The sequence below is a fragment of the Adiantum capillus-veneris genome, chromosome 30, assembly GCF_014529385.1.
Source record: "Adiantum capillus-veneris isolate H3 chromosome 30, ASM1452938v2, whole genome shotgun sequence".
NCBI lineage: Eukaryota > Viridiplantae > Streptophyta > Polypodiopsida > Polypodiales > Pteridaceae > Adiantum > Adiantum capillus-veneris.
Window position 1 is genome coordinate 19247245 of NC_140960.1, and position 72089 is coordinate 19319333.

The 72089-nt window shown below is 39.1% G+C and overlaps 1 long non-coding RNA gene across 9 annotated transcripts; it reads right to left on the reverse strand.

The window, feature by feature from the left end:
• Positions 1–16907: 16907 nt before the first annotated feature.
• On the reverse strand, positions 16908–31533 carry LOC147417629 (uncharacterized). 9 transcript variants are annotated; one of them, XR_015187227.1, is made up of 6 exons: positions 30584–31532; positions 30236–30356; positions 28680–28824; positions 28488–28589; positions 26740–26848; positions 21917–22321 (listed from the first exon to the last, which is right to left on the reverse strand). It is a non-coding gene; the product is annotated as an uncharacterized LOC147417629 (long non-coding RNA). The 9 variants fall into 9 exon arrangements; XR_015187234.1 differs by lacking the exons at positions 21917–22321; positions 30236–30356; positions 30584–31532 and adding an exon at positions 16908–17269; XR_015187233.1 differs by lacking the exons at positions 28488–28589; positions 28680–28824 and having other exon boundaries at positions 26740–26827; positions 30584–31533.
• Positions 31534–72089: the final 40556 nt, after the last annotated feature.

Consider the following 72089-nt stretch of genomic DNA (forward strand, 5'->3'; position numbering starts at 1 on the left):
ATCAACATCCTTGTTGACAAGAATGTTCACCAAGTGAGACTGACTCATGTGGTCTACTCTAAACTCAGACTCGAACTCTTGCAGCTCCAACACCCACTTCATAATCATCCTTCCTGGCTTCAAATGCATCACTACCTCTGGCAACAAATTTTTAGCTGTCAACAAAAAAAAATTGTGCACAATTAAATGCACTTTAAACTTCTGGAAAGCAAAGACCAAATCCATCACCCATTGCTCTGCTTCGGTGTAGGTAATATCTCCTGGGCTAATCACCCTGCTCTCAAAGTATATAGGTTTGTAGCTTCTCCCTTCCTTCTGTAGTAAAACCGCTCCAACAGCAACTGTGCCCACTGTCATAGACACATAGAAGTCATCCTCTTGGTTGGGAGGACACACCGCTCACAACTGATACAAAATTTCCTTGACCCTTTCAAACGATTCTTGAGCTTCTTTGGCCCACTCATAACAGTGCACCTACTGAGCCCTTAGCTTGAACAAACAAAGTCAAACCTTGAGCATCTGATGGCGGTTCCATGAACACCAACGCCTTCACCTTCTCGGGATCAGCCTCTATACCATTGTGCGACACCACATGACCCAACCGCTGCGCTCAAGGTTGTGCTATCTTGCACTTCTTAAGTTCCAACTGACCTCCTTCTTCATCAAGCCTTTGAAAGCACAATTGCAGCTTTGATATGTGCTCCACTTTTGAACTGTAACAGCCTATATCATCCATGAAAACTCTGATAAAATGGCCCAAGTAGGACCCTGCTCATCCAATCTTGGAAAGTAGCATGCACATTCACCAACCCAAACAACATTCTGCGACAAGCAAAACAACCCCATGGAGATATGAACATGATCTTCAGCTAGTCCTGAAGTGCAATCCTATCTAAAATACCCCAAAAAAACATCCATAATTGAGTATCTTTCGTGCACAGCCACTTGGTTTAGGATCTCGTCTTGAAATGACAATAGATAGTGATTTCTCTAGGTCTTTTCATTTAGTGGCTTGTAGTCAACACATACCCTCCATTTTCCATTCTTCTTAGGGGTTATAACCACTGGTGAAACCCACTTTGACTCCTTCACAGGGTATATGATGCATGCGTCCGGTAACTTATTGATATCCTACCAAAGGGCCTCCTTTTGGATCTCCCCTATGTTGGGTGCAGTGGCTAAGGAGGCAACAAGAAGCCACGGCGAGAGAGAGAGAGAGAGAGAGAGAGAGAGAGAGAGAGAGAGAGAGAGAGAGAGAGAGAGAGCAAAAAAGAAGAATGAGAGAGAATATAGAGGAACTCGACACACAAAAAACGATACGCTATTTTTATTTCTTGTATTGACTCAAAATCCTTTTACATACATATAGATGAAACTTGCCATGAAAACTAAGTGTGTTAAGTGCATGATTTGGAGATGTTCCCACGGGCTGACATCAAAGTAAATGAGGGCTTGAAAACCCAACGACCCCCCCCCCCCCTGCCCGAACTACATTCTCATGATATCTCGAGTTTTTGGTGTACTTTGAAACGGTGAGTTTTAGGTTCTCTCACAACCAAGGATTTTGGTGTATCCATAACCTGGTGCTATGATAGTGAACCCCCCCTTGAACAGATAGGGTGTAGGTCAGAAAATTAGCTATCAACAAATGGAGTTTTTGGTTCACATCCAGACCTTGGGTTTAAGGTGTATCCAATAACCTCATGAGAAGTGCAACAAAAATAGGACTTGAACAAAAACTAATAGTTTTGGGAGGTCTTACCACTCATGTGTGGCAGTGTCTATAACCCGTACAATTTATTTTGACTAGGAAAAACATAAAAAGATTTGATCTAAAAAACATCACTGTCAACAGAAAATATTTAAGATTTGGTGTCTCCATCAATCACATGAAGTTGATTTTTACCCTTTTGAAAGCATCTATTTGAAGGATGATTTGTCTTACCACAGTGAACACAAGGATTCTTCTTGAAATAGACCTTTGTCTGGTGGTTTTTTCACCCACAAATGTCACAAGATCCAGTACCAGTGGATGGTTGAGTTGAAGCTAATGCTTGCTCGTCCTTGCATTGTTGCTCGGTAGAGAGTGCTCTCGTAACTACAGTGGATGTGCCGGCTTCATCGATTGAGAAGGGTTTCACGACACTCCACAGGTTCTTTCGCTTCATATAGCCCTTCACTTTGATTTTCCAAGTGTTAAATCCGATCCGTTTAAATTATCCACCTTTGATGCCATACTCATTATGCTTTTGCATATTAAAGAGGGGTGATTTGATTGTTGCTGACAAAAGCTTCTAATAGCTTCCTCTTGATATGCTAGCAAAATTTACCTAATAATAGAGTGTCATAAAGCTTCACCCACTATAACAATTGCTATCTTTGCTTCAATCACATAGGGAAAGAGGCAATCAATGTTTGATGTACGTTGCCAAAATGTGTGCTTCTTGAATAGCTTTGCAGACTCCTTAGGGTAGTTTTGTGCCGTGTTGAGAAGCCCTTGATTACTTTTTTACGCACCTTAGATGGAGATTTCCACTATCGACAAGTCCACCACTTTGGCCAAGTTGCATCGCCAACTGCCTTGCAGTGCAAAAATATCCAAGTTGCACTATGGATGGTGTTTTGAGATGTTGCAAAAAATACTAGTTGATTGGCGTATGAGAGACCAAGAAAATAGCATTTCAAAATGCTATGACTGCATCACCTTCAACCTTTGTTCATAGCACCAAGAAGCACTTAAAAATGCTAGTGCAGGGAAGGAAGCTTGGGAATTGTTAGGTAGCATCTTGAGATGCACAAAGCCCTGTCAATTTGTCACATCGTCTCTATATGCCGGCCTTGCAAAGCTTTAGGGCTCTGATAGCAGTGTTGAGTGCAGCGGCTAAGGAGGGTGTAGGCGACAAGAAGCCATGGAGAGAGAGAGAGAGAGAGAAATCAAAACGAGAGAGAATAGCAAGGAACTCGACACACAAAAAAGGATATGCTATTTTTATTTCTTGTATTAACTCAAAATCCTTTTACATACATATAGATGAAACTTGCCATGCAAAATAAGTGTGTTAACTGCATGCTTTGGGAGATGTTCCCACGGGCTAACATCAAAGTAAATGAGGTCTTGTAAACCCAACACCCTAGTCTTCTCAGCTTCTTTTCTTTAGGTCTATGTCCCTCCTTGAGAACAATCTTGTGCTCTACCCCTTTTGCACCTCGCAAATCTTTGTATTTTGCTGCAAACAGGTTAGGATAGGACTTACACACTTGGACACAATTCTCCTTCTCACCCTTGGTCAAATCCTCACTTAACATGCTTGAAACCTCGTCTATGCTTAAACCATGAGCTTGAGGCTGCATACCTTTTCCCTCAGGAGGGGAGTCGTCTATGGTGACTCTAAACAAATTTGCATCTATCTTTAGCATGTCGTCCTCCCTCTCCTTTTCCTCTGTGCTAGTAGTATAGCCTTCATCATGGCTGTCTCCGTCTTGTACTCGTAGTTTGTCATGTCGTCTTCATCGTTAGCTGCCATAGGATGAGAACTGCTCTCCTTGGTCTTCAAATCTAGCACATTTTGCCTCTCTTTCTCTTTATCAGGCAAAGTAAACACTTTGCTCTCCCAATCCCGCTTAGCACCTATTGCCAAAAGCCACAGCCTACCCAAAATGATTGGATAAGCATTATTACCTGCCTTCATCACAAAAAAGTCTATCAGGCACTCTATGCCTGTCACCTTGACCTTCAAATCCTTATCCACCCACAGGCACCTAGCTTTGGTATGGTTGGCCTTCCTCATGCGCACATTTCGACTTGGCTATTGCCTTGAATCCCGTCTCCTTCATTGTTGCTTCCGTCATGACACACACCTGTGCTCCACCATTGATATAGGCATGTATCTGCATCCTTTTCTCAATAATAGCATCCACCAGTGAAAGAACATCAGTAGGGCTACCTACCCTAAAGGCCATGTTTTGCAATGTGTGCACATTCTCTTTAGCTCTCGACAGCATTGTGCTAGCAGTCGTAGACCACTGCCTCCTCAATTTGGGATTTAAAGCCAACAAATGACCAAAAGTAATGTTTGCTTTTTTATTTTGAACATCACTTACTAGGTTGTATTTGGGATAGCCATGTCCTAATTGGAAATCCGCTTGCTTAATCTTGCAATGTTTCCTTCTTTTGCTAGTCTCAAGATGCTCTCTAGCTTCATACACCTTCTCTTTGCCCTTGCAAGCTCTAGTTTCATGCTCCATCTCTATTTTTCTCTCTATTCTTGCCCTCTTGGTGGCCAAAACTTTGACATCCTGCTTATCCACCCCTATAATATTCACCCTTGGGACTTCACCTCCATTTGGCAAAGCTGGCTGTACAGGATTTTCCACTGCTTGCTCCCTTGGACCATTGAACTGCCCTTGACCTTGACCTCTACAAAACAATGGGTAAATGACTCCTCTCTCTCTTAGCGGTTGAGGACAATCAAGCGCATAATGCCCCTCTTCTCCACCATTGTAGCATCTACCTGGCAGTGGCCTTGTCCTACCCCTTGCTCCTCTTGGTTGTCCTCTATCCATCATGATTAGCTGCAACTCTTGTATTTGCTCAGACAAATCCTGCACCGTGTGTATCCAATTCTGCGGCACAATGGCTACCCCTTGATTTCTGCGATTTTCCTCATGCATAGCCTCTCTTGGACTCTGTGGTTGAAAGGGGTCCATCATCTCATAACCCAACACGTCTTGCTCTATCTTCTTCTTTATCTTTTTGCTCTTTGACCGTGCAATTGCTACAACACCATTGTAATTTTCTAAGCTTTCAAAATCAACCTTCTCTCTCATTTTAGGGTGCAGACACGCCATGGATTTATCCATTTTAAAGTAATCCCTGTTAGCCAATTGCATGGCTGCCGCTAATTCTTCCCAACACTCTTCAAAATGACCCAAAAAAAAATTGAACTCTTCACTTACACCTTGCTTAAGCGCCTTCAATTTCGCATCCATCTCGACTGGGGAAACCTCCTTGCAAAAATCATGAAGAAACATCACTCATAGAGTTGGCCAAGCTTGACTCGGCTCGCCTTCTAGAGCCTCATACCAAACTTTAGCTTTTCCATGCATCACCAAAGGAAATGTTTGAATTTTGATATCCTTGTTTGGCATACGTAGTGATAGCATATACAACTCAAAATCCGACATCCACTCGTCGGGCCCCTCCTCGCCTGTGAAAATCGGCCCATAGCTTCTAGCCGCCATGACTTCCAACATGAAAAGTTTCTTCTTTAATATCAACTAGGAGCAATCAGCGTGCTACTCAGTGGGGGCACCAAAAGATGGAGAGGGTGAATGGAGAACACACCTGTCACACAAAAAAAGGCCTCTCTATAGCTCAGGATATCCACAGCCCCCCTATCCTCTCAAAAAACACCTTCAAAAACACACTTTACACTACTAGATCACCGCCAGGTCATTTCCCAATGCTCATACACTCCACAAGACCACCACACAACACACACCTACTGCCACGGTTTGTCTTCTCCCTTGTACACACACACACATAGCTGCTCAATCTCACTCTCTCACACAAAGCACCACTGATCCAGGGGGGGAGGCACACACATCCACACTACTGTCAGCACTGCGGGGGAACACAAGAGTAGGAGAAAGAGAAGGGGGGAAGGGGAAATGATAGCAAAACATGGCAATAGTGGCTTGATTATACTTCAAAAGGCACATGCAAAGCTTGCACTGCCATCAAAATGGCCATTTTCAAGAAAATTACAAAGGGGGTTGACAAGCACACTCCTCTGTCAGAAAATGTCCACTCTATAGGCTTCAAATGGCACCCAAAAGCCCCTCATTTCATTAAAAAAAGACATTTATAGTGGGGTTTCTTCACCTTTGGAAACTTTTCTCTAATTGGTCCACCTGTACTCTCAATTTGGCATTTTTAGGAAGGGGGGAGCTGCCTCTTTTTCATTTGCTCTCTTGCTTGCTCTCTTGACGGTGGGTGCACTAGCAACATCGCTAGTGCCCCTAGGCTTTTTTTTTTCTTTTTTCTTTTTTTTTCCTTCATTTCCCCCTTTGGCAAGCTTAGCTTTGCACTGCTCCTTTGATCAGTTTGCCCGACCTTCAAATGCTCTCTTGGCCACCATTTGGGCTTTCTCCCTCTCTCCACTTTCATATGATATCTCCCCTTGAGCCCACTTTGTCCGGCTTTCTTTGGAGCCCCTTTGACCATCCTTCTGCTCACATTCCTCCTCTCTCTCTCTCTCTCTCTCTCTCTCTCTCTCTCTCTCTCTCTCTCTCTCTCTCTCTCTCTCTCTCTCTCTCTCTCTCTCTCTCTCTCTCTCTCTCTCTCTCTCTCTCTCTCCATGTGAATCATCCCCTACCGCTAGACCCTATGCACTAGCGACCTCATTAGTGGGGCTCGGGGTTTGCCTTCAAAAAATTTGGCAAGGCTCACCCGTGTGAACCCGAGACCCGATCCCTAGCGGGTGCCATGCCACATCAGCAATCGCCACGCTCAGAGCCACCAGTCGTCGGCCACTTTCTTGTGTTGTTGATCTCGTCCAAAACAACCCACAGCACCGTCGATTGGGCTTGTGCAACACCCATGGTACGAGCACCATAGCCATGCAAGGAGAGGCTCTCCCTCTCTCTCTTTGATACCCTCTAATGGCCAATGCCTTAGGCTTTATAGTCTTAGGCTTGTGCAACACCCACAGCACCGTTGATTGGGCTTGTGCAACACCCACGGTACGAGCACCATAGCCATGCAAGGAGAGGCTCTCCCTCTCTCTCTTTGATACCCTCTAATGGCCAATGCCTTAGGCTTTATAGTCTTGAACTCCCTTTCAATCTTGTGCATATTCAACTCTTTTATGCCACTTTGTCCCCTAGCCATTTCCTACCTGAAGCTCCAATTGCAAGGATGTAAAGACCGGCCAAAAATGCACCCCATTGACTTTGAGCCATGCATATCCTCTTGTCTTTGGACTTTTCTGTGGCCTCAAACCAAGAGCCCAAAAATTGGGAAAAAATAGATGCATTCACATGCTCGGTGTTAGCCCTCAAATTTGACCCATCGTGGCCTGCTAACCGGGAATCCAATTGACATGCAGTTAATTCCTATCTACTCCGCATGAAGTGTATCACCTTCTAATACTCTGTTGAGGCCCAAAAAATTCCAGACGGCACGACCCCCAACTCGGCCCATAACTGACCCTCGAAAAATCTTCTGATGGCCATAGCTTGCAATCAGAAGCTTTGATTGGTGATCCAAAAATACGTGCATGCTCCATAATTTGAGCACTACAACTCTATTAGCTGACACCAGCTCTAGCCATCTATCCCCAGATGTCCTATTCGTCTTAGATCTACTAGACTTCTAACTTCAAACTGCACTATCTTTCACATCAGGGCTCCATTTGACGAGTCATCTGGACTAGCTTCTAGAGCACCTTCTTGAACCCCACATTCTAGAGCACTGATAGAGAACTTTACACATTTTGACATGCCATCCCAATTGGCCCATTTTGGGGTCTCCTTGGCCTAAAAATCCGCATTAAGCATACACCTCCACTACCCTTTGACTGCCCAGGACCTTGATACCTGCTTAAACAATTTTCCATGCACTTGTGCACACCTATGGCACTGCTTAGTACTACTTCTGACCTCAACCAACTTTGTCTGTACCAACGTGAATTTTCACATTAGTGGCTGCACTTAATCTATTTCATGTTGTACTTCCCTAGTTGTTTAGTAGACCCTCCTTATCATTTTGAGTGTTATAAAGAGCAATTAGATTCCAGCCTCTCCATCTTACTATGTGCTTCTTGTTGTGAATATGGGCATGTTTGAATGTGTATTTTTATTTTGGTAACCTCTTTGTATAAGATACCTATACAAGACAAATTATTCTTAGATGATAATAAATAGCTTGAGCTATTTAATTAAAAATAATAATTTTCTTCAAACAATGTCAATATATGATGAAAAGGTATACAACATTTCACCGTAGTAAATCCATATCATGTTGTTTTTTGTGACAGTTTTTTATAGTCATAGTTGGGCGAGAGAGTTCAATTGTTACTTGCCACCACCATCAAATACTAACATAAAGTTAGTACCTTGGATACCTTTACTGGGAAGATAGTTGTCAATACTAGACCTTGATTGTTATCCCTTTCAAACACCTATGAAAAACTAATAAAAATAATAACCTAACAACATAATGGAGAAAGTCCAAGTTGAATTGAATTGGGGCATCTCTTGAGGAATTGTTCTACATTGATCTTTGATACCATTGAACTCATTCCTTCACACTCAAGAAGTTCTAAAATTATTTTGAGAGACCAATGTTTGGGGATAATATCAAGCAAGTCTCTCCCCTCCCACGCAGCATGTAAAGATGAGGGTGTTTCTTGAGAAATTGTCCTACGTGGACTTCAGTTTGTCATTCCCAGATGATCTGCCATGATTTTGAGAGACTAAATTATGGGAATAATATCAACTGACTCTCCTCCCCTTATGCAACATGTAGATCTAACGCCTCCATTGATCATGATATAAAAGGTCAGGGAATTCCTCAAGTAATTGGCCTATATTGACCTTTGCTAATGTTGACCTCATTCATGTTAGGAAATATGACGTAGCTAAGTAGATAATTGAGTAGATTACTTAATGGAGAGAGATAATTTTGACACACAAGAGATTATAGAGTAGAGAGAGAGAGAGAGTACACACGAGATATGTGGTTCAATCAATGTGGGCTACATCCACGGGAAAATAGCCACTTAATGGCTTTAGTACTTCAAACAAGAAGTAAGTTACAAAGGGATCATACCCTTAATAGAGCTCCCACCTTGCTTCACTCTCACCACATCACACCCACCTTGTTGCATCAACTTCACACTATAAAATGTGTGTAGAAATGGCCTCCTTTAATAGGCCAAAAGGGTTGTCCTCTCTCATGAGAGGCAGCCATGTGGGGCCTCCCTTATGTAGATAAAACCAAATCAAACCCTCCAATCCACCCATGTTGGCCACCCTTGAGAAGACAAATCTGCTTTTGAATTCGGCCATCGGCCATTGACTTTTGACCACCGGCCATTGACTACCGGCTACCGGGGTCGGTTGGCCAACCGGCCAACCGACCGGTCATTTTCCTACCACTTTTCGACCGCCGTCCGGCTATAATATTCCGATCGAAAAGGAATATTTTGAAAATTTTGATTTTCGGCGAGTGATTTTTATTTCTGGGGAGTGATTTTTCTTCATGCACGATGGCTTCTCTTCATAACGGGGGCCTTACAAATGTGCATTTTTAATACAAAAAATTACAAGGGGTAAATCAAAATCCATACTTAACAATCTCTCACTTGGAGACAGATCTCCAAACCAAACCTGTGACTGCTTTCCATCCTAGCTTCTTATCTTTGAATGCCAATTGAGATGAGCAAAAGCTCAACTTCTCCTTATTGACCACCTTTGTAAACATGTCTGCATGATTTTCACTTGTATACACCTTTCCTAGCTTTGGTTGTCCCTCTTCCAAAAGAGTGCCTATGAAGTGATATCTCACCTCAATATGCTTTGTCCTTGAATAAAAAGCTGAGTTCTTTGCAAGATGGATAGCGCTTTGGCTATCACTGTACAAGACACAATTGTCTTGTTTGAATCCAAGCTCTTCTAAGAATTTGTGAAGCCACATAATTTCTTTGCTTGCCTCCGTCATTGCTACATACTCTGCTTCCGTGGTAGAAAGTGAGACAACTTTCTGCAGCTTTAAAGCGCAGCTTACTACTGTGCCTCCAACCATGAAGACATAGCCAGTAGCGCTCCTTTGAGTATCTTTATCACCTGCCATATCTGCATCAGCATACCCTTCTAGAAAAATATCAGTTCCTCCAAAATACAAAGCATTTGTTGTTGTTCGTTTTAGATACCTAAGTATCCACTTCATAGCTTGCCAGTGCTCTTTACCTGCATTGTCCATGAACCTACTGACAACTCCCATTGCATGTGCAATGTCTAGCCTTGTCCAGACCATAGCATACATAAGAGAACCTACCGTTGTAGCATATGGAACTTTAGACATTCAGGCTATCTCCTCTTGTGTCTTTGGACACATATCCTTGGTTAGTTTAAAGTGACCATCCAAAGGTGTAGAAACTATTTTTGCATTTTTCATTGCAAACCTTTCTAGTACCTTCTTGATGTAATCCTCTTGAGATAGCTTTATTGTCTTCTTCGTCCTTTCCCTTGATATCTTCATACCAAGTATCCTCTTTGCAGCACCTAAATCTTTCATTGAAAAATATTTACAAAGCTCCTCTTTTAGGTCTTTGATGTCCTGCATGTTAGCACTTGCAATCAACATGTTATCAACATACAACATTAGGATGATGAACTTCCCATCTCCCAAATTCTTCATGTAGATGCAATGGTCTGAGTTGCATCTTGTGAATCCATGATCCAACATCCACCGATCAAACTTCAAGTACCATTGTCTTTATGCTTGCTTTAAACCATATAAGATCTTGTTTAATCTGCAAACCATTTTCTCCTTACCTTTTACTTCATACCCCTTTGGTTGAAGCATGTAAATTTCCTCCTCTAAGTCACCGTGAGGGAATGCCGTATTTACATCCATTTGCTCAAGATTTAGATCATGGGCAACCACAAGGCTTAAGACAAGTCTAATTGAGTTCATTTTTACAACATAAGAAAATATTTCATTGAAGTCAATACCTGTCTTTTGAGAAAAGCCTTTTACAACAATCCTAGACTTGTACCTTTTCTTCCCACCTTCTTCTTCCTTTGGCTTATACACCCATTTGTTTTGAAGTGCCCGCTTACCTTTAGGCAATTCAACCAACTACCATGTTTGGTTGTGATGTAATGAGTACATCTCCACTTGCATGCTCTTCATCCATTCTTCTTTGGATTCATGTGGCATAGCTTCTTCGTATGATTCCGGCTCTCCAGAATCTAAGATCAAGATGGTTGAAGGAAGGAGCGAACCTTTCTAGAGGTCCAATTGCTCTTGTGATCTTCGGGGAATAGGTTGAGGCTCCTCATTTGGTTGACGTTGTTGCACATTGTCACTGTTTGCAGTCTATGAGTCTTCACCGTCCTCAAGCTACATGTACTTATCACCTGTTTTCTTTGTTTGTTTTCTTTCCAAGTAATCTTTGTACATATTTTTTTCGTTAAAAATTATATCCCTACTCCTAAAAATTTTACCATCTTCAAGATTTCATGGCGATACCCAAAGTCACCTTCTCCATAGCCAATGAAGAAACACTTTTTAGAATTTGCATCGAGCTTTGACTCTTAGGCTTCTATCTATGTGCATAAAATCCTCACACCCAAACACTTTGAGAAATGCATAATTTACCGGTTTACTTGTCCATGCCTCTTCTAGAACTCCCATATCCAATGCCGTTGAGGGTGACCGGTTGATTAAGTACACAGACATACTTATAGCTTCTGCCCAAAGCTCAAGCGGTAGGCTTGCATGTAGACGCATGCTTCATGCTCGCTCCATGATTGTCCTATTCATCCTTTTTGAAATCCCATTTTGTTGAGGTGTCCCTGGGTTGTCTTTTGCCTCCGAATGCCATTACTAGCACAAAATCTTTCAAAAGCTTGGCTACAATATTCACCTTCATTGTTGGATCTGATGCATTTAACCTTGGTACCTACTTCATTCTCCACAAAGGCTTTCCACCTTTGAAATATAGAAAACACATCGGATTTATTATTTATGACATAAACCCATGTTTTTCTAGTCACATCGTCTATGAATGTTACATAATACAATGAGTCACCAAGTGATGGTGTACTTGCAAGACCCCAGACATTAGAATGAACCAGCTCAAGTTTTTTATTTTTCTTTCATTTCTTGATTTTTGAAATTTTACCCTCTTTTGTTTACCATAAACACAACCTTCAGAGAACTCTAAGTCCACTTCTTTCAAACCTGGTAGAAGATTCTTTGTTTGAAGGATTTGCATTCCTTTAGCACTCATATGCCCAAGCCAGTAGTGCCACACTGCACTGTCCACTTTTGTAGTTGCTGCACAAGCTGAAGGTTGTGTGCTAATAGTACACAAGTAAAGTGTACCAACCTTTTCTCCTTTGGCAACCACCAAAGATCCCTTTGAGATTTTACACCATTTGTTTCCAAATGCAACGTTGTGACGTTCATCGTCCAATTTTCCTGTAGAGATTAAGATTTTGCGAAGAGAAGGAACATGCCTAACATATTTAAGCTTCCATTCATTTACATTAGCAGTTTTGACACAAACTATACCTTTGCCAATAATTTCATAAGCTTCCTCCTAAGTATACATACCCAAAATTACTTGGTGTAATCTTGGAAATGTTGCTTGTGTGGTGTTGCATGGAATGAAGCCCCGAATCTACTATCCAAGAATTAGAGCATCTTGTTCTACTTTACCTGCCACATTGGCCTCTGATGTTGGCTTGTTGTCTTGAGACTCCGACTCCTTGTTCTTCTTTGACCAACAATCCTTCTTGGCGTGGCCCTTCTTGCCGCAGTTCCAACATTCAAGAACTAACTTTGTGTGTGACTTGCTCCGCCTTGAGCGATCATGACCCTTTTGGTTTTTGAACCTCTCCTTCCTTCCTCTTGTTTCCACTGATAGTGCAACACTTGATGATTCTCATGTACTTCTCCTTTGCATTTTCTCAGTTAGGAGAACACGCACAACATCGTCAAACTTAAGAGTATTTGTGCCATAAATAGAATTACTTACAGCCATCACAAAGATGTCCCAACTATCCAGTAGAGACGATAGTATAAGGAGAGTTCGCACTTCGTCATTGAAGTTTATTTTCGCCGATCATCGAAGCTGACTTATGTTTGTATTAAAGTCATTTAGGTGTTCGGCAACTGAACCATTGTCTGTCATCTTTTGATTGAACAAGCGCTTCATGAGAAATACCTTATTGGATGCCGATGGTTTCTCGTAGAAGTCGTCAAGGGACTTCATTAAGTCCTCCGTGGTCTTCATCTCCAAAACATTGAAGGCCACCATTGACGCCAAGCTTAACCAAATTGTTCCCAGTGACTTTCACACAAGGACAATCCATGTTTCATCTGCCATCGTTGCGGCCTTCTTTGCAAGACCGCCTAGTGGCAAATAGAGGTCCTTCTGGTAGAGATAGTCTTCAATCTACATCTTCCAATGTTGGTAGTTTTTGCCGTTGAACTTCTTGATCTTGAGCTTCCCTTCCTCCATCATTACTCCCACTCAATTTCAAGGAATTATTTCCTTGAGATAATTTAGCTACAATCAAACCTTGCTCTAATACCAGTTGTTAGGAAATATGGCATAGCTAAGTAGATAATTGAGTAGATTATTTAATGGAGAGAGATAATTTTCACACACAAGAGATTATAGAGTAGAGAGAGAGAGAGAGAGAGAGTAACAATATACGTGGTCACCCAATGGATTTAGTACTTCAAACAAGAAGTAGGTTACAAAGGGATCATACCCTTAATACAACTCACACCTTGCTTCACTCTCACCACCTCACACCCACCTTGTTGCATCAACTTCACACTATAAAATATGTGTAAAAATGGCCTCCTTTTATAGGCCAAAAGGGTTTCCCTCCCTCATGAGAGGCAGCCATGTGTAGCCGCCCTTGTGTAGATAAGTCCAAATCGGACCCTCCAATATGCCCATGTGTGGCCGCCATTGAGAAAACAAGTCCGCCTTTGAATTCGGCCACCGGCCACTGAACAACCTGCAGCCAACCAATTGGTCATTTTTTGACCACTTTCCAGCTGCCGGCCGGCCATAATATTCTAGCAAAAAGGAATATTCCGGCAATGGGCATGAAACTTTTGGTTTTGGGCAAGTTATTTTTCTTCACGCACGATGGCTTCTCCTTATAGAAGGGGCCTTATAAATGTGCGAATTTAATAGAAAAAATTACAAGGGGTAAATTAGGCTCCATACTTAACAATTCATTCATATCCAAGAAGTGGTACCATGCTTCTGAGAGACAAATTTTTGGGAATAATATCAAAAAAGTCTATGCCCCTGTGCAGTATATATCCAAATGATCATGATAGGAAAGATGAAGGTGAAACCCAAATCGCTCGATGAGGGGTGCCATACTAAATGCTAAAGGTCTTAATTTCTCTAATAGGTTATTAATCTATAATAGATGAGTAGTTGGATTATTTTTCATTTAAGAACTTAAAAAAATTAAAGGTATTGTCATGTATTGCACTTTAAAAGGTATAATTGCTATATTGGGGCATCATGAATACTCAGGTGTTTTAACATTGAATAAAAAATCCATGGATCCTCAAGGGCTCCTAAATTACAAGGATGGTGTATGCTAAGTTGCATTGTATGTTATACCTATAATACTCTTTGATAGGGCCCATTATAAGACACTCCATATTAATCAAGCATATTATACAATGCCACATCAACAAAATCCTCGTATCATAGAATTTCAATCGAATTGCATTTTGAAAAAATGGTGTTTTCTACATAATAGCCACCCGTAGGCTCTCACCATATTTTATGGGAATCTTCTTAGAAGCTTTGCCTTCAGCTCACCACAAAGGTGATCTTTAAAGTCCAAAAAAAAAGATATATATTACTAATGATAATTATTTAAACATAAAATTTATAATATTTTGACGTAGAAATAAGATGAGAAATTAATATTGGTATCTTTTTTTCATATATAGCTTAAGATAAAGTGTAGCAAATAGAAATCAGGGTTAAAAACTCAATGTTTACTTGCCTTGTGTAGAGCCTTCAACTCAGGTTTGGAACTAAGCTAGGTGGAGTAAAGTTAGTGATTTCTTACCATCTGTACAAAAAGCTCACACTTGGAAGTGATTTAGGCTAGCTTAAAGTAGTAATTACTTGCCTTTTGTACAGCCATGCTCATAGCTAGAAGTAACTTAAGTAGATATATCTAGTGGTTGTGTGTAGAGAAATGCTCACACTAGAGGTGATCTAGGTAGGTAGACAAGTAATCTCTCTTGTGTGCAGGAAACCTTGCACTTCAAAGTGATATAAGTAGTCATGTGTAGAGTTTGACTCACACTTAGAATTCATTTAGGTAGTTTATGTGATTCAAGATTGCTTGCCATGTGTAGAGTTTGAATCACACTTGGAAGTGATTTAAGTAGTCATGTGTAGAGTTTCATTCACACTTGGAAATCATATAGGTAGTATATATGACTAAAGATTGCTTGCCATGTGTAGAGTTTACTCACAAATGGAGGTTATCTAGATAGATTAGGTGATGGCTCACCATGTGTAGAGTGAAAGCTCACATTTGGGAGGAATTTTTAGAATCTAGTAAACAATATGCTATGAAACAAAGCTCGAGAACCAAGATTAAAAATTTAAAAAATGTAATAATTGTTAATCCTTATGCTTGTAGACAACTTTAAGTGGTTGTTTATTTTTAAATAGGATAGTAATTATTTGATTTTTAAATAGGCTAGCAATGATTGGTATAGATTGAGACTAAATTTTCCTATAAAGTTGATACATAGTCTTGCTTATACTTACAGATCCGTTTACAATATGGTGAAAGTATATGAGTGGACCTGTGTAGATGAATTGGTGGTAAATTTGGCTATAAAGCTGATAGATAGTCTTGTGGATACTCACATATGTGTTTATAATATGGTGAAAGGATATGAGTGGACGTATGTAGATGAACTAGTGGTAAGAAAGACCTCATCAAAGTTGAGGTGAAAATCTTGAGGTCATAACTTTAGTTCAATGCACACAAGGTAAAAGAACATGTGTTAAAAATTCCTAGAAGTGTGCTAGCTTGCAAAAACCCTCCTAGAAATGTTCAAGAAAAAATTCCCAAATGGGTGATTATATCAAGGAGAATACTTATTAAGGGAAAACAAAAACCTATTCCCAAAGTGACAAATTCATAATCATGAGGGATGTAAGGATGGCTCTTGAGGATGAGAAAAGACAACGTGCGTGTGCACAAGGGGGTGAGAAAAGTTGAGATGCTAAGCTCAACATATACGACCAAAAATCATCATCATTGGCACGCCTTGGTGGATACACATATGTTGGGAGTTAAACCAGACAAGATTCCTCATAGTCGACCCTCAACACTGAAGGGCACGGGCAATTTAATAAAGCCCAAGCGGTGGGATCTACAGCAATGAAACTAGGACACAGAGATCGGCACGTGTGCAGCTATAAGATGGCCAGAGTAAACTTGGACAAGCAGGGAGCCTGTCCAAGTTTTTTTATCATTTTATTGTTTGCCCACATGTCAACGAAAGCGTCGCGGGTGTAGTGGTTAGTGCATTGGACTCTCACGGCAGTGGCGAGGTGATGGGTGCTTATTTTTTTCCACCTTCCATTCGCCTTGAGATTCCCACTTTCGACTGCCACCACGGATCCCATCTCTCCCCATCATCCGCTCCCTTTAGTGTTATGGATAGTCGACCCCCTCATCGTGAGCCCTAAAATTTTGATGTCCCATCATTAATTTTTTAGAAGCTTTGTGATTCTATGAGAGTCTTTGAAGTTTTTGAGATGATTGTGCGCGTCTGTCGCACATGTCAATGCAAGGGACTTGCCGATACACTGTGTGTGAGCCACAAATAGCTCCAAGCACACAAATAGACTAATCTAGCAAGCTCAAGAGAGCAAGGGTTTGTCACTCACCGCCCTACGCTCGCCTTTGTGGAGGATTCCTCGTCGCAAAGAAGAAGGAGCTACCGTCGTGCCGCGCTGAACCTCCTCGCCACCGCCGTGCCGTTGTCGCAAGGCTTGATTGCAATCTCTCTCTCTCTCTCTCTCTCTCTCTCTCTCTCATGCGTACACACACACAAGGAGATGAAGAAGAAGAAGATGGAGATGGAGCAAGAGCACTCTTCAATTGCACAAATGAAAGAATGAGTGATTTTTAGGTTTAGGTGACTTTTATATGAGCTCACCCCATTCACAGTTGGGCACCCATACTTAGCCAACTAACCCTTGAATGTTCCTGTTAGAGTGCACCTCTCATAGGCGATCACTCTTACCCTTTTCCTATTGGACCAACAAGCCCGATACCTGACTCTACCAAATAAATAATATGGAGTCTATCATAGGTGATAGGAATGTGCGTGAGGGTTAACATGTCCCCCTTCCTGATGTAGATTCCGTCCTTGGAAGCTATTGATTTGAAGCTCGTTTGTCGAGGTGGAAGAGCCTTTAAGATGAGTGTCCTTAACCTTCTTCGGTCACTGCAAAATCAAAAAACATTGGCACAGTAATTGCATTCTCATATACAATTAAAAAGCATATGCAGTTGTAGACAGACAATTTGATTGATAACAGAATTTTAAACCATTTGTCAGCAATAAACATTAAATTGCAATATTATCAAACGCATAACAATTGTAAAGATAAAAAATATAAAAAAGTTTGGGGTCGCTAATTTAACGATTGAAAGGCACTAAAGATCGACTATTAATACCATGGGCAAGCTTCTCAATTTTCTCTGGTCAATTAATTTGTTTAATCGCAAGAGCCAAGTATTTCATGTCCAAGGGCTGACTAGAAGCTATACCTAGAAGACATTGTAGTTAAGCTACAATGAAAAGAATTGCTCATACAATCATCACCTGACTTATTTCCTTTTCTTTGACCCCCCAAAGTCTTTTCACAGTGATTCCATTTTCATGTGTGTGCTTATTTTGTATGCCTTGGGTTTTTTGCTTTTCAAGGAAAAGCACCCACACTGGGAACCTCTAGGGCTCTAGTACCATAGGTGATACATGTGAGTGAATTACCAAATCAAGCTGAGATTTCTCTTTCTACTTTAGATTTTACATTGTGGCACTTTGATTTTTTATTGTTTGCTCGTTTTCAACATTTTAATTTTGTAACTTTGGAGGGTCATATAACATTGTTACCCTCCCCAGGCTCATCACACTAGTAAACTCCTTTTATAATACTTAAGCTAAAGGTCAATAGGCACTAAGCCCACTAGAAAGCCCTAGCACATTGCACACAATGCTGCCTAAATCTGATTAGGAACCTAAGTAACCGTTGATTATTAAGAAGGCATTCCCTATGGTATTAAGAGAAGATCTCGAATGCCTAGCTTGGTCAAACTAGCTTAGTCAAACTGCTTGTTTTTTTAAACTTAGACAAGTGATTATGACAAAAAATTACATTGAATTTAATGTTTGATACTAAGCAAATGTGCTGAATATTATGCTACCAATTACAATTAAAGCATACAAACATGGATGCAAAAAAGATAAGGGGCAATGCTAATGAACAAGAAACACCTGTTTGTGTTTATGATTGCGCTTGATTTGAAGAGTGAACGAGAGAAAGATTCCATGAAGGTTCAAATCCTAACAATAGCAACACATTCCTGTACACACTAAGAAACACAAAGAATATCTCTAGGAGGCACATCAATGGGAAGAAAGAACTTTGCTAATCACTAAACTCTAAAACAGAAACACTCCTATCGTACTAATCCTACCTACCCTCCATCACTCGAGTGATGAGGATCAAAGGTGTTTGATAACATAGATTTCTGTTTCAGTGTATCGGATGTGAATGTGTAGGTCTAGGTCAATGTTTTGACTTTTATTGTGCATACTCGTTTGCTAATTGCTCTTGCTTCTTTATTATTTTTGTTTTTTGTGAGTATAAGTCTTTATATATACACTCCCTAAGATTGAGAGATTGAGAGGTCAGGGGGAAAGGTTGAGAGGGGAGGGAGTGAATGATGACTGTCAGCAAACACTCCCCCCTGGGTAGATCATACCGTTTGAAATATGTTCACCCTTTGAAACCAATTGTTCCAATTGGTACTAGGTGAGGATTTTTGCCAGTAGTTTTCTATTACCTTAGGTGCCTCGTCGAGTTGCAAGGGTGGTAAGGTACTCTCCCATGATTTTATTTGCAACGTTGTTATAGGTGGTGAACTTACAACAAGAGGTGCAAACTCTTCCTTGTTTGTGTGGATATGTACAATGGTGGGTGAAGGTTGTGTCAAAGCTTCTATTTTTGTATAGGAACTACGTGAAGAGAAAGAAGCTTCATTTGACTTCCCTGTTCTTGAGCTAGACGGAACAACTCGTTCTTTCTTTGGTATTCAAACTAGCTATGGAGAGGGTGTGTAGCATTCCGTGATTTTATACTTTCCACAATCTTCAATTTGTTTTGGAGCCATAGGATTGGGCTCACATGGGCCAGGTGACAAGTAAGAGCACAATTTAAGTTTCGACACCCAGATTTGATCATTTCCTTCATAGTAGCCTTGGGCTTCCAATGTTTTTTAGGAATCCAACACAACATTTCTTTAAATTTCTTAAGGCGAGTAGGATGTCTCTTACCAAACTCTTGTCTTTTAGCACTAGCTATGGTCGCTCAAGAAGCTTTAGGAACCCACTTGTATGTTATCTTTTCTATATTGGGATGGGTCTTGTGTGTCTCAAGCTTTATTTCAGAGGTAATATCTCAAGGACTATGGCTTGAGTGGCAGGGCTAAGAGTTGGTTTCTGTGTTGTGACACCCCCTGTCCCACAATCAATAGTGCATTTGGTGGCTATCATCCACGTGCATCCTAGGTTTATATTACCCTCCATAGTTCCAACAGGCATGACCAAAAAGTCTTGAGCTACAACCCCATTGTCATAACTGACAGAAGTGTTCCAGATTCCAAAAACCGTAGTTTTTTTCTTGTTGACATCCTTGAATTGGATAATACTTTCAGATAGAGGTGGCTTCCCTAGCTGACACCACACCCCATATGATAGAAGATTATATTTAGCACATGTGTCCAATAAGGCATTATATAGCACTTTTCCATAGGCATTGTTTAGCTCAATAGGGTATCGTAGAGGTGTGTCAAATTCCAACCAATCCTCATTGGTTTCAAAGTGGAATGCATGTGTAACTCCAAGGTTAGCCTCACTTATTACAAGATGTTATGTAACGTATGATGCATTGCACACAATTGAGCCGAACAATCCAACTTTGCTTGAAGGTTTCTTTGCTAATGACCTCACCGATTGTAGTAGGAATTATGACAGCTAAGGCCCAATGCTCACATATTCCACTACACTATTCAAATTTTAGTCGAAAAGGAAACACCTTTCAGATTTTAGTTTTCAAGCTTAAATTGGACCTTGTAATTTTTTGAGATAATTTGAGACAATCCATATAATTCACTCACAATTGTGAGTTTTGCCCAAAAAAAAAACTTGCTAAATAATTTGAAATTATCTGTAAATCTTCTTTTTTGTGTTATAGTGTGCTATTCTTTTGAAAGAACATTGGGAAAGCCTTATTTGAGCATGTCAAGTTTAGTGTGCATGTCGGATTGTAGACTGAAAAATGAAACAAGTGGTGCGCAATATGTCTTTGCTCGCGATCACGTGATCTTTCGTCCATTGACGCTACGAGAGAGAGAGAGAGAGAGAGAGAGAGAGAGAGAGAGAGATGCGTGTTAGAAGGGACAACACTGTTTGACGAAGGATTATTATTTTTCCTCATGAAGTCGTTTTGAAGAGTGGATCTACTCTTCTTTCAAAATGACATAAATAAAACCCTCTTTTCTTTCTACAAAAATCCACAAAGAACCCTTAAATTTGAAGGGTGATTCTATTTTGATAGTTTTATCATTGTATTCATTTATAGCAATACACAGAAGGGTTACTACATCAAAACCACCACCAATACATAAGCATCACACTGAGAAATTGCCATGAGGAGAAAACGCAATCGATCATACCAACTTACAAGGCTATTTACAAGGAAGCTTTACCCATAACCATGTCTATGTATTGGTGTCACCATAGGGCCATCGTATCACATCAAAGAACATTTTGCACATATAATGTCAGACCATGAACCATACAAATCAAAATGAGAAGACAACTTGATAATAGCACATGCTAAGCTCTCCATGATTACACACGTTGGGCAATGCTAAGTAAGAACTTTGTGCTAGGCATCTACACACATGGCTATTCTACTGACTCTGAGGACGTGCAAACTGCATCCTACAACTTCAGGCAAAGTTTGATCGTTTGGAGTTGGGTTGACACTATCTGTGCCATAAGCATGTGGTATGTGAGGTCTCAAATAGGGCTTGACAGAAATATTCTTCCTAATCAAAGTAATTTATTGGGCTTGCAAAAAAAAATTTGTACTCGAAGTAAAAGGGCACAATTAAAACGCTTTGCCTTTTTAGGTGAAAATTTGAGATTTTATTACTAAAACCTACAAAATGTTTTCAACTTTTTTCAAGGAAAGCTTGGGATCTCGCTAAGATTTTGCAATTAGCTTTTTACATTGAAAATATATAAAGGCACGATAAAACTCTTTCAATTTTAGGCCAAAATTTGAAGAATTACCAGTATTTACACTAAAACTTGCAAAATTTTATCGATTTTCTTCAAGGCAAGGTTGGAATGTAGCTCAAATTTATTCAGCTGTTTGTGAACATGGACCTTGCATAGTCATAAAATGGAAGGTCATGATGTATGTAGAAAAGTTGGAAGCTTAATGTATCCATTGTCACTCTCTCACCACCTCAAGGACATATATGTGACACAAGGAGCGGTGTACCTATCAAAAATTTGTTGCATCTGCGTGGGATACTGACATCTGTGTGTGTGTGTGTGTGTGTGTGTGTGTGTGTGTGTGTGTGAGTGAGAGAGAGAGAGAGAGAGAGAGAGAGAGTTTCTCCAAAAAAGCAATTACATATTGTTTCAAGAAAAAAGGGAGTCAATTCTACGATAGGAAATACTTCATCTACTTATACTATTTTCCTAATTGAAGTAATTTAATAAATAAGGGCAGAAATTAAATCCTTTTGATTTTTAGGTTAAAAGTTTAAAAAATTGTCGATACACTACAACTTGCAAAATTTATCAATTTTCCTCAAGGTAAGCTGGAGATTGTAGATGACATGGATGAATATGCACATTATGCACATGATGTGGTGGACAAAATGAAAGATGAGATCTATGCTTGCCACCAACAGCTCCATAGTTTATATAAGTGACTGCGGCTCTTAGATGAAAGGATCGACATGGCCAATGTTTGTGTCAAATTGTACAAAGAAGCCATGGAATTCAAAGAAAAGGAACTGGTTGAACTAATTGCAAATTCATCAGCTGATTTGGAAGCTCTCCAGACAAGGAATCAATAGCAAGAGCAACAAGTCACAATGGCCACCTTGGCTCTACAAGAGTATGCTTCCACAATTTGTCGGCTATAAATTTAGCTCACCATTGCAAATAATCAATTGGCACGGTCATAAGCTAGGTGCCAAGAGAAAAATAAATTGTTAAACCAGCTCAAATACAACCCTACAGTAGCCAAACGATAGGGCACATATCAAACATATAAAGCAGTGGAGCATAAAGATAAAGACCTTGAGATGGAGCTGAAGCTAGAGCAAATGCAGAAAAAGAAATCTCCATCAGATTATGCAGTGGGAGGAGAGATATCATAAGAAAATTGACCAACTTAAAGCAAAATTTAGCAAAGCCCAAGTAGTAGCCACGACACAAACCACCACACCAGGGGATGAACATATAGATTCCACAATGCAAGATAAAGGTACCCTGCAATTTATGGACTTTGAAGCAGCTACCACCGAAGAGGCCAATCTTCTAGAGCTAGATATTTATTGTGATGAAGCTGGACCCTCCACTCAACTGAAAATCCTAAATGCTGAGGAAGAAGAGACATTATAGAAGCAGGTGAAAGAGGAGATCAAGACCATCTGGAAGAAATCCATGCAGTGAGAAGAGCGGATATTGCATTCCATCAATGTCAACCTCCTCACACCATCAAATACCATGGCATTAGCAAGCTCTACCATTTCCCCTCATCAAATTTGATTTAATACAAATCAAAGAGAGGCTAAAGAATTTCCAAGCCAACCCAACATTGGAACATCCCAAATGGCGGGAGATCTGGTTGAATTGGCATCCCAGGTATCTTTTTTTGTATACAAATTTGCCAACTCATATCAAACAAGATCCTATGTAGTGTCCGATACGAAGAGTCAGAAGTTGGCAACAACCAAAGGTTTGACAGGTACACCCAAAGGTTTGACAGGTACACCCCTCTATAAAAAACTCGCATTGAGCAAGCCTCCAAACGTCTCAAAAGCTTTAAAATAACCAAAAAATTCTCATTGTTAAGTGTCTCATTTGGGTATTTTTTTAAAGGGTGGTGCCCTCTTGCTTGCTCTCTCTATCTTCTCTCTTTGCCGGGGGGGGGTGCATTAGAGACATCACTAGTGTCTCATGGCATTTTGGAAAGTTTTACTTCATCTCTCTCTCTCTCTCTCTCTCTCTCTCTCTCTCTCTCTCTCAACCACTTTGTCGGCCAGCTGCCAAACCTCACCATATTGATGCTAGAAAAGCAAGAACATATATTAAATGTCAATCCATGGGATGTAGCTGACGTGACTAGTGCATAGAGGCTACAAGATACAACTAATCTCTCAAAAAATACAAGTCTAGTGTGCTCTCACTTAGATCAATCTCAAGTGTGTGTCAAACAACAAAAGCTGATCTTCTTACCACAAGACTTATACGATGATTTCATATAGCTATAGTGCTCCAAATGCAACAAAACTTGTTACTTAGAATGTGAAAAGTACCCTCACCAACCTCATGTGCTCTAAAGTTATTCTTAATGCTTGGACAAAATCACACGATTAACAAACTATTCTAGGCAGGTTGGTTTTGGGCTTTAAATCACAATAGCTTCCTTAGGATGTGCTATATCTACTCCTATGGTCTTAAACCAAATTTGATGCATGTATGAAGCGTAAGGAATGAAAAAATCTTGTAGAAAAATACTACTAAATATACAACTTCATCACGTGAGAGATTTATATAGAATGGAAGAGCTTCACCTACGAGCGCATTGGTATGCTCAAAACAAGAATTCCACATCACACGAGGGAGACACAAAGAATTGAAACAAGAGAGAGTTCAGGTCTCATCTTGGGACTGAAATTAGTGACAAAAGCTTCACCTGGCGAGAGTAGGCCCCGGCCTCCCGACTTGCTAAAGGAAAAAAAAAATAGAACTGTACTGCAACATATGATCACTTTCATTATCCAAAAACACTGCGATCAAAAGTTACCAAATTGGCTTCTACACCTTAGCCAAGGTTTAACAAATGAAATCCTACCTAAATGGCTCAATAATAAGGCTAGGAACTGTAAATAATTACAAACTGGAAGCCCATGGCCCCTTTTCACTCTTTGCCAAATAAATGTAATGCAACAAGTTTGAACTTTACGAGATTTCAAATTAATAAATGGGGTTTTAATACAATAAGTGGGGATAAAAAGTGATAATGATGTTCGTGTTAGTTGAGTAGCTAAAATTCCCCCTCCTACCTGTGTCATCCATAACAAAACTACTTAGGGTTCTAAGTAGTGGTCATTCAGAGTGTTGTACCGGTTTTTGTTTTGGCTTTAATTTGTACCATTGTCTGTTTTTGTTTCATGTTCCATTTTAGTACTTAGGAGTAGGGTAATTAGAAACTACCGCCAAGTTTCAAGCTATTCTGACAGTAGGGTACATGGATAGTGATCCATGACCCCCTGACACAAAATGCCTAGATTTATACCAGTGATAGAACAAGTCAATAGAACATAGAGGTGTTTTCAAAACTTAATTTCGAACTAGATTGTGCAAATTGCAAGCAAAATAGAAGTTGTGTCAAAAGTTTGACAAAATTTTGATTATGTAGATTTTGACTAACTTACTGGCTGTAAAGCTATGGCCACCAAGTGAACTTTGTACAGGTTATGTGGATCAGAGTTGCGGTAAGTCATTTTTGGTTGGAGGACTGACTACACCATTAAAAGATAACATGTTAAGATTTTGCAAGCTTTGTTTTCTTGATGTATTTGCGGTCATGCAAATTTTATCAAAGTAGAAAACGCGAGTATTAGAGACCAATCAAGCCATATTTTGACTAAGGATAGTGTCAATCAAAGGACCATACCCACCTTAGAGCCAATCATGGAGGACAATCTTTTTCATACTTCCTCGGAGAGATCATACACCTATATGGATGAGGGATCCAAAAGTGTGAGTTTCAAAGAAGAAACCAAAATGGGAGCGGGACCTTCACAACCCGCACAAAACCTAAAACTTTTGCACTTGCAATATCACTTTGAGAATGAGCAAGGTGCTCACATCTATAAAGATGGTATGGATTGTTAACCGTGTCAAAAATGAAGGGAGATCAAGTGAGCTTAATCTCGTAGATTATAGGGGCAATCTATATTTTGATGAAGAGAAAAACATGTATATAGTTGTATTAAATCCTTTCATCGTGGACAAATAAGAATCGACAGACACCAAGGAAAAGGTTGACATAAAGCCCGAGGAAAAGCCACCAACAATAGACCTTCCTAATGCCAAGCTTAGAAGAGTAAATGTGGCTACATGTGTCAACACCGACAACACCCATGTGGGCTTATATAAGTATGACAACGGAGAGAAAATGCTCTATTACAAATGTGAAGAGCACTATGTGAGGGAATTAACTGAGCGTATTTACATTTGAGGTTGAGCAAGAGACGCAATTAATCATGTGAGACAAGTATGACCGGAAGTATTATGTAGTGGGCCGTAATGAGCTCAAGGGATATATGTACTTTGCGGACCCACTCCATCAGTACTATGTCACCCTTAGTGTGCACAAATCTATTGTCTCAGAAACAACAAGACCAATAACCACGAGAGTGAGTCCTCTGAAATCTCATGTGGAAGACCCATTTAATTGACCTCATCATTCTATACCAAGACCAATGGGAGCCCTGGATGCCCAGGTTCCTATCTCCACACTTTGAGGTAGTGACATCACGGATACAATTTTCAGCACAAGAGTGCTAGATGTTCGAACTAAAATCCAAGACATAAGACTTGAGGGAAGGGTGACTAATGAACAAACGAAGACATTCTATACCAAGACGAATGGGAGCCCTAGATTCCCAGGTTCGTATCTCCGCACATCGAGGTAGTGACATCACAGATACAATTTTCAGCATAAGAGTTCTAGATGTCCGAACTAAAAGCCGAGACGTAAGACGTGAGGGAAGGGTTATAATGAACGAACCCCTTCGAGAGCACCTGTCGATGGATATGAAAAGAGAGATGCAATGGGTGGAGAACCTAGAATGATGAGGGTGGTTGCAAAAACTCAAAGGATGCAATCTTCTCAAGTAGCTAAGTGCATGCTAAAGAAGTACAATCGTTTGGGAGATCCATACGCACATGTGTCCATTTCTAAGCAAGTCTTAAGAGCGGAGCAAATAGTGGATTTCCACACACAGTACAAGGAATTTGGTTTAACACTAGAGGGAGCAGCGTTGACTTGGTTCCAACCACTAAATAATAGAGATTTATTGAATATCAATCAACTCTTACAAGACTTTGTGGAGGAATTCTCTAAAAGGGGAATCAAGAACAACACAGTTTCTCAAATCTATGCCCTCAAACAAAAAGAAAAATGAAAGGTGACAAAGGCCTCACTTCATTTCAAGCAATACATTGAAAGGTGTCAAGTGCGAGTGCTATCAAAGGATGACCACTTGTCGATTCTCTTTATTGAAGGCTTGAGAAATGAAACTCTCAAGAAAGATTTACACTTAAAAGCATGCACAACATTTGAACAAGTCACCAGGGAAGCATTGTACCTGGTTGACAATTGTAAAACCTAAAACGAGGTAACTGAGGACATATAAACCAATACCAACAATGCATCTTCCATCACCAATGAGTGTACTGCAAAATGTAGTGCTCTTGCTTCAATCAAACAAAATATGGATCAGTTATTTAAAGAAGTGGCTTGCAAGATGAATTAAATCTAGAAGCCAAATCCTAAATATGCAACCGCAACAGTGACCATCAGTTAATACTCCACGAATGTTTAAGTGGTGTGACATAGAGCAAAAATGCACAAACCATGACACTAGTGAGTGCTTCTACAACCAGAACTACTTAAGGGAAAGGCAGTATGGACCATAAAAAATGTAACAATTGCCACCACCTCCAAGGTACTAGATTGGACCTAACAATGCGATGCAAGGAGGGGACAAATCCCAACTAGTATTGGGGTAGCAACCACCTTTACCTCATGAAAATTGGGTCATTGTGTGTTATGTGCAACCGATAGAGTCTCTTATAATCAAGCTAATGATACCCACAAGTTATCTGCTAGGGAAGGCTAGCCAAGGGGAACACCACCAGCAGTCCAAGACGAGAGCCCATGCTATGAATGTGGAGGTGACCATTGGGCAAGGGAGTGTCCCTATAAATATCAACAAACAATTTTTTTTGGATTTTGTGATGGGTGTGGAAGAAACCACTTGATTCAAAACTGTGTGAAAAACCTTGATAATTGTGGGAAGAAAATTGTCAATATCATAGGACCTTTACCATCCCGGGGGATTCACTATTAGTAATGGGTGGATGTCACGTGCGTGCACCCCCCTATGTACGGTATCTTACATACTAACCTACCCCCCTACATACGGACAAGATACAGACGTTCTCGCAATGAGCCATCCCCCCTCATACAGATTTCGTACGCAATGTAATGACCCACTACTTTATGTATACTAGTAACATAACAATTTTAGAAGCACATGCTTTTGCAAAAATACATGTTGAACTACAAATGAACAGAAGTGTAGATTTTAGTGTGTTTTCATTTGCAATAGATGTTAAGAGAACAAACCATGAAAAGCAACAAATGTAATGAATACTAAATTAAAATAAACCAATCAATTCATTGTAATTTATCAAAAGACGGACATCATTTCCCCTGTAAACTGATACAAATCTCAATTTCAAAACAAATGACACTAGCCACCTACTCAGTAGGCTTCCCACATGGGATTTAAGGCATACATATGAAATGGATTGTTCTCTAAATAACAAATAATGGTATGCTCATAAACAACCATGGAAAACTTCACTTATTAAAAAAAACACATTACAAAAGGTATTAACTTATTTTTTTTCTCTAAATGTATCTCTTTCTTCTTGAATATCTCTCTCTCTCTCTCTCTCTCTCTCTCTCTCTCTCTCTCTCTCACACACACACACACACACATCATGTACCAAACTCAAACGTTTCTATTCATTCTAACTTTTGCAAACAATGTGTAATAGAGTATTAGAACTATAAAATAAAGGCAAACTTAAAAGTCTTGTGGTTTTAAGGTCAAAATTTGAATCTTTTGCTAAAAGCGTTTCCGGTTCACGTTAACGCAAGCTTGCAATCAAGCTGGGTTATTAAAATTCAAAGGACCAAAGCCAAAAGTGGAGAAAGTTGAATAAACGATTTAAATAACTTTTGTTTAACAAAAGAAGTAGAGTCTAGAGACCAATAGCAAGAAAAGAGCAACAAAAGAGACTTCATACGAGAAGAACCACTAACCAATGAATCGCAAAAACAATGATTGGGTAGAAGATTGTCCCAAGCTCTCTGAGGCTTATCATTTTCCTCCTCATCATTAGAGCCATCATCAAAGGAAGGGGACTGTCAAATACAAGTAGCACTAATGTCACCAATAAAAACAAGTAACCAAGCCTCTTTCTTTGTGATAGCAACATTTTTGACAGAACTTACAAAGACAAACATTTACGATGCCAGGCTCGCGGATATCCATGACATACACCAAACTGCAGATCCCATTTTTCTTTGACTTCCCCTTTGCCTTATTTGCAACATTTTTGCATGGGACAGGCAAGCCCCTTCCCTTCCTTGATGGACTCTGCCAAAACAGCTTTGTCACTAGTATCCTTGTCTTTTAAAATCATCTATGCCACACAATCTGGATGATAAAAGTGACCACACATGGCTGCATCACACAACTAGTACCGCTCACTCATGGCTTAATATACAAGGGGTGAGAAGAAGAAGAAGATAATTTTTAAACAGGTAGCTTTATGGAGTTAAGAGATATCAAGACCCACTCTTCGACATCTCAGAGAGGCTAGGAGTGATGAGACCCTGTTCATTAAATTTACTCGTCACTTGTGATTTGAGTGCATAAGCTACACATCATCAAAGGGCCAGCATAAGCTTTGCAGAACCACCAAATGAAAGAAACACAGTCATTAAGGACTGCATACCTACCTTCACTAAATAAACACTTACGTTTCAAAAGCAGAAGACGCTCACAAGGTCAAAACCAAGAGCGAAAGATGCTCGTAGAGGAAAAGAGATCTGAAAGTCAGCCAACTCGCCAATCCAAGCAAAGAAAATGTCGTAGGGCGCATGCCTTCTTTGCATCGTCGTCCTGAAAGTCTCCAGATGCCCACATGTGCATTCAACAGCCTATGGCTTGTCACCCTCCCAAATAATGCAACGCTTGGTAGATAGTACGCCACTCTTTCTTGCCGGCACTAACAACCATAGATCCCCTTTTCTCAAGTCAGTCACACCCCGTTTCTCAGCCAACTATGGTTCCTTCGAGCTCCTTGCAGCATGTGAGGTTTACCATCGATACTCTAGCGGTAAACATAAGCTTTTCTTTCAATGTAGAGCGCTAGAGGTTGAGGGTGTCTTGGGTGCAAAGCTGCGCACTCATAATGGCAACGACGATGCCCTACAAGTACAGCAGGAGATGAAGTCTTGGCGGTAAACAGTAGAACCGCAGATATAGGAAAGCCATTCTTTCTATGTAGATACTAGAGAGCTAGAGGCTGAGGGAGTCGGAGTCGAGGTGTCTTGGACGCAAAGCTGCACTCATCAAAATGGCAATACGCTGCAAGTACAGCACTGCAGCAGTGAAGATGGGACAAGGAAGTCGTAGCAACTGCACAAGTCAAGCAAGGACAAGCGTGTAGTATGAATAGCCCTTAAGTTTAAGGCTCTTTGTTTTAGCCTGCCCAGAGTGACCGTGCATAAGATGTTTGCCCCTTAAAGGCATAGGGTAAAGGGGCCAATATAAGGCACCCTCAATCTCTAGCAGTGAGAAGATTTGAAAGGCTATCCCAAATGTCTAATGACAAGAATGCACATATTATAATTCAAAATCGTCATGATCAAGACAACAAAATTGTTAAAAAAGACCAATCTAATATGCTTGTCAATTTTAGGCCCTTGGATTCCCCAAGACAAGCTTTAAAAAAAAAAAAATCTAATTTCTGAGCACCGAGCATTGAGAAAGACTCACTCACGATGATTTGAGGACCAAGGCTTGCGTGAACTGCTCTCTGTCAAGACTCAAGCCTGAAGCAGCACGTGTAGACCGCTCCAGAGTCCAGGCACCAGAAATTGCGAGGCGTGAGGCGTGAACTCCTGATCATAAAGCAATATCACAATTTTAAAAGCTGTAATATACAGATACCAGTCGAGGCTTGTTTTATTAACTAAATTTCTCAAAGCAAGTAAGGTTCTGTGAAGTTTAGAAATGCATTGAATTTTATAAAAGAGATTAAAAATGCTAACAAGAATTCAACATTACCTCCCCACAAACTTTTTCACATCTAATGGGAAAGACGAGACTGAGGGAGGCTTAATCATACCTTAGAAATCTGTGGAAATCGTGAGAAACTTGGGCCAGCCTCCCCGCTTCCCTGCCCACATCTGCTGCAAGGAAAGGAAGAAGAAAAACGCATCGACACCCCGCTGCAGCGTAGCATCCTCAATATAAGCGCAAAACGGAGAGACTCCCCCAGGCCGACGCTTAAAAACATATGGTTCCCTCGCATCACCAGGGTCCTTTTCTGTAGAAACACCTCAAAGTAAGCTTTTTCTCCTGTACCGTTTCCCCATAAGTTCAAACCTTGATATGGGTAGAGAAATGATTCTCATCTTGCTGGAGATGGGCAGCGATGATAGCTTGCCAAGTGTAGACACTCGGCTCTCCGACTTTGGAAAAGACGCGGTAGGCTTCAAGCAAGCTTTCGGGCTTCCACAAAAGGAAAATACTCTAATGACGGGGTCCCCTAGATGGGCAAGGGCATGGGCAAGGGCCTCGAAACCATGGCCGATGCTAAGAGAGTGGAGTCGCCTGTTCAATGATGAGCAGTTCAATGCTAGCTTCTGATATAAGGCCCATAACCACGATTGCAAAGAAACCAACAGGGAGGCCGAGCAACTTCATGGTTGCAGGAAGCGCCATGATTCCTGCACCTATGATGGTTGTAGCCAGATTGAACACTGCCCCACCAAATCCTGCTCCACTTTGCAAGGTATGCGCGGATGGTTGTGGAAGGGGTAGATTGTCTATGAGAATTGGAGGGCAACTCAGAGCATGCGTCAGGGCAACAGTCTGAGGGAGAGAGAAAACCTTTGCTCTCAAGTGATATGGCTCTGTCTTTTACCATATCAGAGGATCTGTAGCTGGAAAATGGACACCGGAGACTCAGACCACAGTACGTTGACAATGCCGCAAGTGCACTCAATGCTGGACATGTCTAGGTCATAGCAGCGGCAGCAAGTGGACTCACTGTGAGCATTGAGACTTCAGAAACGAAGGAGTCAAATTTTAGGGATGTGTCTTTTCACACGGCGATCGGGTCTGGACAAACCTCAAACTTCAAACTTGAAACTAATTCAAAAATTACTCCTCAAATTTCAAAAAATTCCAAAATACCTTTGTATCTATTTTGTTGGATTGTTCAAGATTTTCTTATCTTTATTCTTTTTTTACAATTGAGATCCGTTTTTTAGTGCTTGGCATGTAATTTGTCACAAACTACCTCGCAAAAAAGGCAATTATGTCTAAAAATAATGAAGCAATTCATCTCCAAAGCCTACATAACCAACTCAAATCCTAGTTTTAGCATCTTGTATAATAGACAATTAGTCTTCTTATGGAAAGCTTCAACAAAATTTTAACTTTGGAGAAATTTACTCTCACAACCAAGGATATTTTGGGAAGTTTGGAAAATTTGAAGGGTATTTTAGGTATTTATGACAAAATACTAGGGGTATTAGGGGTATTTTGGGAATTTCCACAAATTAGAGGGGTATTTTGGTAATTTCTCTAGAAATTATCATGAAACTACAAACCATAACTAAAGGTCTTGTAAACTTTGAATTCGCATTTTGAAGGACAATTGGATGGCCGGCCCTTCTAATGACGGATCAGACAAATTTCCTTCCTTCGCAATTGAAGGGCAATGTCAATTGGATCCCTCCAAATGTAGGGTTCTTCACGAGTCAACCATTCCTACGCAAGGTAGACAACCATTTGAAGGGCAGAAGGGCGTCAAAAACTATCGATGGGACTCTCTAGCCCTCTACATTGAAAGAATGGCCTCACTTGGTGAAACCTTTGTGATGTAACCCCAAGGTTGAGGGTTCGAGGCTCATGGGTTGCGTTCTCTTGGGTGTATTCTCTTTCTTTATTGGGGCGAGTGGTTCCCACATTTGCCTCTTGAGGTTGTAATGTACATCAATGTACAATTGGAAATACATGATATGTTTAAACAAGTATCTAGATGAGAAGAAAGAGTTTGAAAAGCTACTAAACAATGCACGCACATGCAAATATTGGGAAACTTATTATAGATTACAATGACTGGTATCGTGGGTGCAAGAGAAGCTCTTGATCATGCCATTGGTGTTGCTATTGAGTTTGCATATGAAGAAGAAGAAGAGAAGAGTGACTTGGATGATGTGCAAGAAGACAACAATAAATAAAATGAGGGTGTAGATGTGGAGACAAAGGCTATGCAGATGGTGGTATTGATGATGATGATGTTGAAGAGGTTAATGAGGGTCTGAATGTCCAAGATATTGATGTCTAATGGCTACATAAAAGAAGATTAGTCAAGTTTGTGGTAGCATCGACCCCAACAAATCTAGAATCTTGTTGAAAAAGTCTTAAAGATATTAGCTACGGGAGGGGACAGGGAGGTACCATATCTTCTTGTTTGTATAGTTATCTTAGTTTTCTAGTAGAGTAAATTAACCCTTTAAAATACCAAGAACAACACCCTCATGTGAAATATTCTCTAATGGATTGTTAGGGCATGTGTCTTATGGCAGAAGCACTTAATATCCCCCCCTCCCCCCTCCCCGTGGGGTACGTCCCCCCTCCCTTATGCATACGGTACGAGCATGAAATAATGGAGGGCTACCCCTATTGTATACGCTTATGTTTGACCTCTAAAAACCCCCCTCTTGTACTCTCACGTGATACCACACGGAAATCCATAGTGAATCCCCCGGGTTTACGATGCACAAGCAGGTCAAAGTCCCAAGCCAACAGTTCCAGTCAAAGCGGTGACTTGAGCTCAAGCTCAGGTAGTGGCAAAAATTCAGCCTATAGCTGAAGATTTGAACACTTCTCAAACCAACCAAATTTGAAAATGGGTCAATGAAATCTCAAAGAAAATAATGGAAAGCCAAACGTAACAAAATGAAAGCAAAAAGGCTAAAGTAGAAAACGTCTTAGAGACAAAATTGAACCGAACAAAAGAACTGCTTAAACACGAACAAGAGAGCAAGAAAGAAGCAAAGGGATTGAAAGAGTCAAAGACCGATTGAGGTGGTTCAATCTTGGTGGAAAAGGTGAATGAGCAACTAGATGCCATGTTTCAAGCCTACGTGGCAAGGCTCAATAATAACCAAACTTTAGAATAGAGACAACTAACTTATCTACAACCAAAAGATGAAACCAAAAGAATGGAAGTGTGAGAAAAACTTATAGAAACTGCTCAAGACCTAATATAGCTTAGAATTTCAAAAACTTCGGACCCTATAACGCAGGAGCTAGGAAAAGAAAACATAGGAATGCATGGTAAAATTGACACTAGTGAAAAACATAACATTCAAGGATTCTATGACTGGTGTGGAAAGGATCATGTTCTCATAGATTACGCAAGGAATCCCAATAATAAAATAAATTCGATTGAAACAGACAAGGAGGAGTCTCATAATAAGTGTCATAATAATCAATATCTAATTCTCCTAAATGATTTTCTCATGTTAAACTGATAATTTAATATGGGGAAGTGCCAGGGGAGAAAAAGCTAGAATATTGGTTAAGCTAGAAGACCGGCCACAGTTGGGATCCAAAGGAGGGAAAATAGGGATCCAAAGGGGGGGCCATCTACAAAACAGCCATGTGCAAGAATGGGCTAAAAAGACCCTAAGGTTCAGCCCATTAAGACTTCCAAAATGCTAAGGTTCCAAAATTCAAAGGTTGTGTCCAAAGGTCAACCATGGGGGGAATTGGATGCTTTGTGTGTGTCCCAAAAGTCTTTACAAATCCCTACATAGGAGGGGGCGAGCCTTGCTTGTAGGGGATGAGAGATAAAGTCACACAAACACACACACAAGCTCCCTTTACACAAAGGGAATGAGGGACACATGTCAGCTCCCTAGCCCAGATGCCCACAAGGTGTACCCAATTCTTATTGGATGGCCTTGGAGGTGGACCAATGAGAATTAGGCTAGAGTAAATCTAGTTTATTTAATTTAAAAACACTTAATAAAAGAACCAATGAGAATTAAGTCCTCTAGAAGACTATTGGACAGTCTCCCAAGGGGTCCAATGAGCATTCAGCAGCCCAAAGGCTTGCCTGATTCCTATTGGCCAGGAGGCAAAGGGGTCCAATGAGAGCTTAGTTGAATTATTAAATTACCTAAAGCTCTCACAAAAGGGGAAAGGGGGACACATGTCAGAAGGCTATCACTTATGCTGCTTAATTGTCATTGGCTAGCCCTAGGGAGGTCCAATGAGAGGGTAGCATGAGCAAATAGCAAGAGGGGTCGACCAAGAGAGAGAGGGGGCTGATTTTTGCAAGGCATTATCACACACACACTCACACAATCTCATGTGTCAAGTAAAGAAGACTCTCTCTCCTTCTCAACCTTTAATGGAAAGCTTATCACCTACTCCAAGCTTGTGAGAAGGGAGGCCTACACCAACAACTCTTGGCTTTGTGATGCAAATCCAACCAAGAGCCAAGCTTCAATGCATGCTCATCTCTTCTACCATGCTAATTACTAAGCTAAGCTATGCTAATATGAGTGATTATGTGAGGATATGTACATCTTTCTTGTAAGAATACTCCTTCTTCCTGTCAATCTACTCTCATACCCTGCTAGCTCTCACCATCTTTGAAGGTGTGTGAGGTCTTGGGTCTGAGACCGGAGATAATTGATGTTGTGTTTGCTAAGTGTTTTGCTTAGTGCATGAAGCTTTCATCTTCATTGCACTAGCTAGTCTTGAAGGAACACAAAGAATTGTATTGTACAATGTCTCTCTTGATGGGAGAAACCATAATACAAAGCCTTTTGGAGGGGGGACCGGCTCTATGCAAATCCGGTCCTCAATGGTTGTCAATAGCTTAATTTCTCTCTCTTTTTAAAGTATTGTTCATGCTATCTAACTAGGTGTTATGGTTTTTGTTGCTCTCTCCACCCAAGCTCTTGTAATTCTCATTAGGAATCTATTCTAATGAAATGCCCACTATGTTCATGCTAATTTCCGCTACACACAAGTTTTTAGGCCATTAAATGTTACAATAAGTCCCATAATACTGGGATTGTTTCAAACACAATAGAGGATAATAAGTCATTGAAGGTGCAACCAATTCTTGAAGTGGAAGAACCGTGGCCACAATCATTGTGGGAGATTATCAAAAATAGGTAAGATGGAAGTGCTACTTTTCTCTCATCATCAATCCCTAAAATAAATATTGACCATGAGATCTATACAAGAGATATCCAGCCACTGTACTGAGGTGTAGGAGCTGAGGTTTCTATAGAGAGAAAATCGGCAGCCATAAGAACTTTACCGTTCTTCGTAGGAGAATATGAGACAAGATCCAAGGGAAAGGTCATACCAACCCAATGGAATTCTCTTCCACAAATGATGGATACAAAGATCTTGCATGATCTATTGTCTTCTCCTATTAGGTGCACAATTATCCTCTTATAGCTGATGAAAATCAAACTATAATATCTGTGGGAGAAAATGAGCAGAATCTTGGAAAATATGGGAGTGAAGATCCATCCAAAATATTACCTCGTGGATGAGATCAAGAAAACAAATCATTCTAAGAAAACAAAAGTGAAACCTGTTCTAGTGAATAAGGTAGGCGATTATTGTGAAGGGGAAGAAGGAAAGACCACCTTACCTTTGGAATACAAGGTAGTGATCACCATTGTGATACTTGACAGTGGAGCTGGAATAGCCATCACTACAAAAGGGATCTGGGAGAAATAGGAAAGGTCAGCTCTCAGGAAAACACGCATGAAATTGCAATTGGTTGATAGGTTTGTGAAAAAACCCTTAGGAATATTGGAACAAGCGATAGTATCCTCGTGCGGAATAAAATACAAACACACCTTTGTGGTAGTAGATTTTGGAAAAGACAATAAGTTTTAAGTTATTTTGGGTGATCTTTTATGAATCACCTCAAAATGGTTCAAGATTGGGGCTATGACCATCTCTACTTATGACACAAGGGAGTCATAACCAAAGTAGACACCAAGGACCATAATTATAGGGACGTAAACCAAACTCCGATAGAAGACTTTACTATCACTAGGGATAACGGACGTAGTCGCTTGCTTGGCTAGTGATGGATGCTCACATTTGGATGTATGTAGCATCAGAATGTGGGAGTCTTAGAAAGGAGGATTACATCTTGGAGTTTTTAGTAGAAGACAACTACTATATGAAGGAACCATTTCTAGAATAGTTGTTCATTGAACCCTTTGGATGGGAAAAGATACTAGCGACTCTTGATGTCTACGTAAATGGAGTAATCAATACTATGTTTTGTGACAAGGATGGTTACAACATAAGATCCTTTCTAATGGTATCTGCTATCCAAGAAACCAAAAACCTTTCTAAAACAACTGAAACGAAACAAACAAGCAATTGTAAATGGATAGTGGATGAAGTTTTTGTACAGATCTTTTGCACAATGATGAGGATGAATAACATGATTTAGGAGCAAGGAATTAGGGACAATGTAGAAGACAAACTCTCAAGTGATTCTGAACATGAAAATTTTAAAAATAGGATGAGCCAATTTTCTACAAGTTTCCTAACTAAAATACGCAAAGATAACCGATAAGACAAAATAAGAAACAACAAAACCAAATTGAGAAGACAATGCAAAAATTGATGACCAAAATGCAATATCTCATGCTTATAGGAGCAAATGATCGTGTTTGAGACAAAATCACACATTTGAAGTTAACTAGTTTTTGGAAAAACTCAAAGAAACAAAGCAAAAAACAAACGAAAAGTGAGACCAAAAATCCACAATGTCAAAAATTGAACGCAAAAACAAATACCAAAAGTCAAAACTACAAAAATGGAAAGTGAAGGGAACTCTAACTTAGGGAAATTTGATGCACCTCTGATTACAAAAAGTACACTATTCAAGACCGACGCATTGTGGTGGAGCAACCAATAGGGGAGCCTCAAGAGCCGGGACATCGTATGATGGACCCAAAAATGCACTCAGACAATATAAAGATGTGTTTTCTTGGTCTTACAAAGATTTTAAGGGGATAGATCCTAGCATTTTCTAGCACACAATTCCCCTAAAAAGTGATGTTAAACCATGCCAACAACGTTCATACACTTACAATGAAACCTTTGCAAAGAAAATTAAGGAAGACATAGATAAACTAAGTGAGGTAGAGTTTATCTATGAGATCAAACACATGGAGTGGGTATCACCAATTGTAGTGGTGGATAAAAAGAACGATAAATTACGGGTGTGCATAAATCTCAAACAGGTGAACACTGCTACTATCCGAGACAACTATCCATTGCACATCACCAATCACATGATTGAAAGGGTTGCTGAAAAGGAGCCCTATAGCTTTCTCGATGACTTTTTTAGGCTACAACCAGCTCATGGTCAAGCTAGAGGATCATGAAAAAATTATCTTTGCTATAGAATGGGACATATTTGCATATTGGGTGATGCCATTTGGACTAACCAATGTGCCCCCACATTATAGAGGTTGATGAGTCATGCATTTAAAGAATATCTAAGGTAATTCTTAGAGATTTATATGGAAGGCCTATGTGTGCATTCTCTCCATTGAAATAAACATGTCAAGCATTTGGAGAAAGTCTTTGAGAAATGCACAATGTATCGTGTCTGCTTAACACTAGTTTGGTACCAAAACAGGACACTTAAATGTCCTTTTTTTACAAATTTAAATTAAATGCTACTTGCATTAGACAATTTATTTAATAAAAACCTCTTAATATGCTTAAATATGTTAGCTAGAGGGTCTTGTAAAAATATAACCTTGCATTTCAGAATCTACCATGATCAAGAACTATACTCATCAAGTTGACCCTCATAAGATTGCAATTGATGCTTTGAACAAATCAATTTCATAAGCTCAAGAAAAAATGAAGCGACTTGTAGAAAAATTTAGGTGAATTTTCCACAATTTTTCTCTAGATAATTGAAAGTTTCATTTGCAAAAAAATTGACTTTGGAGTATATAAAATAATGGAAAGTTCCATGTGTTATATATGGCCATTTCAAGCATATCGTTGTATACAAAGAAAAACATGTTTCTGATGTATTTGTGAGTTTTAGAAAGTGATACATTGCTTGCAGGACTCAAGGTGGCAAGTAGAAGGGATTTGGTATGCAACAATTATTGGATCATTTTAAATACTCAAAACTCCATAAGAGAAAACTTTGATATTTTCATTCTTGAGACATAAGCATTAAAAAACTCAAATAATATCAAAGTACATGGTACATACACAATTGGGGTTTCTAAAACCTTGGTTTCAATGTTATTATAGAGAACTCAAGATTTTCAAGAGTTTTGCACGATAAAAAATTCAAGATAGAGTTTAAGCAATGACATTTAATTGAGTTAGGGAGCCCAAAAAAGATGTAGTTTCTTGGTTTAAACATATAAAGTCATTTATAGTTGTCAAATTGCACTAGAATAGTACCAATTTCATGAGGGGACCTTGGAAGACCAAAATTATGCTCTTATTCAACCCGTGCTCAAGTATGAAACTATGTCTATAACTTGCGTGTGACTTGGAAACTTTTCTTTGAAGTGCATTCCATTGTTTTGTAGCACTAAGTGATAACACTTGGCTTTAAAATATAAAAAAGACCATCTCTATAAAAAGATATAAGAATTTTATGATTTTTTTGGCAAAACAGCTTGAAATTTTACTAAAACTATGACTTAGAACTTACCAGAATTCTCTCCGTATGATTGTATTTTGACATAAAGAAAAAATCCGTTGTTTTCTTTCCCTCAATAACCAACCTATGGTAGAAGAAAAGTGTAAAAAACTTCTTTCTAACTTGACAAATAAATTGCCAAACCTTGGTAGGAAAACATGACACTTTAGTGTCTCACGACACTTAAGTGTCCGATTACAAAACTAGTATTAAATCCTAAAAAGTGCATTCACTTGGTTAGAGAGGACAAGATTCTGGGACATATTGTGTCCAACAATGGCATTTTTCATGACCTTGAAAGGATACAAGTGATTTTGGCTCTTTCAAGACCAACAAAAGTTAGACATGTACAAGCCTTCATGGGTCGTTGTGGATATTATTGCAAATTCATTTACATGTGCACGATCATTGCAAGACCTCTCTATACACTTATCACAAAATTTGAATGGAATAAGGAATGTGAGAAATATTTTCAACAACTGAAGCAAAAACTTATTTTTGCTCCAATTTTGAGAGCCCCCAATTGAAATAAGATTTTCCACGTCCATGTAGATGCATTGGCTATGCTATCGGATGTATATTGGCTCAACCTAGAGAAAACAACATGGATTTTTTAATTTTCTACTTCAATAGAAAACTCAATAGCACAAAACGGTACTAAACTACCACAGAAAGAGAGGGCTTCAAAATTATCTACTCTATCAAAAAGTTTAGACATCACCTTCTTGTCTACAAATTTATGTTCTTTGTGGACCATCAAGAATTGTTGTACTTAATGAACAAACCTTGCAAAACGGGTTGCATCGTTAAATGGTTCCTAATATTTCTTGAGTTTGATTTCAACGTGGTGATAAAAAAGGGACTACACACTAGAGAGTAGACCATTTGTTCAAGTGCTACATGGGAAAAATCCTTTAGGGGTTGAAGATGACTTGCCTGACTCTTTACCTCTTTAACATCTAGTGGTACCAAGGTGGAACAAACAAGTGATACCATTGCTCACCATTGGTTTGCTTGCAAATTGAGAGACAACCCTCAATCATCAAGAAATCTCACAACTTAGTGTTGATTTCAGGACGATTATAAAAACAAGGACGTGATGGCATACTCAGATTATGCTTTGAGCCATCAAAAAAAGAGACATATCTTAAACAAGCTCACATACAAACAACAGGTATCCATAATACTAAAATGCAGACTTATCAGAGACTGATGCTACTTGGAGTGTATTGGCCACACGTCTAGAAAAGCGTACTTGACCATATTAGTTCATGTGAGATTTGTGCAATCAACAAGCCGATCAAGCATGCTACACTCTTCAGGATAACAATAATCCCCAAGTTTGCAAAATACATTGTGGAGTACTTAGAGAAAGGGGTTCTACCTAAGACCTTGAGCACAACCAAATTATGATCAATTCAACACAAAGCCGATAACTATGCTATTATTGAAAACCAACTTTATCGCAAAGGAGTGGATGACAACGTAAAAATTTGTGCCGCAAAACATGAGTACCTTCCCATTCTTGAGCAAGCTCACACTGGTCTAGTTGGAGGACACTTTTTGGTAGACAAAATTGTAAAAGCGATACTCCTAGCAAGGATCTAGTAGCCTACCTTGTTTATGGATCGTAAATATTACGTAAAACAATGTGATGCATGCCAATGTACCAAAGTATCAATGAGGGGTGATGAATGCCGCTACGACCAATAATGGGAGCATGCACTTTTGCCAAATGGGGAATAGACTATGTAGGGCCTATTTCACCACCAACATACAGAATGCATGCTCAATACATTATAGTTGTAACAAATTATTCGACCAAGTGGGTCGAGGCTAAGGAAACTCAAAAAAACAATGCTAGAACCACAACAAAATTCCTATACAAGAACATATTTACGTGATATGGCCTGCCGATTGAAATTCTAAGTGATCAAGGCACTCATTTTGTTACTAATATGGTGGATTTTTTGTTGCATGAAGTTATGATAATTCATTCTAAATCAGCTGCATACCAACCTCACACCAATGGACAGGCCAAGAGCAGCAACAAAGTATTGTGCACAATGCTCACTAAGATTGTCAGTGAATTTAGATCAGATTGGGAATTGAAGTTACATGTAACCATATGGGCATATTACGTAGCATACAAAACACCACAAAATACAAAACCTTTCAACTTAGTGCTTAGGATGAATGTTATACTCCCAGTGGAATTTTTACTTACTACTCTATGTGTAGCTCAAAACTTGGGATGGACAAGGCATGAGTTGTCTGAGAGACTGCACCAACTGATGTAGTTGGACGAGACAATATTTCAGTTGTTTATAGCTATGTATGCACAAAAAAGACAAATGAAACAATTTCATGACCAACATGTGAAAAACAAGGAATTTTAGAAGGGTGACCAAGTGGCACCGTCCAACTTGAAACATTTGAGGGAGAGGTGATGTCTAACTGGAAAAATGGTTGCATATTGAAAAAGTATCAACAACCTCTCACCATCAAAATGCTGGCAAAAATACATTTAGCTAAGGAGCAACAGAAGGGAGTTTAGGAAGATAAAGACTCGGCATAGGTGGAGGCAAAATTACGGAGTCTAAAACAAAAGGAACAATAGCAAGCACCACCTCCTACTACAGCAGTTCAAGTTGACCAGATTTAGCTTGGCGGTATGGATGTTTGCTTCCATGTTTGACTAGCCGATGGCACAATTGAAAGAGCACTTGAGGATACTGGAGCACATTTCGATGCTATGCAATATTCAACCTACCTCAAATTATCACACTCTATGATTGAAACAACCTAGATTGAACTCACAACGACAAGTACAAAAACCATGGTTAGTTTGGGACTATAAGGTCTCCACCTTTCTAGCTGTCAGAAATTGACTTAAGATTTAGAAGAAAGCATTGATCAAGAAATCAGGCAGAAACATTATCTCAAAAACAATAAAAATTGGTATTTTTGGAATCTTAAGCACGACAAACCCCGGGCTAGAAATTTTCAGAATTGAATTCCGATAAAAACTGGTATAGTTATGGCCGCTGGAAGTTTACACTGTAAATTGAGTAAACTAGGTAAAATTGAAGGGTTGCATTAATCATTTAAGCATAGACTTTATTAAAGGACTCCTAGATATTTACAAGATATTTACCAAGTAAGCAAAAATAGGTCAAAATATAGCATAATTGATATTTTAAAAGCTGGCAGGTAATGGGAGGGTCATCACTGACCTGCCAGGGACTCATTTAGCAATAGGGGTCGTTTTTTGACCTGTAGGGGGTTGCTTGAACTGCGAGCAACTGCCTTTTTCAGCCTGTGAGAGCTTAAGAGTGCCAAAAAACTATAAATAGGACCCCTAGCTTCACATTTTACACAGACTCGGAGCCTTGCTACTCTCTCTCTCATCTAGAGAGAACAGTACATAGAAATCATTAGGGATTAATCTCTAATTAATTAACCTTAACGGTAATTAGCCTAATCCTTCTTAATTAGCAAGGTTAGATTAAGATATTTGTTAATAAATCAAAGATTAGGCCTATATATGCTTCTTAAACCTCTTTAAATTAAGTAATATCTGCTGATTATTATAATTAAGCTTAGTAATACTAAGATAATTATTTATCATATCATATTAGGGATGAAACTAGCCAAATTAACCATGAATTAATGATAAAGATATTAATTAGGATTAGATTAAGTTGAAGTAGTTATCAGAGATACACTAGACAATTATTAATCTAGGAAAATTATAGGATAATTTTTTGAGAAGTTTTCCTAATTAATTAGGCATGATTACTCTGTTTTTTGAACAATTTTAATAGGGGAAATTAATAAATGGATTTCAAATGCTTTCATATAATTATCAATGGTTAATTAAGTGTTCAAGAACCCGTGATAATTAGGAAAATCTTAGAAAGTTAATCTAGCTAATTATTTTAGAAGAAATACCATGTTTTTTGAGAAATTTAAATAGGGGAAATTAGTAATTGGAATTCAAATGCTTTCATATAATTATCAGTGGTTAATTAGATATTCAAAAACCCGTGATAATTAGAAGAAGTTCAGAAAAATAATTTAGATAATTACTTTAGCTAAAATACCCTGTTTTTTGAGAAATTTAAACAGGGGAAATTAGTAAATGGATTTTCAATGCTTTCATATAATTATTAGTGGTTAATTAAGTGTTCAAAAACCCGTGATAATTAGGAAAATCTTAAAAAGTTAATTTAGCTAATTATTTTAGCAAAAATATCCTATTTTTTGAGCAATTTAAATAGGGGAAACTAGTAATTTGCATTCAAATGCTTTCATATAATTATCAGTGGTTAATGAGGTGTTCAAAAACCCGTGATAATTAGGAGAAGTTCAGAAAAGTAATCTAAATAATTACTTTAGTTAAAATACCCTATTTTTTGAGAAATTTAAATAGGGGAAATTAGTAAATAGAATTCATATGCTTTCCTATAATTATTATTAATTAATTAGGTGTTGAGGAACCCATGATAATTAAGAGAATCTCAGATGATTAATATAGATAATTAATTAGGCAGAATTACCCTAATTTTTGAGAAATTTAAATAAGGGAAATTAGTAAATAGATTCAAATTGCATTGAATTATTTTTGAGATGTTAATTAGATGTTAGATAGCCTGTGATAATTATTCTAATATCAGGTAGTTAGTTTAACTAATTATCTTAGTGGAATTACACTATTGTTAGGGGTTTATTAAAGGAGGAAATTAGTAAATCATGTGCTATAACTACATGCTATTTATTAGAGCTGTATTATAGGGTAAAGAGGCCGTGATAATTATTCCAATGTTCGAAAAGTAGTATAGATATTTATCTAAGTCAAATTATCCTAAATTTAGCTAAAAAGTAAAAGGGAAAATTAGTAAATCATGCTATATGATTACATGCTATTTATCAGAGCTATGTTATAGGGTAAGTAGGCCGTGATAATTATGCCAAGGTTTGAAAATTAGTATAGATATTTATCTAAGTTAAATTATCCTAATTTTAGTTGAAAATTGAAGAGGAAAATTAATAAATCATGCTATATGATTACGTGATATTTATCAAAGCTATATTATAGGGTAAAGAGTCCATGATAATTATGCCAAGGTTAGAAAAGTAGTATAGATATTTATCTAAGTCAAATTATCCTAATTTTAGTTGAAAATTGAAGAGGAAAATTAGTAAATCATGCTATATGATTACATGCTATTTATCAGAGCTATATTATAGGGTAAAAAGGCCGTGATAATTATGCCAAGGTTAGAAAACTAGTATAGATATTTATTGAAGTCAAATTATCCTAATTTTAGTTGAAAATTGAAGAGGGAAATTAGTAAATTATGCTATAGGATTACATGCTATTTTTCAGAGCTATATTATAGGATAAAGAGGCCGTGATAATTATGCCAAGGTTAAAAAACTAGTATAGATATTTATCTAAGTCAAATTATCCTAATTTTAGCTGAAAATTGAAGAGGGAAATTAGTAAATCATGCTATATGATTACATGCTATTTATCAGAGCTATATTATAGGGTAAAGAGGCCGTCATAATTATGCCAAGGTTAGAAAAGTAGTATAGATATTTATCTAAGTCAAATTATCCTAATTTTAGCTGAAAATTATATAATTAAGTTAGAAAAATAATAAGCTAAGTAACAAAGGTGTAAAATATCATTATATATTTGGGGTAATTATACCAAAGTTAATTAGTGAGGTTAGTAAATTATAATTGACCAAAAGTCCTATTTTTAGCAAATGATTAATCAAAATAAATAGACTTTGTGGTTAAAAGGTTTTAGAAAAATTATAGTGAGTGTAAACCTATGATATCAAGTTAAGGAAATGAAATCTTTAAGAGAAATTTAATACAGTAAATATTAAGCCCAAAATAAGTAGATTATTAGCTTAAAAGTTGATGGGAAAATTAGGAAAAAAGATATAGAAAATTATAAGAAAGTTAGGAGAGCTTAGAAAACCCTTAGGGAAGCGATGGAAAAAGTTATCATACCTATATAGACAAATAAGAAATTACTAGGTCAAGAATTTACCAAGTAAGACTATAAATTTAACCTTGGATGGGTTACAGTTGAATACAAAGGTTAAGTCTAGATTTTGAACTATTTACCTAATGATTATACGTCCTTTTTATAAGGATAAGAATTTATGATACCAAAAAGGACCCAAGAAAATCCTACATCTGATGATGAGGACGTAGCTCCAAAACGAACTAGAGCGTCGTACGACGACGAAGACGGGCCTAGTAGTAGGCCTACGGAGGAGAGGCTTCAGGCGCCAACGCAACAACAAATGGACAATCAATCTCAGGTGGGTTTCCCATTATTCAATTAAGTCTTTAGTTAGTTTAAGTTCTTTTTAGCATTGCATACGTAAGAAGGATAAACTGGCTTAAAACGGAAGGTAACTTCCAACGTACAATTGTTTATAATGTAGGAAAGAATTGTTTGGGTTAAAACTGGTTGAATTAGGAAAGATATGTTTGATCATCCTTAAGACAGCTTGCCTCAAGACACCTCCGACTCCTTGATATAAATTGATGATAATGATTGGCTTTCTAGCCACGGTTAAGTCGGTTACCCCCATGAATGATGAGTTTCTACTCCGTGTCATGTCTTAATGTTTCTACATAAGTTAGGATACCGTTTTTTATCCTAGGGGAGCCGCCCGGTTATATGGGCAGCTGGTTTGGTGTATGGGCACCCGGAACCTTGGGTGGGGGTTTATCCACTCCGGATTTGAATAAGGAATGGGTGTCGTTTTTTCACCCTTAGGTGGTCTTGAGACAAGAAGAGTACTGGTCATGGTTATTATGGATAATGTTTTGATTGACAGTACCCTGTCTTAAGTTTAAAGATGTCTGTTTTCTAAAAGAATGCTTTTAATGATGTCTTTAATAATTGATTCAAGGAATTACTGTGACGGAAAGTTAAAAGGAATCATTATTTTAAATGTTTAAAACAAGGTGATAGTAAGATAATTGAATCATGTGTGAGTGCGGGGTGGTAAGTGGGGATTGACTAAGGTTGTCAATCAAGGACGGGTGGACCTGATTAGTCAGGTAACTATCCATTCCCGCGCACTAAAACGTTTTAGAAATTTCTCACTTGGAAGAGGAATCCACCAACGGCTGTGCCCTCACATATGTTAGGGGGAAAAAAGCGTTGGCTAAGGAAACCATAATCTGAATGATGAAGTTATAGGGCCGGAATAAGAATTTTCTTGTAGACCGTTTGAATACATTGACCCGTTTCCGCTGCGAGACAGGACTAGGTCTGCTTCTAAAGCTATAGACCCAAGCCATTGTCAATGGTAAAGGTCTATTCCTTGGATTTTTCTTGTTTAAAGACTCCGATTTTTATAAGGCCTAGAGACCTCAAGGTTCCCATCCCGACCTCGGTATAGGCAGGGTTGGGGACCTTACAGGGACAAGCCAATGTCTTGATTAACTTCAATGGAAACCATTGCCCACATCAATTCCACATTATGGTTGATACAGATCTAAATGAGCGTACCGTTTTGGGGGTTTCATGGATGCGAGCATATTGAATAGATGACACACTTTATTATCATATCAAAGATCAATCATATGTTATGTCATTATAAAGGTTCAAAACACCGATGATAGCAGTTCAATCAACAACTTAATCCTTCAATTGAATTGCGAGGTCACAAATGGCCTCCACTAGCTAAGAGCAAAAAGCCTACAAAACCAAAGAGGGTCACATTGAAATGGAGGTCCAAACCACCCAATCCACAAAACATGCCACAATATCCCAAACCAATGTACAAATGGATCCCCAAAGTATAGATCAACCCTCTCTTGGCCCCACACTGGCTAACCAAAAACCCAACCATTAAAGAAAGGGAATTTGCGCTACAAAAACCTATGTTTGGTAGATGCACCGAGGATGAAACCTCGACAAAAAAAGCCACTAAATAGTTGGTTCAATATCCACATCTTTCACAACACTGTGTTACCCAATGCATTTCTTCTTTGTAAGCATAATAGGGCCACATTACACGGCCATGCATAGACACATTGTTTTTGCCTAGACACGTCGCACTGTGCACACACCTTCGTCTCAGGGACGACTCAAATTGGAAAGGAGGGAGTAACAACATTGGCTACAGTAGCTAACATAGCAAATTGCAAGATAATAGGCTGCAAGATGATGAGAGATCATGTGTATAGTGTATAGAGTGTGTTTGAAGCCTAAATTTTTATTTTTTGCCAATTAATAATATATTTTAGTAATTTTCTTTTCTTTTTAACCTTATAATGATAAAAAATTAGGAAACAAAGCCATTGATTTTGGATTTGAGATCAAAAAGCAAAGGTTAAATCTACAAAGCAAGAGCTTTGAGAATTTCAAATACAGAGGGATTTGGAACAAGTCAAATTTGGGGCTAACTTAAAACAAACCAATATTGCAAAATCAGGAGCAAATGACGAGGAGGAGTCCAAACGACAAACCGTCTGAGTCACAGGTGGTTTGACATGAAAAATGTGGCCAACTAAGGTAAGTATGCAATTTTCACTTGAGGTAAGACGGACACATATCATCAAAATAGTCAGAACAAACCTCATTTGCATTCAATCAGTGTCCAGAGAGAGAGCTAGAGAGCTTTGGTGACCTACATCACATTGCAACAGTTCTGTCTTCTACAGTCACACATGACACCCACACTTCACTATATTGGACATGTATGATCCTCTTTAGCTCTAGAGCACTTGTGAGTTGCCAACAACACCCAACAAATGCACAAAAAATAGAATTAACCAAATCAAAGACAGAGTTTGTTCAAACTATCAGATTCTTTTTGGGATTTGTGTACAAATATAAATTCTAAGACAAGTGCATAGGAATTCTCCATTCACTGAGAAAAGTCTGTCTATGTAATCACAATTACCATATGGGGTGGAACGTGGATTGCAATCCATGACCCCCACCTCAATTTCCAAGAAAAAGTGCCTATAAAAGCGTCTTAAAGCTACAACAATCACAAAAATAAATTTTTGCTGGACATGGATCATGATCTGTGTCTCCCAACATTCCGAAATAGCAAGATTTCTATCCACACAATTTGAAACTGCCTTGGGAAGTGAGCCCAAAAAGTTTGGGGTAAAATGAACTTAGGAATCATAAAAAACCAAGCCAAATGGAAAAGTCAATCTCCAAATGGTCATTTTGACCCATAATGGGGGAATTTGGTCCAAACTCAAGAAAAGTTGCAGCACTAGGTTAGGGATTATGTCCATATGCTATGCCCAAAGTTTTCTCGATAATGGGTCCCAAACATGGATCTCAATCTATGTCCCTTTGAAGCAGAGTTGTCACAAATAAGTTGCAGAATGTGTGCACAAGTCAAAAAGCATAAGATGTGGCAAATTTTTAAATTCAAGTGCTCTGATTTTCAAGTTTAGCATTGTAAAATTGTATAGTGCAAAAATTGTGGCCACGGACACAGTTTTGGTATTAACACTAGAATGGTAACAAGACACTTTTATGTCCTTTGACACTTTTGTGTCATGTTAAGTGACCGTTTTTCTTGAATTATTTAAAGAGTATGAAAATTAATTTCTAGGTGCTATATGTCCACAAAGTTGCCTTATGAGCTGAAAAAAAACTTGACATTTTTTATTGGAACATCGGTCTCACCATTAACCTTACTCTTGCACAACATTTTTAAAACTAAACTGTGGGGAAAAACGGGTCCCGTTTTTGGCTTTTTCTCAAAGTTTTGCAACTATACCACTCTAAACTTCATGTTTGTGAGGTTTAGATTGCTAGAGGATAAGCCTCATAGTTCTCAACATGTTTTGATGTTCCTAGGGAGAACTAAGTGTTAAAATTGAAAGTTATGACCAACTTACAAGAGTTGCACAATCTTATTTTTTGGCCAAAATTAGCACTTTTATGATCTTTTTGGTGGCTTTCTTGATATTCAAATGCGATTTTAATTGTGTAAGTGGCATGTATAACATAAATCTAATCTTCCTTGAGTTTTGGGGGACCTAATATGCTATATAGCCTAGTATATGATGATGGTTGAGTTTTTTGATTGTTGCTGAAGAATACGAGACATTTTAATGTAGCAAGTATAACTTTCTCAATATTGCTAGTTTCTTAGGCCAATTGTGCATATTTTGTAGGTAATAACTATATCTAATCATAAACTACAAATTTGGCTAGATATTGAGTAGTTTCTATGGCATTCTAGAAGTCATAATGCTAAACCCAGTTTTGTCATGTTTGCTGTATTTAGCACCATCATTGTCCCCAAGGTTCCATTTAGTAAGAGATCAATTATTCTTTTGACATGCTCTCTGGAGTCTTTTGAAACTAAAGGCCCAACAGGAGCTAAGAAAACATGTATATAGTATAATATTGAGTGTGACTATAGAAACTTTGATGATAGGCCAGCAGAATGGAAAAAATGCAACTTTTTTGTACCTACTTTTTTCCCCAAAAAAATAATAGTGAGGCAAAAGCAACCATATGTTTTGATCACCAACCCATTGAAGTTAACGGGGCATTTTATCTCATGTTCATAAAAAATCCCCACTCTTATTTATATGCAATTGGTACATCAACTTTGGAGGGTTTTTGTGACCACGAGATGAGAAATGTTACAAGTTTATCATTTTTGCCATATGTAGTAGTCCTTGAAATGTAAGCTCATGAAAGGATTTTTCAAAAGTAGTGGATCTACTATGGTTTTGGAAAATTTTTCCAAAACCCTGAAAAGACACTTTTATGTCCTGTTAGGTTACCAAATTAGCGTTAACAGAAGTTGTGAACTTATTGTAATTCAAAAACTTCCCAAAATGCCTGAGAAATGAATCAAAGAGTAAAAGGGCCAGGGTCCAAATAGACTTTAAAGGCTGTGAAAATCAACACACAGTTGGGGTTGGGACTCTTCTTCAACTCCAAGTCATCAACAAAGTGAAATGTCAAATAGATGTAATTAAAGCCAATCTCAAAGGTAGCGAAATGAATAAAACCTATATGAATGGGGTTCCAATGCTAACAAGAATATCCTACCAAGCACTTAGAATGATAGATCAGTTGCCACCAGTGGAGTCATAGCTTGAACTCCTGCACAAGTCAAAGCATGCAATTAGACCATTGGAGGGGCATCCGATTGTGCAACCCCCCAAAAGATCTACTGGGCAAAGCTCTAGAAGGAAGATATCATTAGATAGCAAGGAGATAGAATTGAATATACAACTAAGCAAAGAAATTAAGCCCAAGAAAAAAGACACACCTTCATAGTATCAATCATCACACGATGAGGAAGAGGAAAATGAGGAAAAAGAAGAATACCATATTTTTTGGGTATGCCTAAAATGATGATGCATCAAGCATAAGGAACAAATATCTATATCTGAGGCATGAAGGTCTATGGAAGAGGCACAAGCTCAAAGAGAGGAAATCCAAAAAAAGATAAGTAGAGAAAAGAAAAATCAGGGTATTGAGGCAGATGATGAAGGAGAGGATGATGAAGACAAACCATTAAAGTAGCAAAAATCAAAGAGATTGAAAAAAATTAAGCAATACAAGAGAAGAGATGCCAGAGAAAATGTGGAGATTGCAGGTACCATGCGACAACACATCCACGAAGAACTCAAGTGCAAAACTTCACAAAGAGAGAAAGAGGAGACAAAATGACAAAAAATCAATGCTCTTGAATCATCTGATAGATCCTCTCAAGCTCAGAAGAAAGATACAGGTGCAAGGGAACAACGAAGTCAAGAGTCAAGTGTCCACACCGACACTGCACCCCCTCTTCCTAAACAACCAACCGCCACCCCTCCTGCTAAAGATACTACAGACGAAGCAGCAAAACAAGAGATGGGGGTTGAGCAATTACCAAAATCACCACAAACGATTGAGACTAAGAAGGATTATCAAGAAAAAAAAATCAACATGCAACAAACTCCTCCAGCTCAAGAATCAACGGACAAAGTGGTAAACCAAGAAAATCATAAGCAAGAGCAGCAAGTGCCAAATGAAGATACTACAAAGACAAAGGAACCAGAAGAAAGAAACTGGTCCAAACAACAAAAATTTCAAAAGAACAACAAAAGACCACGGTTGAGACAGAAAGCATGAGGAGAAAAGTAGGCACCTCTAGCAAGCCGTAAACCCCTCATAAGCAAATGCCCATTGTCCCTTTGGTACCAAGAATTGTGTTGGAAGAAAGAGGGAACATGATACACTCATTTGATATTGATGTGTACCTTGAGGACATCAAATTACAATTCAAGTGTCAAAGTCTCTCAACAATCTCAAAGAGTTGGATTTAAAAGAAACTAAAGCGGAAGCGGCAATGGTAAAAGAGTCAAATTAGCAACTACACAACAAGATTGAAGATCTACAAAAGCTAGAAATGGAGATCCGAACATAACTACAAAGAGAGCAAGAAAATGCTGCTTATTATTACAAAGAAGCCCAGAACTTCAATGAGGCAAACTTAGAATTACAAGTCGAGCAACAAAGGCTAGAGGAAGAGCTAGAGAAGGTAGCCATATGCTAGTAAAATTGCAAAGATGATCATCACATGCATTACAACATTTGAAGACTTTAAAGTGGTAGAGCATTCTTGGCAGGTATTTCTTGAAGGAGGCAGAGGGATATGCTGGAATCTAGAGATACATATTCCTAGCCGGAATATGATCATGGGTTGTATGCCCGTGCCATGTTCCTGCCCTCTCACTACATGCAAGCATTCTAAAAGGCATTCATGATTGGGTTCTTTGAACTTGATTCATCCATTTTCAACCCCATGATAGAGAATTTGCATGCTCTCCATGTTTCTTATCAAAGCACTTTGAATAATAATCCCTTCAAGGAAATGGCAGCCAAAGTAGAAATTGAAGCAACGGCAGAAAAATTCAAGATGCTCACTTGCACTCTTGATAAGCACACACTGGATTAATGAAGAAAGTCATATTTAGATCAATCCAAGAACATAAAGATACCCTGGCAACACACTTGAGCAGACAAAGGCATCTTGCATGAGGACTTGCAAAGACTAGGAAGAAGGGCATGTTGGAAAATAGGTCAAATGGGCGCCCCTCAAGTCCAACCCTTTTCCCATGAGCCTCAAAATTTTGCTGAATTTTCATTAATTTTTCAAGAAGCCTTGAAATTATTTGATAATATCTGATTATAGATGTGCAATCTTAGAGAAGTTGCATCATAAAGTCTGTAATGTAGTCTGAGTCTTGTAAAGTTGGCCACTGGCCAAAAGAGACCTAAGTATAAAGTCTACTTTGTAAGGTGGGAAGGGGACACTTATCATTATCAAGTTTTGGATTTGAAGCATACGGCTAAGAGTGACTACTCTATGGCAAACTATAATCCTCATATCTTGAGCTTTGGTAATGGAATTTCATTTTTTGAAACTTGTAGTGTGTTCCTTTTCCAATGTTCATTCATTCAAGTATTATCATTGTCAATTTTGTTGTGATTTGTGACTACGTGTTTGACCACAGGAGAGTGCTCTAGACCCTAGGGCAAACTTTTGGTATGTTCTTTTGCAATTTCTGAGAGCTTGATAATGATGGATTGTGATTTTGGTGACTCCTCAGAATGTGACTAAACTTGGTAGTCTAGTGCCTCTAAGTGTCGTAGACCTCCTCTTAAAGTTTTGTAGCATTTGGACATTGTTTGAGTGCCAAAACACGTTGATGACCGAGTGTGGTGACATAGAACATAGGTAGATTGTGAGATCCAAGAGTGATAGATTTGCATGTGCTAGAGATAGTGACATTTTGCAAGCTCACTTCTTGAGATTGACACCCTCAAAGAGTCTCCGTGCCCCATCGGAGTCGCTTCCCTGAGTATTAACATTATGTTAGTGCCAGAAATCTATGCTATAGACGTCCATCACAATGACCTGCTACCATTGGTCTTGCCACTTTTTGGTGCCATAGATGTGGTGGCAATTTCCTTCTTTGAATCCTCTTTGGAGACTTTGACAAGTTTGCACCATAATCTTGTATAAATAGGTGGTGTCTTGGGTAAAATCCCTTCTTCCTCTTGATCCATCTTGCCAGCTAGCCATAGATTCTTCTCAGGGTCTAGTGGTAAATGCTTTGCTTTGCCTATAGTATAATATGCTATTATAGTAATTACCTCTAGAGCACCCAAAAATTATATTTTCTTTGGCTTCTTGATGGGTGTTAAAGTAGTATGGATGTACTCGGCATGATTGACATTGGTTGACCCCTCCTTCTTCCATGCCTGGGTGAAAGTAGATGCCACTGTGTGATTAGGGAAAGTATAGCAAGGTGGCCTCTTTGTAATGAAGTGAAGTGTTGGTGATAGAGCCAAAAGGCTCGCTCTACTTCTCTTTGTCAGAGATCAGTGAAAGATGTTGATTTATGTGTGAAAATAGCCATAGTTGCTAGTTGACAATCTCTCATCGGCTTTCCACCCTTTGGTAGCTTCAATAATTTATATTTTTTCCTCTGTGATGTTCACTTCCACTGGGTGTTATTAAGATCTAATATGGTGGCTTGAGTGTCTTCATTGATATTGTGCATCGGCTCATATGCTCTTTGGTAGTTGACACCGCATGGTTCTAGCTAGATATACTCTTTCACGCCTAGATTATCCAACAATGGTTTGATTGTATTATCTTTGCTAGGTCTGTGGATTCTGGCAACATTTGTACTTCCACCTTTGATCCTTGAGCACTTTTGAAAGTCTCATGGTATAAAATAACATGCTAGTGATATAGTTGGTCTTTAGCTAGCCAAGTAACATTAGCTTTCTTGAGTAATTTCTCCTCGAGTCGATACGCTGGTAACTCTAACAACTTGTCCTTCATGATTTTGTTATTTAAATCCTAAGGATGATGAGAGAGATCATGTCATGAGAGCATCAGAAGGTATTTGTGAGAGACTTGTTCAAGCTTTACTAACAAGTAGCAATGCTATAATAATAGTTGAAATGCAAAAAACCCAAAATCGAGCAAGGTTTATCTTTGGCACGCTTAAGATTCAGGTATGTGCATATGATTTCAAATTGGTGTCAAAGTGAATGTACAAGATGTGTATAAGCTATAGGTGATATGTACGCAATTGGATGGCTTTTTGAACTTTGTGGTGAGAGTTACATGCAAATCTGTGTTCTCTTTTTCCGCATTTAGAGCTTGTGCTGGCTTTTAGGAATTAAGCTTTGTCAAACTTGGTGAAACTTGATATGGAGCTCCACTTAGACCATATAAATACATTCATGATGAAATTTGATGAGAAAAATCTCAATCTGCAATAGGTTTATCTTCAATGTGCCAAATGTAAACTTGCATTGAATTTGAATTTTTTTTGGCTTGATGTCTCTTGGGTAACTCCTATAAGTGCTAATTAAGCTCTGTGGAAAGTTTGAGCTTCAATTGTGGTCCAAAGGTGCTTTGTGCATGCATGACGTGAGGGTATCAGGCTTATACATGGTGTGTGAAGGCTATGGGGACCATGCTTTTGCAATCAAATGTGCAAAAGACTTTATGTGTGAAATATTATCTTAGATGCATTGAGGATAGCTTTTGCCTAAATTAGCATCCCCCCCCCCCCCCCCCCCCCCCCCTAATTTGCCATGTACAGCTTCTACTAGTTTAGTTAAGGTTAAATGTGGCCCTGCTCCTATGTTTGGCACTTGGAGTTGATTCCCTATTGCCCCTGCCTGAGTAGAGTCAAGAATTAGGCTACCAACTTGTGATGGTTGACCCCCAAGAGGTTAGTGTGGGTTAGATATAAATGTTAGATTGTCCCTCTGAAGTTTGGAGTCATTTGGGTCAATATTTTACAGGAAAGTAAAAAATGCCACTTTGTAGCAAATATATGGTCTTTTTTGCATATCCTGATGAATAGACCTCTAATACACTCGCTATTCTCTACAAGCCCTCTACATGATACCAACTTCAAGTGGGTCAAATATGGTCCCAATTGAAGCTAGGTCAAGAAATCTTCTTGCATTTTCACTTTTGAGCCTACCCAAATGTTCACTTACTTGAGATGAGCCCATGGTTTAAGTTTGGTGTGATTTGGAAGCTCAATGTGGCGGGTGTAAGTGTTGTTCTTCCCAAAAACTCCCAGATTTCCCTGTGTTGTCGTGTGCCCCTACGACCTTGGTGGTGGAAAAAATGGTATTCAAAACACTTCATGTTATAGTTAGGAGCTTATCCCTCATGGTTGGAGTGAGTAAGAGCTGACAGAAACATGCATAGAAGCTTGCAAAAGATTGCCGAAATCTACTAGCTAGAGCTCTCTTAAAAAGGACTACAATGCAAATGAGGGTAGAAATGGCCTTAGTGGACTATACATACTTGGACTTTTTGGACAACCCCATCTTTTACCTAACCATTTAGTCAACTTCCCCCACAATGTATCCCCGAATAGAAAGTTCTTGAAAACTGACATCTAGAGACCTTATTGCCAGAAATTGTCCAAAGTAGTCAGCACATCAAAGAGGTCGCCAATCAATTTGATCAGAGTTGCCCCATAATTTTTTTTTCTATTCCATTTGGCTTTAAGATTTGGCGTTTCAATTCAAATTTCAATTCTAAAATTCTTAGTTATTTATTTATTTATTATTGACTTTTATTAAATTTTACTGACAAAATTCTATTAGCCAAAATTGAGCTAAATCATCCAAAATTAATTTAAAAATTCCATTTCAAACCCAAAAATATAAAAACACACCTAATTTTAGTGCTTGGCCATATTTTTTGTGGATTGCTTCATTTTGATCACTATTTTGGCCCAAAAACGTACAAAAAGAGTGAAAATTATAATGTTTTGGCTTTTTTGGTGATAGTTACACTATAGATACACACCTAGTAATTATCATATTACATAATCTCCATTCTGCCTACTCATAAGGACATTTTATTTTTAAGTTACAAAAATCTACACGGTAACATTGAAGCACTTCAAAACATTGCCCTTTTCCTAATTTGCCTCAGATATCCAGGTCCACATTTAGAATTCATTCCCCCTCCTTTCTTGAGTCCTGAAGGTAGCAGTGTTGTCCAGTTTGTGTAGTGGATGGGCGACAGAGTCGTGTCTATGCATAACCGTGGTTGGCTTATCATGATATTGAAGTTAATGCAATTTAAAACACTTTGATGTGCAAGAGGTGGGTCTTGAGTGATATACTCAAGGGTTGTTGATGGTGAAGTATCCTATTGGGTAACTCTCCTAAAGAGTAGATCTTGAAGTAGTTGCACTCGTTCCTTGAGAGTGATGGGTGCACCTTCTGTAGTCATGGTTGTCAAAGCGGTTGGTCTTATAATAGATGGTGCCATTGGTGATGGTTGAATTTTTGGTACCATTTATACACAATTTTCTGTGGCTTTGCCTTGAATTTAAATTTGCAAATATTGTTTGGTTTGGGCCTGGCTTCTAGCTTCTGCTTAGGTTTCCATATCCATTGAGATGGCTGTGACCTGGTCTTTGTGGTTGCGGTTGGTAGGGTTGTGTAACTACATCCTTATGAGTTGTCAATATTTGTTTAGGCACCCGAATCTTCTTAGGATTGTTGGTGATCTTGGTCTTTGGTACACAAAATTACCTGGTTCCTTGCATGTCAATATTATGAGGATGGATTTAGTGTCGAGTAGTGGGCATCAGATTTGAGTTGTTTTTTATGTTTGGTAGCATCAAAGTTTTGAGAGCGTCTTACCACTCTTCACGGCTATGAGCAAATGGTACTCTTAATTGTCCACCCTTGAGTGTTAAAGCTAAAACCTTAACATCCCAGTCTTAAACAACTTTATAGGTAGGCATCCATGGAACTCCTAGCACCATATCGTCATTCATATGCTCATCAAGAATGCAAATAAGGTATGTGGGCACAAATATCCACGCACAAAGATGTTGAGATTAATCAACCCTAATGTTGTTGTGAATTCTTCATGACATCCCTTGACTTTGGCTCTGTAATATTCTAGAGGTTGGGTTGTCGCTTTTTTGTATGTTAAAAAAGTTGACAATGTTTGTTAAGTATGGAGCCTGATTTACCCCTTGTAATTTTTGTATTAAAAACCGCACATTTGTAAGGCCCTCGATATGAGGAGAAGCCATCGTGCGTGAAGAAAAATCACTCATCAAAACAAAAATAACGACCATCGAAATACTCCTTTTGACCGGATTATTATGGCCAGATGGCGACCAAAAAAAGGTCGAAAAACGTTTGGTTGATTGTTGGCCGGTTGGTTAGTGGCCACGATAGTCAATGGCCGATGGTTGGTGGTTGAAAGTCAATGGCCAGTGGCCGGTTTCAAGGCGGACTTGTCTTCTCAAAGACAGCCACACATGGGCGCATTGGAGAGTCCAACTTGGACTTGTCTACACAAGGGCGGCTACACATAACTGCCTCTCATGAGAGAGGGTAGCCCTTTTGGCTTATAAAAGGAGGCCTCTTCTACACATAAAAGGTATTGTGGTGCATTGTGAAGTTGATGTGAGGTGATGAGAGTGAAGCAAGGTGGGAGTTCTAGTCAGGGTATAATCCCTTTGTAACCTACTTATTCTTTGAAGTACTAAATCCATTCAATGGCTGCTTTTTTGTTGATGTAGCCCATATTGAACGTATATCGTGTGCTCTTTCTCTATCTTTCTCTCTCTCTCTCTCTCTCTACTTTATAATCTCTCAGTGTAAAAAATATCTCTCTCCATTAAGTAAACTACTCTAATATCTACTTAGCTACATCCTATTTCCTAACAACGTTGAGTCGTGCACTTTTGCTTTGATTATGAATCCACCTTTTAGGGTCATTGTTATGTGGATATCTAATCCATCCATCCATTCATCATCTATCTCCACTTCATACTTGGCTAGGAGTTGAGTAAATTAGTGATGGTGAATCTGAAGGATATTGAGTGGAAAAACTTTAGGAAGCTGGTTGCATTTTTTCTTTTTGCTTGAGAATTGAAATGTGTGCCTCTTTTTGAGATTCTTCAATAACATGGTATCATTTGAGCTTGCATTCTTTTGTTGCATGCATTCTTTGTAAGAGGTCATTAGTTAATGGTAGATGGTATGTTCAAAGATGACATCCACTAATCTAATTTTCCATAACCTCTCCATCTAAGGTAGCTAGTGATAGCCATTTTTCGGCTATTTGAAATTGTCATAGTGAGCTACCTCACCCTATTAAATCACTCAAACACTGTGGTTATCTTCACCCTTTCACTGTACATAGGCGTGTGTGAGTTAGGGACTTTGCCCATGTCTCCTTAAAAACCATCAATTAGCTTGTCACTGGGCTAGTTGAGCCAAAAAAAATAAAAAAAAGTATCTTATTGCCTTTTTTGTGTGTAAATATTTCATTGTATATATGGCCTAAATATAGGGATTTTTAAAATTATTTTGATATTTTATTTAAATATTTATACCTAGGTGTGTGTCTTATTAAACATATGTACGCCTTCTTTCATCCTTTTGCACCATAAGTATATTTTTTGTCAATGTGTACATACTCTAACCTCATATTTTTATTTTATACAAATCACCCCCACATTTTCACCCTCACCCTCGAGAAAACAAAAAATTGATTTTTACTTTCTTAGTCATGTTTATTATGTTATTTTCATTTACTTGCATACCTTTTCCTATTTCACCCAAAATAATACAAAATAGGGACCATATCATATAGTTATGTTATCTTTTTTCATATCCATAATTCTTCCATATTTTTTTCTCATTATATACTCATAATTCTAACACCATGTGCTCATTGAGCTAAAATCCATGAATAGTCCATACACTAGTCCCACCATGTATATATTTCTTAATTCATCAATAATCTTCCTCCATGCATGTGTGAAGGTAACTTGGATGCTTTGTATACTTGGATGCATTGTGCAAATTCAACAAAGCAGGGGGCCACTAAAAGACTTTTGTAGCATAAAAAACAGGTTTTTTGGTGAGATTTTAGGCAACTATCTCCGCTTGGAAATTGAATATGTGGTCAACAGAGAAAATGTAGCCCATAAGCTGAATAGCTACCCCAAAGTTTTTCATGAATTTTGAAGGTACCACTGATGAGATAGGATTTTTTGAGTGGACCGCAATCTGCTCACTTTTCTCACAAAGTAACCCATAGTCTTCTCTCACCTCCTTTCCCACTTCCACACACACACACACACACACTCATTCCTTTCAATCCCTCACTCAAACCTGCACCTTCCATGGTTTCTCTCGCCTTCTTCACCATTAACCTCCCCTCTCACTTCCGTAGCTCTCATATGAGTTCTATATGTACATACACCATCTCTATGCCTCTCTCTATTACTTCCAAAGTACAATTCCATCTTACCCCTACTCTATATACATAAAATTCAGCATGTAAACCATGCTTAACCTCTACAAATTGAGAGATCTCATCAACCAAATTGCCATTTTCATCGCGATAATCAACCTTGGTGGCGGTGGCGTAAAGAAGAGAAAACGAAGAAAATGATTGAGTCATTTTGAGAACCTACACAAGTAAATTCAAAACTTCTTTAAACTTCACCATACAAGGATTTTCTCACTTCATTCAACCATCTTACTTCAACCATCCACCTCATTCTATCCATTGTAAATATATCATTAACTTTCTAGTGATTACTAACACTAACCACTAACATACTAACACAAAATAGCCATTGACCTAACCATAAAAGACACCTCACCTCAAAACATGTGCATAGTAACTCTCTCTCACTCTCTCTCTCTCTCTCTCCCCCCCCCCCCCTTCTCTCCTTCGTTAAAACTCTACTTTCACCTTATCTACCATCAATAATGCTCTCTTTTGATCCCACATCCATGACTCAAGCAGACAAAGAAGGCCTGTAATGTTTTGATATTCAGAAAAAATCATAATCCTAATTTGTTACCTTGTAAATTAGGAATTCTAATAATCTTAATGAGGGGTCTCTAACCTAGAAATAGGCCCCTCTTCTTCTTGTAAAACAACCTCCAATATCTAACATAGCACCCCAACACTCTATGCGTGAGGAGAGACTTAGGCAAAGCAACCACTTTGTGAGCTTCACTCTTGGTGTGAGAGAAGCTTTCAAGCTACACATTGCAAGTGAGAGAGCATGAGTTCAAAAATCTCAAAACCACTATTGTATATGTTCCTCCATCATCAATAAATTGAGGTTTGGTGCATCAAAGGCGTGATTCGACATTCAAATCTTCGTCCTTCCACTTGTGGAATACGGTTTGGTGAATTCAAGGTGACGTGTATTTTTGAGTTTCTATCATTTGATCTTGTTTTAGAAAGTGTTTTAGTGTGCTTTCATTGCCAATTTTGTGTCCATTGTAAGAGGGTATTGTGGTGAGGTCTCCCACACCCTAAGACAGTGTGTGTGTTGGCAATGTTTAGCATCCATTAAGCATTGAGTAGGTTTGTAAAAGCTCTACGATAGCATCATAATGAACCATCTCCATTTGCAAGTCATAAACAAGGTTTTACGCAAGTCTTATTCCTCTCTCTCTCTTGCCTTTGCTCTCACTCTCTTGCTCTATTTGGTGTGTGTCTTGGTGTCAGATTGCTTGTGTGTGTTTTGTGGTGCATCTTCCTGGGTGTGAAAAAATCTCTCTTGCATCCTAGTTTGCATACCATAACTAGGTGGTGCCTCTATCTTGCTTGGGTTTGGCTGTGGGTTTCTTGTTGTGTTGTGCTTGTGGTTGCCCCAGCCCCAATTGAGCAGCATGGGAGCCTTGAGGGTGTTTAGAGGTTTCCTCTCTTGTTGCTTGTTCCAGACCGCCTCAATTTTGGTGCCCTGACGGAGGAGGGCTTGTGTATCTTTTTGTGTAGGTTCAACCTTTAGCGTAGTCAAGTAGTTTGCACGAGTCACGAGAATTTGTATGATCCTTTCATTCCCATTGCAAGGCAAAAGGTACACATAATTGTTAGTACTAAGTTGCAATTTCAACGTATAATTCATAGAATTTTAGGTCCTCTTACGTTGGTCGAGATAAACGCTTCAGTAAATCCTTTTATTTTGCCTCTTATTAGCTACGACCTTAGTTTGGACGTGACTATATTTTTGTTTTGTTTTGAGCATTAGACCATGCATAGACAATGGATAATGGCCCATGAATAGAGGTTTTCCCCTTCGATTTCACTCCACACATTAGAATAAACATTGCAATTAGTAGAAAGATTCATTTTCAACAACGTATGGTGTTCATGTTTGGTGCCCAAAGAGTAGCAAAAATTCTTACATCACCAAACCCTGTCATCCTGCCTCTTGTTGATTATCATAGATCAGTTGATGTGCATATTTTTATTTTGTTGTAGAACAGATTGCCATGTAGAAAACATTATTGTGTAAATTTTTTTAAGAAAAAAAAAAGTGCTTCACTTTGAAATCAATTCAATGGAAAGCCAATGCCAAATGTCTGGATATCCTCTTTTCTTTAGAGAGCCTCGAGAGGATGCACAATTATTTTTAGCAAATTTCAAGATGTCTTGTGGTATCAAGAGGATAGTAGCTGATCAAGAACGTGTAGAAATGTTTGAGGTGGTCCTTAGAAAAGATGCTAGCACTTGGTTTGACTCTTTTCCTGAGAAAGTTAAGGGGAATTTTATGGAAGTTTTGAATCGTTTCAATAAATACTTCTCTGATCCCCAAAACACTCAAAAATTATGGCAAGACATTGTTTCTTATAAGCAAAAAGACTTAGATGACTACTACTTGTACAAGCAAGAGTTTCTACGTCTTTGGGCTCTATGGATACGAAATGTTTCTAATCCTGGTGATGGTGCAGATTTTCTAAAGAAGGAGAGGTTCATAGCCAGACTCTTTTCTGACCTTAAGGTAAAAGTTGAGACGGGTGTACCTGCTACCTTTGATGCAGCAGAAACTAGGGCTACTGAGAAGTATAGGAAACTCAAGTGCTTAAGGGGAGAGGTTCCAATAGAAGGCCTTAGACCCAAAGGTAAGTCACAAGCATCAACATCTAGGGAGCTTCCTGAGGTAACGGCTGAAGTGATTGAGAAGTTAAATGAATCTTTAAGCAGCCTGTCAATCTTAAAGGTCTAGTGGATGGGGGTGCACAAATTTGCATCATGACAGAAGGACTCATGCAAAGACTAGGCATGTACATCCATGAGACACCTGAAATCAAAGTAAAAATGGCAAAAAATAGCAAGGCTAGGTGCGTAGGCATTTGTAAAAATGTTTTTATGGAGGCCTTTGGCATTAAGAAGGCAGTGGATTTCTATGTTATGTCTACCAAAGGATCTGGTTACCCATTTATCCTAGGAAGACCATGGCTAATGAAAATGCAAGCTTTGCACGATTGGGAAAGTGGAAAATTAATTTGCAGGAATGACAATCATAAGAAGGTTGTCTTTGACATGAAGGAGAAACACCAAGAGGAGCTCCATGAAGAATCATCTCAAACTGAGATGGAAGAAGAATGGACCGATAACACTTCAAAAGAAGAAAGTGGCAGCATTACTGAAGAGGAGTCTTCCATTGAAGTCATGGGGGTAAGGTTTAAACCAACCAACCAAGAGACTGCTTGTCAAGGTTTGGAAGAGGTAGGTACTCAAGAGACCCAAAATGTGGAAAATGAAGGAATGTTAGAAGGTATGTTGTCTACAACACTTACAAAGGACGAAAGAGAGGAGTTCAAATATGTGTTAAGGAAATTTCCCAGGCTTTTTGCTAAAGACTACACCGATGTGCGTGGAATAGATGCAGTTCAACACAAGATTGAGTTGAAGCCAGAGGCCATACCTAAGGCTGAAAAGCTACGAAGGTTAGGAGTCATCAAGGAGCAGGCTTTACTCAAGGGGGTAAGAAAGCTTCTAGCAACAGGTTTCATTTATCTAGTGGAGAATTTAGAGTGGGTCTCTCCCATTGTTGTCACTCCCAAGCAAAACGGAAAGTGGAGGGTGTGTGTGGATTACCGTCCACTGAATAAGGCAACAAAAAGAGATCACTTTCCCCTCCCATTTCAGGATGAGATACTAAATGAGGTAGCTCGTCATGAACAGTACATTGTGTGTGATGGCTACTTGGGCTACTTTCAAATAGGTATCGCATTGGAGGATCAATTGAAAACAGCCTTCATCACTCCTTGGGGTTGTTATGCTTTTAGAGTCATGCCATTTGGCCTGACAAATGCTCCTTCAACTTTCCAACGGTTCATGAAAATGGTGTTTCAAGCATTATTCAGAAAGTCCATTAGGGTTTTTATTGATGATTTTTGCATTTATAGCTCACAATCATTGCATCCACAAAAGGTAGAAGAAGGTTTAAAAAAACTTTACGACATGGGAGGTCAGCTCAATCCCGAAAAATGTCTCATAGGTGAGGATGAAGTGATCTTGCTTGGTCACAAGGTTTCCTATAAAGGAATTGAAGTGGATCCTTCAAAGGCAAAGGCTCTCATTGAGCTCCCATCACCCAAGAATCTCAAAGAGGTCATTGCATCCATTCAAGAGGTGAAGTATATGTCACGCTTCATTCACTTAGCTTTGGAGTTGCGTCATCCTTTACAAAAGTTGACACAACAAGTAGAATTTGCATGGTCTGATGAGCTTGAAGAATATTTATGTAACATAAAGGTCATTCTGTCAGAGCTACCAACACTCATGCCTCCTTGTTGGGAGTACACATTCTTTGTTAGATCTAGTGTTGGGAAAGAAACCATTGGTGTTGTTTTGCTACAACAAGATCCCCATAGTACCATGATGCGACCCATCTACTTTTCTAATAGGGTCATGAATTCTTTTGAGAGAGGTTACACGGAGGCAGAACTCATGATGCTTTCTCTCATGTTTGCGGTGAGAAAGTTTAGACCCTACTTGCTACCAAAACCTTTTGTAATCCTCACTGCAGAAATTTTTTTCCCTTGGATGTCATCTCAAACGAATCTTAGTACTAGGATCTCAAAGTGGATTATGGAGTTGCAAGAGTTTCAATCCTCTTTCAAGGTAGAAGATAGTGTGCGTGCACAATTGGCAGGGATACTCACTTATAGGGTATATGAGAAGGAAATTAAGGTGCCTGAAATAAAAACCCTACCATTGCTACCACCTAAAAGTATTCCTAATGATTTTACCTTGTTATTTGATAGAGCTTTTTGAGGAGCCACAAGAAAAGCAAGGGGAGGGCTAGTGTTGCTCAACCCAAGTGGAGATGTGATCATGAAAGAGAAGGTCAATCTACCAGGTTCATCTAGCAACAATGAAGCAGAATATGACACACTACTTCATGGTTTAAAGGTATGCATTGGCCAAGGTATATAGCGTCTCATGGTAAAGGGGGATGCACTTCTCATTGTGAAGCAGATTTTAGGCATTTGGGCATGCAAGAATGAAAGCCTAAGGACAAAGGTTCATGTCATCCGTAGGTTGTTTAATCAATTTGAAGAAGTACAACTATATCATATTCCTAGGAAAGATGCCGATTTACTTGCACAACAAGCAATTACATGTGTTGAGAAAGAAGTGCAGGTCATCATGGTGGCAGCAGTTGTCAAGCAACCAAGATACCAGGAATTGGAGTCATTGGCTCCCATTATTGGCTACATTTTGGAGAGTTTCCACAAGACTTCACAAAAGCTTAGAAGAGGAGACTCATGAAGAAGGCAAGTTTTTATTTCTTCCTAGAAGGATCCCTCTACCAAAGAGGGAAGGATCAAGTGTACTGAAGAGTACCAACTATCGAGGAAATTCCAGCCATTCTAAAAGGTTTGCATGAAGAGGCATGTGGTGGTCATTTTGCCCAAGAGTTAACTGTGAAGAAGATTTTGCTTGCGGGGTATGTTTGGCCAAGCTTGCATGTAGATGGCCAACATTGGTGTAAAAGTTGTCACAATTGTCAAGTAAATGGAAATAGAAGGTTGGTGCATGGTTTGAGGCAAATAGTGCTTGCAAATGGACCCTTTGAAAAGTGGAGCATTGATGCTATGGGTCCTCTTCATAGAACAAAAAATGGTAAACTCCACATCCTAGTGGCTGTAGATTACATGACTAGGTGGGTAGAGGCTCAAAGTGTGGCAAGGGTAAATGAGAAAACAGTGAGCATGTTTGTCTACACTAATATTTGTTGTAGATTAGGCACACCTCTGGAGATTGTTTCTAATAATGGTCCAAGGTTCAAGAAGGGTTTACTCATAGAAGAGATTCACATTCTACATCGTCATACCACACCCTACTACCCACAATCAAATGGTTTGGTGGAGAAGGCTAATGGTGTCATTGCAAGCATCATTAGGAAGATGGTGCAAAACAAGACAAAGTTGTGGGATGACTTCTTGGATGGTGCCTTGTGGGCATATCAAACCACATATAGGGAAGCCATAGAGTTCACACCATTTCATTTGGTCTATGGTCAAGAGGGTTTGCATCCTATCGAGCTCAACATCCCAACTATACGGCTTCATGGTAGAGGTGCACAAGATGATCAAGAGGTATGGATGGATTGACTTCTTACACTAGTGGAGCTTGAATGGAAAAGAGAAGCAGCCTATGAGAAGAGGAAAGCTACACAGGCGAAGGAGAAGCTTGACAAGAAACTAAAGGACAAAGGCATCAATGAAGGAGATCTTGTGCTAAGGTATGTCAATCGACTCAATAATCGTTTTGATGCCAAGTTTAAAACTAGATGGCAGGGACCATACATAGTCAAGAAGGCTTTCAACTCAAGTTACTATCAGCTTATGGATTTGAATGGGAAAGAGCACTCCAGGAAGCTAAACGGGTATCACTTGAAGCCCTATTTGAGTCGCCTTCTACCAAAGATCTGTCAAAAGGTAGCTATCTCATGTAAGTAATGTTCCATGAAGCATGAGTGTAGCTCCAGCCAAAATGCTAAGGGGCCAAACAATGAAGATATCATCAAGGACTCTGAAGCACTCTCTTTGGAAAAGATGCTCTATGATGGTACATGAATATACCATCATCCTGGGGGAGGGATAATGATAGCCGTTTTTTGGCTATTTGAAATTGTCATAGTGAGCTACCTCACCCTATCCAATCACTCAAACAATGTGGTTATCTTCACCCTTTCACTGTACATATGCGTGTGTGAGTTAGGGGACTTTCCCCATGTCTCCTTAAAAGCCCTCAATTAGCTAGTCACTGGGCTAGTTGAGCCAAAAAAAAAAAAAAGTATATTATGGCCTTTTTTGTGTGTAAATATTTCATTGTATATATGGACTAAATATAGGGATTTTTAGAATTATTTTGATATTTTATTTAAATATTTATACCTAGGTGTGTGCCTTGTTAAACCTATGTATGTCTTCTTTCATCCTTTTGCACCATAAGTATATTTTTTATCAATGTGTACATACTCTAACCTCATATTTTTCTTTTATACAAATCACCCCCACATTTTCACCCTCACCCTCAGGAAAACAAAAAATTGATTTCTACTTTCTTAGTCACGTTTATTATATTATTTTCATTTACTTGTATACCTTTTCCTCTTTCCCCCAAAATAATACAAAAGAGGGACCATATCATATGATTCCAATATCTTTTTTCATATCCATAATTCTTCCATATTTTTTTCTTATTATATACTCATAATTCTAACACCATGTGCTCATTGAGCTAAAATCCATGAATGGTCCATACACTAGTACCACCATGTATATATTTCTTATTTCATCAATAATCCTCCTCTATGCATGTGTAAAGGTAACTTGGATGCTTTGTCTCATGATATGACAAAGGAGGGGCCCACTGTTGGATGCATTGTGCAAATTCAACAAAGGAGGGGGCCACTTAAAGACTTTTGCAGCATAAAAAACAGGTTTTTTGGTGAGATTTTTGGCACCTATCTCTGCTTGGAATTTGAAGATGTGGTCAACAGAGAAAATGTAGCCCATAAGCTGAATAACTACCTTAACTTTTTTCATGATTTTTGGAGCTAACACCGGTGAGATAGGATTTTTTGAGTGGACCCTAGTGTTTTAGGGCATAACTAATCCCCTATTCATACTCACGAGCACGACACAGACAACATACTTATCATCCGATGACATGACTAACCCGTAGGTGCACATAGGCAATCTCGTTAGCTTGTCAGGCTGAGACCAATCTACACATACACACTTTTATGATGCATCAATCACTAACCTTGGTAGAATGCAACCCACTCTATCCCTAAACGCTCACAACATCGTTTACACTTCCAATGAACTCGGAATCGCATCAAACTTACTAGGCACCATCCTCTCACTAGGATATACTTACCTATAAGTCTAATCTCACCAGATTTGAACCCTAGTTATCTTGAATACAGTCGCGAAAGACTAACAGGTCATAATCCAAAAGTGGGCGAAACTTAAGTTTATGAGTATCTATGTGTAGCTAATCTCTTTCTCATTCCATAAAGCACTTGATTATTGAAAACAGACACTGTTTGTTCTACCCTACAAGCAAAACAAGCTCGAGGAAGGATCGATCGCGATCAACTCGAAAAGGTGAATGTGTGGCGTGGGCACGTAGCTCTCGGAGAGACTACCGCGATGGTGTGGTCACGTCGTGAATCCGGTGAGGGAGAAGCGCGTAGCGAAGAGGATAAGACACACTCACTCTCTCTCTCTCTCTCTCTCAGACTCGTACGACACAAAATTAATATTCAAATGTTATTCAAAAATGGTTCTAAGGTGACTTTTATACTTTAGTCACCTTAGCTCAAAAATGTACATGGGGTTCTCTTACTCATTATTACAAAGTGGGAACAAATCTGAGTCCTGACTAACTGATTAATCTTTACATAACCCAGATGAATGGATCAAAATGATAAGTCATCTTTGACATAAAATGGGAATTTGATATGCTTTACAAGATGGGATCATTACAACGGGGCTCCAACACTCCCCCCCTCCTAATTCATGTCTACCATGACATGATCGTCTTTGTCTTCATTGTCGTTGTCGTCTTTCTTGGTTGATTTGATGTAGAAACTCATCATATCGCATAGACTCGCTTGCCATTAGTGGGCCAAAATTTTTTGACTTGTACATGAAGAAGCCTGTGTAAAATGCTTCTTCAAAGGTTTGGAGATGGTAGCTTGGCAGAAACATTAGCCGTTTGAAATAGGCATACAATACTGGCTCTGTCGGTGTCCCACTTAGATCGTATGACAGCTCTGAGATGCTTCTTTCGGTATTCATATACTCTGACGTCCAGCTTTCTGAGAAGACTGTGAGACAGGCCAAAAAGGTTCGAGCTATTTTACATAGCATCTTGCAGGATAGGTCGGGAGAGCCTCTGAATTCTACGATGGCGCCCTGAAGGGTTTTCACCATGTAAGAACCGGATATTCTCTCTCCCTCTGCTTGCCCTGGCAATACTGGATAATTTAGCCATGTCGGATTTCTGCTCTGTAGTGCTTTATGTTGGCTGTAGGTGTATGTCCGGGGAATTGGGCAAAAAGTTCTGTCATTCCTCAGCTCAGGCGGTGCGTTGACTAAGTGGATCAAGTTATTAGGATGATCCAAGAGCCAAGAGCCTCCACTTTGGCTGGCTGTCTACTATTCTGTTTTGTTGTTCCCTATCCTGTACTTCTCCTTCAAACACTGGCACTTGTGCTTCTTTTTCGAGCTGCCGTTGATGTGTTAGAGTTTCGTATTTCAGCAGAGCATAGGGTAACATAGGGGCATTTCATTCCTTCCGTAGCTCTGCTGTTGTTTTGCTTGATCTGGAGAGCCCTTGTAGAAACTCCTTTTCTAGTTGCATTGCCTTGTACCATATCATTTCTGATTGTTTTTCCATATGCTTGGCCAGCCTCTGCTCTTCCAATCTCGTGACTGAATCTTCTTCTGTTTCTGGGTCTTTGGAGCCGGTTTGATCAGTCTGTGTATCTGGGGCCTCTTGTTCATCTGATTCTTCCTCGTACTCATCTTGACCCCCATATACTTCGGCGAGTCCAGCTAAATTCGTTGTTGCTTGCTCCATGTGCACTCGTACCTGTCCTTGGTGTTGCCTTGGAGTTTGTAGACTTGCGATTTGCGCATCCATTGTTCTATTATTGATTTGTAGAGCTTGAAATTCCATTTCTTTTTGAGTGGCAGACTCCTCTAACTGTTTTAACCTGATGTGCAAGTTTTCATTTTCTTCCCTGAGTGATTTGGAAACAATGCTTTCCATTTCGCTGGTAGGAGCTGGTCCTTGTTGCTATTCACTTTGTAAGTCGTAAATTTTCCTTTGTAGTTGATCCTCTGCTCTAAGCACACTTTCGGCTATCATTAAGCATTGTTTTCTTTCCAACTCCAGCTCCCTCTTCAGTGCAGCCACTTGTTCTTCTGGGTGGACTATCGGTGTTGTTGGTAGCTTTTGCTTCTTAGCTTGTTCGATTTCTCTTGCTTGTATATCTGTTACTGCTCTCACATCTTTGACTTCAATTTGTAAGTCATCGATGACGACTTGAAAACTTTTGATTGTCTCCAGCGCATCTTGCTTTTCTTTTTCCAACTTATGGATGTGTTCATCTCTGTCACTGACATCTTCAAGGAATACGTTGATTGTATCTTCACATATGGCATTGAAGTCTTCAGACTCCTGTAAATTGTCTTTGAGGAGAGTCACTGTGCTTTTGATATGGTTCCAGTGTTTGGGTGATATGGTTCCAATGATATGGTTCCAGTGTTTGGGTGACCATATGTTCTTTCTTCTTCTTCTTATTCTTCTTCTTCACTGGGAGGTGTATGAACTCTCTCATCACGATGTGAGCTTTCTGAATGCGAAGTAGAGTCAGCAGGTGGGCTAGATTGCCTCTCACTTGTATCTGTCCTTGGAGATGGCGGCGGTGTTTCCTGATCTTGTGAAGTTGGCCTCAACTGATCTCTCAAAGTTTGGAGATCCTCCTCTTCTAGTAGCAATTCTGGTTCGTCCCTAGCATTTCTTTCTTGGATGTACCTCTCGAACCAGTCCAACTCAAAAGCTGGGTTGTTTCTATTCTTCGTTCTCAGTGTGTAAGTGCTACTAGAAGGTTTCCAAGTGGCGCCTACCTCGCCTCGTAGAGATCTTTCTAGAGAAAATCCTTCTAGCATCCTTTCCATTTTTGCTATCTTCTGCAACCTGGTGTTGTTTTCTATTTCCGCTTTCCGCTTCTTTAGTCGGGCATCTTCCTCTTCGGTTCTTCTTTCTTCTTCCATCTTTTCTTGTGTACTTCTTGTTACTCTTTCTAGCCTGTGTCCTCCAATGGTGTTAATAGAGGCCGGTACTTTCCTTTGTGATCTGTCTTCGATATTCTCTCTTAATACCAGCCAGTCGTTCTGATGAGGGGCAGGTGGCAACTGATCTGCCGCGCCTATGGCCTGGTATATTAATCTGGTTAGGACTTCTCCTCCTGCAATGTAATTTGGTCTGTCCTGCCTTAGCTTTGTCATTTCTTCAAACAGATATGACGCATGATCTATATAGAACTCATGGGTCATTCCCATAGCCCATGTCAGTGTGGTTGAGATGCTCCCGTGTGGTGTAGTGTATCTTGGCGGTCTTTTGCTGTAGCTCAACAAACACTGACTGTAGATCTGTGTCAGTTCTCTTACTTCCGGGTTTGCTATGAGTTCGAAGGAAGGTAGTTTGGACTTTTGCAAGTAGACTTTGAGGTTTTTCCTTCTTTCTCTCATGTTTGCTCCTTGATCTGACAATTTCAATGCCTCTTTGATGATCTCTTTGGTGATCTGGATCTCCATCACTTCATTATCCATGCCTGTCACTCTGCAAGTTCCATCTTCTTGGATAGTCTCAATTAGGTGTTGTACCCTCTTGAAATCTATCCCTACTGGTGGTAGCGATACGAAGTTCCACAAGCCAAATTTTTTGATCCATGACCTTTGTGGTGATCTTTTCAAGTAATTCTCTGTCTCCTTGGGAATCATCACTGTATCCACTAAGTTTCTTTTGTCATCCACATATGAACCTTGATAGATCTGAAAGGCTGCTGCCTGTTGCACGTCTGCAGGTATCCAGGTGGCTGCTGGCTTTAGGGAATTGGGTAGAAGTGCATAGGGTACTGCACCTTCCGTTGCCAGATTCTTGCCTTTTCTTTTCCCCGAAGAAGCATCCATAGATCCCGTATTCACAATTAACAGTTAATGCACAAACAAAGTACTACTCTTCTAAATTGATTACCACTTAATCATGCATCTAGATGAGCCTTCTTAGTCCCAAGATTAGTTAAGGTAAAATGTTAGCAGATAGACAAGCTCTTCCATTGTGCGACTTTGGCGGCTTCAAATTAATGTTGTTGGTGAAGGAAAACAAGTCCAAATGCCTTGAAATTTTGTGTGGTGTATGTTCACAAGGCATGTAAGGTCACTCTATAAGCCCAAGCTCAAAATCTGTTCATTTGCAACTTTTTCTCTGTCTATCGCAATAGACTAGCCTTTTTTTGACCAGGGTCCTATTTTGCAGTTGTGCCTCCACCAATCGGTTTCCCATACCTTGCACATGATCTGATCCCATTTTCACCTCAAACGAATGTCAAGTGACCCCTTTTTGGATCAACTCCCATTTTCCAGATTCCTTCCAAGGAGATGTTGGTCTATCTCCTTCATTTTGTGTTGTTTTAGGCTCAAACTTAGTGGGTGGTCCTCTTGCATCATGTTGAAGACAACTGATAATTCAACTTTTTGATAAGATGTTCCAGTATCCCTCTGCTTAGTCTATCGCGATAGGCTGGTACTTAGTGTCAATTTGTCATTTTTGGCTCTGTGATCATCTGTCTGCCTTCTCCCAGTTGATGTAAGGTTTCTTGATCCCTCACATGTGAATTTTACCTGTCTGCCCTTGAGATGTCTTGTTCTGACTCTGAGTTGTCAGCATGTCTTTCTCAGCTT